Source organism: Nuphar pumila, chromosome 9, assembly GCF_984573655.1.
Source record: "Nuphar pumila chromosome 9, dmNupPumi1.hap1.1, whole genome shotgun sequence".
Lineage (NCBI taxonomy): Eukaryota > Viridiplantae > Streptophyta > Magnoliopsida > Nymphaeales > Nymphaeaceae > Nuphar > Nuphar pumila.
Window position 1 is genome coordinate 31,543,352 of NC_143257.1, and position 72,089 is coordinate 31,615,440.

The window sequence follows — 72,089 nt, forward strand, 5'->3', positions numbered from 1 at the left end:
AGAATTCATCTTTTGTGTTGTCAAAAGAATCACCTTGTCATCTTTCGCGTTGTTGAAAGAATCACCTTATTCCTTTGGACCGCCTTTGTCATCTTTCGCATTGTCGAAAGAATTCATCTTTTGCGTTGTCAAAAGAATCGCCTTGCCATCTTTCGCGTTGTCGAAAGAATCGCCTAGTTCCTTTGGATCGCCTTGTCATCTTTCATGTTATTGAAAGAATCACCTTGTTCCTTTGGATTGCCTTGTCATCTTTCGCGTTGTCGAAAGAATCGCCTTGTTCCTTTGGATCGCCTTTGTCATCTTTCGTGTTGTCGAAAGAATTCATCTTTCGCATTGTCAAAAGAATCGCCCTGTTTCTTTGGGTCACCTTTGTCATCTTTCGTGTTGTCGAAAGAATTGCCTTGCTCCATTGGATCGTCTTGTTTGTCTTTCGCGTTGTCGAAAGAGTTGCCTTATTCTTCTTCAAAAAAAAGTTGTCTTATTCACCATCCAACTTACCATTTTCTATTTTCCCAGTCAGGTTAAGGGTTAAACCTGAGCGTCATTTTGATGAGGTATTTCATTAACCCGGTCAGGTTAAGGGTCAAACCTGAGCCTCGTTTTTACACGAGGTATTTCTCGTCCCATCTAGGTTAAGGGCAAAACCTGAATCTCACTTATTTGAAGTAAATCTCTCTTCTTTATTCTCCATTTCATACCTACCATTTTCATCAGGGCAAATCTTCATATCCAGTCAGATCCTTCTAACTGAGGCATTTTTATAGCCCAAATTTGGTGTGTTTTTCATTGCCACTAAGCTCGGCCCTAAATCGGCTTAGTAGCAAAGAGGGGCATCTATAAACACTCCAAATTTTCCTCATCCATTCTCAGACACACACCCTGTGTGTAGTGTCAACCCTGTTAGGTCAGTGTAGGAGTCAAACCCCGAGTTTGTGACAGAAAATAACCATTTTACCCATTTTTATTAGAAAAATTACCATTTTGCCCCTAGGTCATCCCAGACCCCAGTTAGTCGGAGTCAACCAAGTTCATTTGTAAACTCAGAACAGTTAGGATGTCAGTCATTTCTAGCTCACCTGAGCTCACAGTGAGAAGGCCATTTTCATTTCTGACCATTCCTGCCAAAATGGAATTATTTTTTCAGAAATGAGCTCATTTCTCACTTAAATCCAAGCCAATTGTCTTCGAGTCAGTTATTTCCAGCCAGTCCTATTCTCCAGAGTCTAGCTTGAGCTCACGAGGAGTTCAAGTGCTCCAGCTTCAGTTCAAAACCATTTGTAAGTGTCCAGGAGCCCATTTTAGCCCGTTTCAGCTCTTTCAGCTAAAATTGAGCTGAGTCCAGCCAGTTGGGCTAGTGTTCGAGCTTTGATTTTAGTTCATCTCAGTATTACTGACCTTTGTTCTAGCTCAAACCCAGCTTAGATTCGTAATTCATTTCACTCCAGTTACCATTCCGTACCATTTCTCTAAAAATGACAGCTTTTCTTGAAAATTTAGCCAGAAAGGTTAGTTGAGTCAGTGTCTTGTAAGTCCAGTTGAGTTCTGAAACTCTAAAATCCAACTCAATCTAGTTCATTTCAGTTCAATCCAGCTCAAACCCCAATTTTTAGTGTCACTGTTCTGGTAGAGCCCGAAAACCATTTTTTGAATCATTTTACAAATTTTATCAATTTGAACACTTTTTGAACTAGTACAAGTGTCAATCGGGGTTTAATATCCAAATTTCTTCATTCAGGGTCTATATTTTGCATAGCATTTCATGTCATTTCTCATCATTTCATTTCATGTCATTTCATAACATTTCATCACATTTTATTTTCGAGATCCAGATTTCCAGTTTTGAAAATTCCAATCTAGATTGAGTTTTAAAAGTTTTCAAAAATCAATTTCAAACTTTGGGTTTCCAAAATTAATATTTTTACCCCCAGGATTCTAAATTTGGAAATATTTTCTTGAGAAAAACAATCCAGATTTCTTTCAAACTCAAAATTTTAAATTCTACACTGGATTTGCTTCGCAACGAGGTATGAAATTTCAAATTCTGAGCTTGTTTCAAAAACTACCAAAAATAGCTCATTTCGTTCAAAAATTTCTAAAAAGACTATTCTACCCCTATGATTTTCAAAATGAATTTCAAATTTGGAAAGTGAGCCCACTCTAAGTTGGCTTATCTACTTGTATTTCCTTTTAATAAAAAAAAGGAAAACCTTCTTATTTTTTTTTTGTGAAGTGTGGGACCCACAAGAGAGGTCGACCCCCCTCTCCCCCTTTACCTCTTTATTTTTATTTTTATTTTATTTTCTTTTCTTTTTCCTTTTTTCCTTCTTTTCTTTCTTCTTTTCTTCTTCCTTTTTCTTTCTTTCTTCTTCTTCTTTCTTCCTTTTCTTTCCCTCTTTGTCATTCACATATCTTATTTTTCTTCTTTCCTTCTTGTTATCATTGCAAATTTTTTTCCTTCCCTATGGGAGAGAGGGGAAATGATCTTGCGAGTCAAACTTGACCAGAGTTTGAATTTTTTTTTTGAAATACTCACCTCCATTTTGAAAATAGCAGAAAATATTCTGTGGAATGGGACTCAACCAGTCAGTACGAGGTTCAACCGTTCCTAGCGCCTTTACCAGGGGTAATTGAACCAAGGACCAAATATGTGCTTGACTTAGCCAAATTAACAAAATCGTGTTCTATCCTAAATGCACAGAGAATTCAGGCATGTGCTATGAAATTTTGTAAAATACAGGTTGGAAAACATGATGTATGCCTGGAAAATGCTTTGGAGTTGGAAAATGTTTCTAAGGCAAAAGATGAGAATCGATTTCTCAAAGAAACCATGATAAAAGGATTTGAAATCTTTAGAAAGTTTTTGGAGATTTTGAGAAAATCATGAATGGATGGAAATCCTCAGAAAATAGAAACAATTCTTGGGAAAAGATAAGCATTTGAATGGAAAATATTCCAACTTTGAAAATCATTGTTGGAAAATGGTTGAAGATTTGTAGGAAACCGATTTTGAGAAAGAAAATCAAATCCTAGGAAATTGAAATTCTGGGAATCTGTGAACACCCCAAAATTTTCAAAGTTTTGTAAAAATGACCCTTTTGCCATTGACTCTATTTTCTGAGAAGATCAAAGTAATTTCAAAGCTAAATTTTAGTCTTTCTTCAGATTTCTGGATTAAATTCCACATTGATATATTCAAATTTAACTCTGGGTCTGAACTCAGTGTTTTAAATCCAAATCTGAGCCCCGTTGTCTGATTTCCAAAATAAAATCACCAAAGGAATGATTTTGAAAAGCTCGGGCGGCTCATCTGACACTTTGTTGGATCCTTGGCCCTATGTTTCTCAGTTCGAGGTTGTAAACCTCGAATATTTCCTAAAAATCCAGATATAAATCCATTTTCTGAAGAAATCTTCTCAAAATTCGCCTTGAGTTCTCAGAAAAACTCCTTTTGTAAATATTTTACAAAAACATAAAAAATTTAGTTTTAAATCTTTAACTTCTCGTAAAGCTTTAGGATTTTATTCTAAAAATACAAAAAAAATGAAAAAATAACATAAAAACCAAGAAAATTAAGAAAAGCTACAAGGAAAACCAATGATTTTCCAAACTTTTGAAGCCATTTTACCAAAAACCTCATTTTAAACCACTTTTCAAAAATCTTTCTAAAAGAGGCCCCCCTTTTTTTGAAATAGGGAAAAATGCTAACAAACCCTCTCCCGCATCCCTCTTCTCCTCTCTCCATCGTCCGATCTGCAACAGCCATCTCGTTCTCCTCCATTCATCTTCAACAAGATTTTTCATTCTCGAACCTTTGTTCTCCTCTTTTTAGAGAAGCACGCAGGAAACCCAGGGGGAGGAAGAATTCGACAACCATACCCCTTGTGCATTACCCTCGAGCCTCTCTCTCTCCTGAAGAAGAGAAACCCATCTTCCTCACATTATCCATTTTTCCTCCGAAGTTCATCATCTGCAAACATTCATGAAGTTTTCTCTACTCTAAGCAATCCGAAGGAGTAGACAGGATACCGGCGCTCTTTCCTTCCGAAATCCAGTAATCCGGAAACCCCTGTAGCAGAGCTAAGCGAAAGAAAACTCCCTCATCCGATCGCCCGGAGGAGCCTGATCTACGATTCATCCCTTCTTCTTTCTGTCAAAACCTCTGCAAGCAAGGGAACATATGGAAAAGGCTATTAGTTCTTGTAAATCTCATTCTTATGTATAATGTAATAATTAGATCTTAATGAGAAATTTACATTTCCTGCTTTAGGTAGAATGAATGAGCACTGTAAATATCATGAATTACTTGTTTTTCATGCATTTTTGCCTTTATTTCTCAAATTCTCACAATGGTGAAACACGAATGGCACGTGCACCTTTTCATAAGAGGTAAGTTAATTCTAAGTTGATGATTTACACCAACGGCCATAGTCGGGGTGTAAACAAAACTTAGTATTTTTATCTTTTATGAAATAACACTGGATCCACACTGGATTCATTTTCAAAATTCATCATATTTTCTTAAATATTTTCTTCTTTTATCAGAATTTAACTTAAAATTAACTCAAATATATACCAATGGCCATAGTCAGGGTATATTGAGGGTTAATTTCATTTTAAATTCTATAAAAGCACCAAAAGGGTATTTTATCCTTCACTTGAATTTAGATATGACTATTATATAATACATTCAATGATCATAGTCAAGAAGATATTATATCATTAGTCTTATTTAAATTCATTTGAAGAATGAAATATGATTTTTAAATCCAATTTCAAACTTATTCAAATTCATTCATCATATAGGGTAGAATTGCATCATATTTTCAAAACTTACTTTTCAAAAATCCAAGTGATTCTTCTTCTTCATTTCTCAGATCAGATCTTATTCAAATCCAATTCTATCTCATTTCAAAGATTCAAAATCCAATTTCAAAGTCCAATTTAACTTTGAAATTTCAAAATCATTTTATATTCAAACTTCAAATTTCCACCTCAAATCAAAATTCAAAACTCAAAAGTTCAAATTAACTTTGAAGTTATCTTCTGATTTCAAAATCAAGTTCATCCCCTTATCTTCAATCAAGGTTTGGATTTGAATCTCAAGTTTAAATTTGGGTTTTTAAAACCCAGATCCGTCTTTAAAGGTCCTATTTGGACTTCTCAAAACCCAAATCCAAAGACAAATCCTAGTCTCAATTTGGATCCAGATTTCCAAGTATAAACTCCACTCCACTTTGGATCTCCCATCATAGATCCAAATTCCATTTAGGATCAAAATCCTTATCCCACTTTGGATATCCCATCACAGATCCAAAATTCCATTTAGGATCCAAATCCTTATTCCACTTTGGATCTCCCATCACAGATCCAAAATTCCATTTAGGATCCAAATCCTTTAGATCTCCCATCACGGATCCAAATTCCATTTAGGATCCAAATCCTTATTCCACTTTGGATCTCCAATCATAGATCCAAATTTCTCTTAGGATCCAGATCTTCATTCTACCATTGGATCTCAGATTCGGATCCAAATTCCAATTCTTAGGATCCAGAATCCAACCCTACTTTGGGTCTCAGATTCAGATCCAAATTCCAATTCTTAGGATCCAGAACCCAATTCTACATTGGATCTTAGACTTCATATCCAAATCCATTCTAGGATCCAGAATCCAATTCTACTTTGGACCTCAGATCCAATTCCATCTTAAGATCCAGAGTTCAGCTCTATCTTGGATATCAGATTTCAGATCCAAATACCATCTTGGATTCCAAGTCTTGAATCCAATTCCCCTCAAAATTCCAAATCCAAATCCCACCTTAAATTCCAAAACCAATTCCATTTCATTCCAGATTTCAAATCAAGTTCTCATCTTAAATTCAAAACTCAACTTTGAACTCTGTTCAGAATCCAGAACTTGGATTCGGTTTTCATCTTGAAATTTCAAATCAATTCCATCCATGTTCCAATTATATTCAGATTTCCCAATACTATCTTTTCTTCTGATTCAATTCTATTTTCATTTCTATTTTGATTCAAAGTCCATTTATGACTTTGAAAATTCCTTTTATCTCAAAACTTCAAAAACATTTTTCAAAAATCCAGATTTATTTTCCCAAGCTCATGATTATTCTAAAGACTTAGAACTTTAATCTTAAGTTCTAAGTTAGAAATCATTTCTTCACTTTATCAGATTCACTTGGGAATTTTTCAAAACATTTTCAAAAAGAGCATACATTTGCACAAGCATGATTCTTTGTGCATTTAGACTTAGAATAATTTCTTAGATAATTTCTTAGCAAAGCAAAAGGCATTAATTTGACCCTTGGTTCGATTACCCCTGGTAAAGGCGCCAGGAACGGTCGAACCTCGTACCGACGAGCGGATCCCGTCTCCCAGTTTTCCTGCAAATATTTCAAAACGGAGGCGAGTTATTTCAAAATATTTTCAAAATTAAGGTCAAGTGAGACCCGCAAAAGAGTTCCTCTCCTTCTTTTCTCTTCTTTTTCTCTTCTTTTTCTCTTCTCTCTTTTCTTTCTGTCTTTTATCTTTCTCCCTTCAAAAAGGAGGAAAATAAGAGATTGGAAAGGAAAAGAGAAGGAAGAGAGAGAATATTACGAGAGGAAAAATTTTGCGATGATCACAGAATCCGGGCCTTGAGGAATTGGAAATCGATTTTAACTCTGGAAAATGATGGAAAGTTTTCATTTGAAAAATTGGAAATGAATTCTAAGACAAGAAATATTTTTTGGGAAAATCAGGGAAAACTTAGCTCGAGAAAATCAATCTTTGAAAATATTTTCAAAGCATCTTGAGAAATCGATTGCCTTGAAATGAAGTTTTTACATAAATGCACATGATTTCATGATGTGAACTATCCTGAATGAATGAATGTCTTCTTATGAAAACATCTTTTCAGGAAAATATGCAATTTTAAAATTAAACTAAGGTAAGATTACCACATATTCCAACTATGGTCGTAAATATGCTTGTAATTTACTGTGATCATCGCAAAAATTTTCCTCTCGTAATATTCTCTCTCTTCCTCTCGTAAAATTTCCAACCTCTTATTTTCCTCCTTTTTGAAGGGAGAAAGATAAAAGACAGAAAGAAAAGAGAGAAGAGAAAAAGAAGAGAAAAGAAGGAGAGGAACTCTTTTGCGGGTCTCACTTGACCTTAATTTTGAAAATATTTTGAAATAACTCGCCTCCGTTTTGAAATATTTTTGGAAAAACTGGGAGACGGGATCCGCTCGTCGGTACGAGGTTCGACTGTTCCTGGCGCCTTTACCAGGGGTAATCGAACCAAGGGTCGAATTAATGCCTTTTGCTTTGCTAAGAAATTATCTAAGAAATTATTCTAAGTCTAAATGCACAAAGAATCTTGCTTGTGCAAATGTATGCTCTTTTTGAAAATATTTTGAAAAATTCCCAAGTGAATCTGATAAAGTGAAGAAATGATTTCTAACTTAGAACTTAAGATTAAAGTTCTAAGTCTTTAGAATAATCATGAGCTTGAGAAAATAAATCTGGATTTTTGAAAAATGTTTTTGAAGTTTTGAGATAAAAGGAATTTTCAAAGTCATAAATGGACTTTGAATCAAAATAGAAATGAAAATAGAATTGAATCAGAAGAAAAGATAGTATTGGGAAATCTGAATATAATTGGAACATGGATGGAATTGATTTGAAATTTCAAAATGAAATCCGAATCCAAGATCTGGATTCTGAACAGAGTTCAAAGTTGAGTTTTGAATTTAAGATGAGAACTTGATTTGAAATCTGGAATGAAATGGAATTGGTTTTGGAATTTAAGGTGGGATTTGGATTTGGAATTTTGAGGGGAATTGGATTCAAGACTTGGAATCCAAGATGGTATTTGGATCTGAAATCTGAGATCCAAGATAGAGCTGAACTCTGGATCTTAAGATGGAATTGGATCTGAGGTCCAAAGTAGAATTGGATTCTGGATCCTAGAATGGATTTGGATTTGAAGTCTGAGATCCAATGTAGAATTGGGTTCTGGATCCTAAGAATTGGAATTTGGATCCGAATCTGAGATCCAATGGTAGAATGAGGATCTGGATCCTAAGAGAAATTTGGATCTATGATTGGAGATCCAAAGTGGAATAAGGATTTGGATCCTAAATGGAATTTGGATCCGTGATGGGAGATCTAAAGGATTTGGATCCTAAATGGAATTTTGGATCTGTGATGGGAGATCCAAATTGGAATAAGGATTTGGATCCTAAATGGAATTTTGGATCTGTGATGAGAGATCCAAAGTGGGATAAGGATTTTGATCCTAAATGGAATTTGGATCTGTGATGGGAGATCCAAAGTGGAGTGGAGTTTATACTTGGAAATCTGGATCCAAATTGAGACTAGGATTTGTCTTTGGATTTGGGTTTTGAGAAGTCCAAATAGGACCTTTAAAGACGGATCTGGGTTTTAAAAACCCAAATATGATGCAATTCTACCCTATATGATGAATGAATTTGAATAAGTTTGAAATTGGATTTAAAAATCATATTTCATTCTGCAAATGAATTTAAACAAGACTAATGATATAATACCTTCCTGACTATGGTCATTGAATGTATTATATAATAGTCATATCTAAATTCAAGTGAAGGATAAAATACCCTTTTGGTGCTTTTATAGAATTTAAAATGAAATTAACCCTCAATATACCCTGACTATGGCCATTGGTATATATTTTGAGTTAATTTTAAGTTAAATTCTGATAAAAGAAGAAAATATTTAAGAAAATATGATGAATTTTGAAAATGGATCCAGTGCGGATCCAGTGTTATTTCATAAAAGATAAAAATACTAAGTTTTGTTTACACCCCGACTATGGCCATTGGTGTAAATCATCAACTTAGAATTAACTTACCTCTTATGAAAAGGTGCACGTGCCATTTGTGTTTCACCATTGTGAGAATTTGAGAAATAAAGGCAAAAATGCATGAAAAACAAGTAATTCATGATATTTACAGTGCTCATTCATTCTACCTAAAGCAGGAAATGTAAATTTCTCATTAAGATCTAATTATTACATTATACATAAGAATGAGATTTACAAGAAGTAATAGCCTTTTCCATATGTTCCCTTGCTTGCAGAGGTTTTGACAGAAAGAAGAAGGGATGAATCGTAGATCAGGCTCCTCCGAGAGATCGGATGAGGGAGTTTGCTTTCGCTTAGCTCTGCTACAGGGCTTTCCGGATTACTGGATTTCGGAAGGAAAGAGCGCCGGTATCCTGTCTACTCCTTCGGATTGCTTAGAGCAGAGAAAACTTTATGAATGTTTGCAGATGATGAACTTCGGAGGAAAAATGGATAATGTGAGGAAGATGGGTTTCTCTTCTTCAGGAGAGAGAGAGGCTCGAGGGTAATGCACAAGGGGTATGGATGTCGAATTCTTCCTCCCCCTGGGTTTCCTGCATGCTTCTCTAAAAAGAGGAGAACGAAGGTTCGAGAATGAAAAATCTTGTTGAAGATGAATGGAGGAGAACGAGATGGCTGTTGCAGATCGGACGATGGAGAGAGGAGAAGAGGGATGCGGGAGAGGGTTTGTTAGCATTTTTCCCTATTTCAAAAAAAGGGGGGCCTCTTTTAGAAAGATTTTTGAAAAGTGGTTTAAAATGAGGTTTTTGGTAAAATGGCTTCAAAAGTTTGAAAAATCATTGGTTTTCCTTGTAGATTTTCTCAATTTTCTTTGTTTTTATGTTATTTTTCCATTTTTTTTGTATTTTTAGAATAAAATCCTAAAGCTTTACGAGAAGTTAAAGATTTAAAACTAATTTTTTTATGTTTTTGTAAAATATTTACAAAAGGAGTTTTTCTGAGAACTCAAGGCGAATTTTAAGAAGATTTCTTCAGAAAATGGATTTATATTTGGATTTTTAGGAAATATTCAAGGTTTACAACCTCGAACTGAGAAACATAGGGCCGAGGATCCAACAAAGTGTCAGATGAGCCGCCCGAGCTTTTCAAAATCATTCATTTGGTGATTTTATTTTGGAAATCAGACAACGGGGCTCAGATTTGGATTTAAAACACTGAGTTTAGACCCGGAGTTAAATTTGAATATATCAATGTGGAATTTAATCCAGAAATCTGAAGAAAGACTGAAATTTAGCTTTGCAATTACTTTGATCTTCTCAGAAAATAGAGTCAGGGGCAAAAGGGTCATTTTTACAAAACTTTGAAAAATTTGGGGTGTTCACAGATACCCCTCTTTACTACTAAGCCGGTTGAAAGCCGAGCTTAGTGGCAAAGATAACACTCCAAATTTTGAAAATGCCCCAGTCAGCAGATCTGAGCTGGGTGTGGAAGAATTATTTTGAAAATATGGCTTCTGAGGCTTTGAAACCTTATCCTGAATGGTTTTGGGGAGATGAAATCCTCGAAGATGATATGATTGAGTAGAAAATAAGGAAATCGTGATGGGACTTTAGATGGAAATTCTGAAATGATGGGAAATGAGAATTTTGATCAGGTCTCGTGGGTGAGACAAGATGCTCTTATCAGAACGATTCAGGTTTTTAGCCCTTAACCTGGATGGGACGAAAAATATATCAAGATGAATTTGAAATGAGGAAAGGAATACACGGGGACCTTGATGGGACATTTTGGAAAATGCTTTGTGAAATGAAGCCCGAGTATGATCCTTTCTTGGATGAATGTATGAAGTCTGGGTTCCTTGATGGGAGGAGCCATGATGGGACTGGAAGAAAACATCTCGTCAAAAACGAGGAATCTCATTGGAATGTGACTCAGGTTTAACCCAAACCTGCAAGAAAGATACCTCGCGAAGCGAGGTTCCGGGTTAACTCTTAATCTGGATAGAAAATCTACCATATGAGTTTCTCAGAAATGGAAAAAGCACGATGGGACCTTCGGAATTTGGACGAACAAATCCGAGAGGGGTTTTTGCGAAAGGAGGAAATGTAGGGCTCCCTAAAGCTTGGAAAAAGGAATGATTTTGGGCGTCTCATTTGCTTTGACTGAAATAGCTTTTTGAAATCAGTGACCTCTCGCAGAAAATTCAGGTTTTGACCCTTAACCTGAGTGGGAACACCATACGGAATCCTTGACTGAAGAAACCACGATAGGACAGGAAGAGATACTTCAAATGAGGCAACTCTTCTGGAAGATATAAACAACGCTAGGTTGCATCAGAATGAATATTGAATGTTTATTTCATTCTTGGAATAGCTGGAAAATTTTGCCAATAAGATAAAATTATAGTTGATTCAAATGTTTGAAAATGTGCACGTATGTGCAAAGAGATTCCCTCTTTTACCTAGAGTATTTCCTCCAATGAGGTTAACTCTTCAGTTCTAAGAGTCAAATTCAAAATTTTAGCACTGATGATTTTCTTCAAGGAAGATATCCATTTCCCTGATATGAGAAGTAGAAGAAATATTCTTGATTTCATAAAAGCAGGAAATGAAGAGATATTGATAAAAGAATTTTGCATGAGAAAAGATGACTTCTGGCAACTTCGGCAGTTTGATATCTGGGTGTTTTTCCACGATGATCTTTTTGCACTATTTTGAGTCATTGGGCTTTCTCGGTTTTTCTCATCATCTTTCATTTGGATGGGTCCTGACTTTTCTCTCTTTTTCAGGGAAGGGTACGTCACAAACTCCTTCATCTCGGAGATGTTTCGATCCTTCTTTTATCTCAGGGATTATATATAGGATATTGGCTCAAAAGGTCTTTAGATGTAGCTGAAATCAAATATCTTTTAGGGTTTGTCGGTAGGTTCATCGCACTCGCCTTTATCTCGACGGTGATCTGAACTTTCCCTGGAAGGATCCTTCACAAACTCCTTCATCTCGGAGATGATCCAAATCTTCTTTGGACCTGGGGGTCTGCTCGCATATTCGTCTTCATCTTGACGACAATTGAGAGATCCCTTTTGCGGATATTTGATTGCAACTCTTAAACGAATGAGAAGATATGGGTCGAGTGGATTCTTTCTATAGCTCGAGATATTTCCACTGCCTGATTGTCAGAAAGTCATTTTAAAACATGCGCCTTAGCCAAGATCAATATCAATTTGCTTCTGGCTTTTCAACATCATTGAAGATTTCTTTCATTGATCATATCGAGGACATTTCTTACATACTTTTGATTGATCAACAGGAAAAGATTTGAATTTTACCTCTTTCTCGCAAAAAGTTTCACCCTTTTGGAAAGGAATACTAGAGGTAATCTGAGAAAATTCTCTTTGTACCGTAAGAATATTTAGAATCAACAAATACTTTTAGCAAATTGGCAAAGTTTTCACGATTTCTTTGTGAAATAATCACTCAATATAGATTTTGATGAGAACTTGAGTTATATCTTCGATTTTGGAAATACATGACCAGCAAAAGCTGGGACTTTTGAAATACATGACCAGTGAAAGCTGGAACCTTTGAAATACGTGACCAGCGGAAGCTGGAACCTTTTTGAGATACATGACCAGCGAGAGCTGGAACCTTTTGGAATACATGACAAATAGATGTTGAAATTTTTTGAAATACTTGTCCAGCGAAAGCTGGAACCTTTGAAATACGTGACCAGCGAGGAGCTGGAACCTTTTGAAGTACTTGACAAGTAAAACTGGAACGTTTAAAATACATGACCAATAATGATGCTGGAACATTTTGGAAATACATGACCAACGAGTGTTGGGTCTTTTGGGAAATATGCGAATGGTTATGAAAAAAATTGGGTTTTAATAAAAGGATTGAGAATGATCGAAATTGGGAGATTATAACCCGAGGGTTGAGAAAATGGTGAATTTTTGAAAATATTGTACCCAGAGGTTGGAGAATTGATAATCTTGAGAGACTTGAAGATTAGGAAATGACATATTTGAGAGATTGAAACCCGAAGGTTTGGAAATGAGAGAATGGAGGAATCGCACCCTGAAGTTTTAATTTATGGAAAATAGGTTGATTTGGGAGCTCGAAAATTGTGAGCTGGGACTTTTTGAAATATATGACCAGCGAGAGCTGGGTCTTTTGAAAATACACGACCAAAAGCTGAGTTCTTTTTTTGGGAATACATGACCAGCAAAGCTGGAACGTTTGAAATGCGTGACCAGCGAAAAGCTGGAACATTTGAAATACCTGACCAGCGTAAAACTGGAACGTTTGAAATACATGACCAACGAGTGTTGGATCTTTTTTGGAAATACTTGACCAGCAGAAGCTGGAACGTTTGAAATACATGACCAGCAAAATGCTGTAACTTTTGAAATACATGCCCAACGAGTGTTGGATCTTTTGAAATACCTGACCAGCAGAAGCTGAGACGTTTAAAATACCTGACCAGCGAGAAGCTGGAACGTTTGAAATACATAACCAACGAGTGTTGGATCTGACCAGCAAAAAGATGGAATGTTTGAAATACCTGACCAGCAAGAAGCTGGAACATTTGAAATACATGCCCAACGAGTGTTGGATCTTTTGAAATACCTGTCCGGCAGAAGCTGGGACGTTTGAAATACCTGACCAGCGAGAAGCTGGAACGTTTGAAATGAAAGTGCACTAGGATCGAGGCAACAAGCACTAGAGGGGGGTGAATAGTGCTTTTAAAACTTTCTGCGGAATATTGAAGGATTTTGCAAATCTCAAAGCAAACACACAAAGAACACAAGATTTTATCCTGGTTCGGTCAAACCCGACCTACATCCAGTCCCCAAGCAAAACCCGCTTGAGATTTTCCACTATCAACCTTGTAAACTACAAGATCACACAGACCATAACCGGTCCCACTTTCAGTAACAATCCCACTGAAAGCAAACAACTCCTTTACACCAAGGAGTCCTTTTTACAGAAAATAAATAACAACTTACAATACAACCTATGAGCCTTCCTTTTGAATGCAAATGAGATGCAATTGGCTTTTGAGGTTGTTGAAACACTCTACTCACGAATTCACTATCTCTCAAAGTGATTTGAGTGAAAAACTGAAGTGAAAATATCACATGAGTGAGAAAACAAATACTTGAATGAATAGGAGTGAAAAGCAAGAAGTAATTCAATATAATTCTATTGAATTTTTATGTTTTTGAGTGTATAATGCACTCATATTTATAGTTAAAATATTCCATACGTTGAGAGTATGAAAGAGTGTCAAAACTGTCCATTTTGAACGATCAAAACGTTTGAAAAATGAAAAGACACGCCTTTTTTGAAGTTTCAGGAAAACGGCAAAATTAGTCGACTGAAACATCAATTAGTCGACTAATAGTTAGTTATTAGTAGACTGACAGTTATCGTCGGTCGACTGATCTGTTAATCGAGCCGTTTGAAAATCTGAACTTTTGAAACTTAGTCGACTTGAGAAAAGTTAGTCGACTGATAATATCATCAGTAGACTGAAAAACATTTTAGTCGACTGCTGCTAAAAACTTCTGAAAAACAAACATTCTGTTCGGTCGACTGATAAAAAGCATTAGTCGACTGCTGTTAAATTTTTCAGAAAAACATGTTCTGTTCAGTCGACTGATAAAACCATTAGTCGACTGCTGCTAATTTTCCAGAAAACAGACATTCTGTCCAGTCGACTGATAAAACTTTCGGTCGACTAATTTGACAAAAATGACTTTTTAGAAAATATGGCGCGAAAGGATTAGTCGACTGATAAGTCTATTGGTCGACTAATAAACATGAAAGTTTAAGAAAAGAGTTTTCTAAAAAGATTTTCAAAAGAGTTTCTTTTAGAAAAGTTTTTCTAAAGACTTTTAAGGTGAAATGCAACCTAAATATGCACTCTAAGTAAGGCTCTTACAAGAATCTAAGGCTTTTAATGAATTAAACACATGCACACTAGTCTTCAAAGATTCTTCACTGAATTCTTCAATTTCTTCATAGCCTTAGCTGAAATGCAGTTGATTTCACTTGCTCATCATCAAAACCTTGTACTTGAAGTATCATGTATGGCTTCATTGTCGTAACAATCTCCCTCTTTTTGATGATGACAAACTTAATCAAAGATGAAGCATTTAGATGCATAGATGGAGATTTTACTCCTCTTATCAATATGCTGCAAAACATTAAAAGTTAGCACATTTAAAGCACATATATCACATATTGATTGGTTTGCATTTCCATTCATCATTTCTTCATGCATTTAGAAATACATTCATTCAAAGCTTTCTTTTTCTCTTAATTTTGCATTTCTCATGCAAGATCTCCTGTAATGTAATTGCTATCATCGTTTTCTCAAGATCTCCTGCAATTTCAATGTAATGCTATCTTTATCTTTTTCTCCCCCTTTGTCAGAATAAAAAAGAGTAAGGGCAAAAATAGCATAAGCAAAATAGACTTTTAACTCATATCTCTATTTTAAAACACGGCAAGAGAGTTCCGACGTGTTTTGAAGATGCGCCAGTCACTGCAAGAGGATTCTGGCGTTTCAAGATCACGGCCCGAAGATTCCGGCGTCTCCTGTTACAGTAAGAAAATCTCGGCGAAGATGGAGTCGAACGGCACTCCGAGGGTTTTTCGGAAGAGAGAGAGAGAGGCAAAAGAGAAAGAGGGGTTTTCGGTTTAAGGGTTTCGTTTAAAAAAAAAATGAAAAGGTACGAAGTGAAACGATGCCTCTTTTTAAAAAAAAAAATGGGTTTTAAAACAAATCCAAGGGGTGTCGGGTCCCTTCACTTTTTTTTAAAAAAATTTAGTCGACTAAAACTTTATCGGTCGACTAAAAAAGTGCAACTTATTCTAAAAATATCATCAGTCGACTAGAACTATATCGGTCGACTAATATGATGCGATACATTCCAAAATATAAAACACCAGTCGACTAAAATTTTATCGGTCGACTAATATAGTGCGATTTTGAGATTTTGTTCAAAAATCAACATTTTTATAAATCCAAAAATGAGCAAATACCTAGTTCTCTCCTAATTCTCATAAAATCTTCATTTTTAAGAGGTTTAGTGAAGATATCGGCATGTTGTTCTTTAGTGGAAATAAAATTTAACGAAATATCTCCTTTTAACACATGATCTCTTAAAAAATGATGTCTAACTTCAATATGCTTAGATCTTGAGTGCTGAATAGGATTTTTCGAAAGATTTATAGCACTAGTGTTATCACAATAAATAGTTGTTGTGGAGCAATTCAAACCAAAATCTTTTAAGGTTTGTTTCATCCAAAGTACTTGTGAACATGCTAAACTAGCCGCTATATATTCAGCTTCAGTTGTTGAGAGTGATACTGAATTTTGCTTTTTACTAAACCAAGAGACTAAGGAATTTCCCAAGAAATGACAAGTTCCACTAGTACTCTTGCGATCAGATTTACTTCTTGCAAAATCTGCATCACTATATGAAACTAAATCAAAGGAAGATGATTTTGGGTAAAACAAACCGAAATCTGAAGTATCTTTCAAATAACGAAGAATTTGTTTTACTGCAGTTAAATGAGATTCCTTTGGATTAGCTTGAAATCTTGCACACGTACAAACACTAAACATAATATCAGGTCGACTAGCAGTTAAGTATAATAGAGATCCGATCATACCTCTGTAGAGCTTAGTATCTACACTTTTACCATTTTCATCTTTATCAAGAGAAGTAGTTGTACTCATAGGATTCTTTCTTGATTTCGATGAGTCCATCCCAAATCTCTTGAGAAGTTCTTTTGTATACTTACCCTGATTGATGAAGATTCCTTCTTCAGTTTGCTTTATTTGAAGTCCAAGGAAGTAGTTTAATTCGCCCATCAAGCTCATTTCAAACTCTTCCTGCATAGCCTTAGCAAATTCTTTACAAAGAGAATCATTAGTAGAACCAAATATTATGTCATCAACATAAATTTGCACAATAAGAATATCTGAATTAAAATGTTTAATAAATAAAGTGGAGTCTACCCGACCAATGGGAAAACCAGATTGTTCTAGAAAATTTCGTAGTCTTTCATACCACGCTCTTGGTGCTTGTTTGAGTCCATACAGAGCTCTTTTCAATTTGTAGACCTTTTCTGGATATTTCTCATTTTCAAAGCCTGAGGGTTGCTCTACATAAACTTCTTCATTGATGTGTCCATTTAAAAATGCACTCTTAACATCAATTTGATATAACTTGAAGTTCATGTAACTAGCAAAAGCAAGCATCATACGAATTGACTCTAATCGAGCCACTGGTGCATAGGTTTCATCAAAATCTATGCCTTCTTCTTGATTATAGCCTTGTGCCACTAGCCTTGCTTTGTTACGAATGACTTCACCATTTTCATCTAGCTTATTTCGGAAGACCCATCTTGTTCCAATTACTGGATGATCCTTTGGTCTATCAACTAGATCCCAAACATCATTCCTAGTAAATTGGTTAAGTTCTTCAGACATGGCTAAAAGCCAAAATTCATCATCACATGCCTCATTGATATTCTTTGGTTCTAATTTAGATATGAAAGCAACATTTGCAATATATTTTTCTAACTGCCTTCTAGTTTGGACACCACTCTTTATTTCACCAATAACTTGTTCATGTGGATGATTAGGAACTTCTTTCCAAACCGGTTGAAGAGGAATATTTTCTTGAGAAGTACTCTCTATCAAGGGTTCTTCTTGAAGTGTTGCTTCTTCTTCTTCGCTTAGAGGAATAACCTGCTCACAATTCTCATCAAATGCAACATGTAGAGATTCTTCAATACAAGATGTTCTTTTATTGAAAATACGATATGCGTATACGATCATAATACAATTCAAAACATGTTTTATGTAAAATTGGTCGAATAAGAACACGATTTAAGACATAACATGCTGTATTAATTGCTTCAGCCCAAAAATATTTTGGTAAATTTTTATCTTGAAGCATGGTTCTAGCACATTCTTGCAAAGTTTTATTCTTTCTTTCAACAACTCCATTTTGTGGAGCCGCTCTAGGAAAAGCAAAGTTGTGAGATATACCATGTAAATCACAAAACTTTAGAAAAGATTCATTTTCAAATTCACCACCATGATCACTACGAATTTTAATAATAGATGTAGATTTTTCATTTGTAATTCTTCTACAAAGTTTAGAAAATTCTGAAAAAGCATCATTTTTGCTTTTTAGAAAAATCACCCATGTAAACCGAGAATAATCATCTACTATAACAAAAGCATACTTGTTACCATTCAAACTTTGAATTCTAGATGGTCCAAATAGATCTAAATGTAAAAGTTCAAGAGGACGTTTTGTTGAAACTATATCTTTAGCTTTAAAAGAACTCTTAATTTGTTTACCCTTTTGACAAGCATCACATAAGTGATCCTTTTTATATGGTATTCTAGGTAGGCCTCTTACAAGATCATTCTTGGATAATTTTGAAATAATTTTAAAATTAACATGTCCAAGTCTCTTGTGCCATAACCATTGAATTTCATTTGAAACAATAAGACATTTTTCATTAAAAGAGGGTAATTCATCTAGATATAGTTCATACACATTGTTTCTTCTTTTACCTTTAAAAATGATCTTTTTAGATTGAAAATCAGAAATTAAGCATAAATCATTTTCAAAAGAAACATGAAAACCTTTATCACATAATTGACTAATAGATATTAAATTATGCATTAAACCACCCACTAAAAGAACATTTTCTATCAAGGGAAATTTTGGATTACCAATATTACCAATACCTATCACTTTTCCCTTGTTATTGTCACCAAAGGTGACGCTTCCTCCATCCTTATTTTGGAGGGTGGAAAATAACTCCGGCCTTCCAGTCATATGTTTGGAACAACCGCTGTCCAATATCCATTTGCTCCTTATGTTGTGTACATACAACAAAATCAGAAAACAGAGCATTTGACCCCTTTCTATTTTCGGGTCCATGAGAGTTAGTCTTAGGAACCCATATCCATTTGGATTTTGGTTTCCTTTGATAATAAATATTTTTTCTATAAAAGAATTTAGAATAAACATTTCTAGAATAATCATTTCTAGATGCATTTCTATTAGAACTAGAAAGTTTAGTTTTATGAACAAAAGGTTGAGAATAATGTCTTTGATTTTTCACCACATAGTTTGGTCTATTTTGAGTATCAAAGAAGCTATATCCCAATCCGGTTTTATTAACCGAGCATCTTTGAGAACCAAGAAGTTTTTCTAGATTCTCTTGACCATTTGTGAATTTGGTCACTATAGAAAGAAGATCATTTGACTTTTCTTTAAGACTAAATATTTCATATTGTAAGAGATTGGTTCTAACTCCAATTTCTTTTATCTCAAGTGCTTGGCAAGAATTTTTCTTCTTGAGATCTTCTATTTCTTGAAGTAACACTTTATTTTGAGAGTCAAGAGTTAAATTTTCAGTTTTTAACTCTTTATTTTTAGAACTAAGACTCTTAAATTTAGCATATAAATCATTAAATGCTTCAAATAACTCATCATAGTCAAATTGACTTACCGAATCTTCTTGTGCTACAAAACACATGTTGGCGACTTCTTCATTTGATTCTTCATCGGAAGAGGAGTCACTATCATCCCAACAGGCTTGAAATGCCTTTTTCTTCTTGAATTGGTCCTTGGGCTTGAATTTGAGAAGAGGACAGTCTTTCTTGATATGTCCTGCCTTTTTGCAGTTAAAGCACTTTACTTCATTGGAAATGGAAGAATCTGCTTTCTTTGCCTTTCTTTGAAATCTTCCCTTTTTGATGAATCTTCTGAATTGTCTTGTGATGAGGGCAATATCTTCATCTACATTTTCTTCAGAATTTTCTGAGTCAGAAGTAGCCTTAAAAGCAAGAGATTTCTTTTTAGACTCTTCTTCTTGTCTGTCTTGAAGTTGGACCTCATATGTCATTAGGTTACCAACTAAGTCTTCAAGAGTGAGAGTATTGAGATCATTTGCTTCTTCAATAGCAGTGGTTTTTCTCTCCCATTCAGGAGTTAAACACCTTAGAATCTTTCTGACTAAATCCACTTGTGAATATTCTTTTCCAAGGGATTTCAAAGTGTTAGTTATATCGGTCATTCTAGTTACCATGTCCGATATAGATTCATTTTGCTTCATTTTGAACAATTCAAATTTATGAACTAAAGAAGCAATTTTAGATTCCTTTACCTTTGACGTACCTTCGTGTGTTACGAGAAGAGTATGCTAGATTTCATTAGCTATAGAACATTGAGAGATGCGATTGAACTCTACCTTGTCAATGCCACAATATAAGGCATTCATTGCCATGGCATTAAGTGAAGCAGTCTTCTTTTCATCATCGGTCCATCGGCTGAAATCAGTTGATGGAGTTTGGTACTTTTCTGAAACAACTCTCCAGATATCGAGATCCATGGATTGCAATAATATTGTCATTCTTACTTTCCAGTATCCATAGTTTGTTCCGTCGAAGAGAGGAGGACGAACAAAGGAACTTCCTTCTTTGTGCTGAGATGTTGTAGTTGCCATGCTAGATGATGGTCAAATCAAAGTAATAGCAAACCTGTGCTCTGATACCAAATGAAAGTGCACTAGGATCGAGGCAACGAGCACTAGAGGGGGGTGAATAGTGCTTTTAAAACTTTCTGCGGAATATTGAAGGATTTTGCAAATCTCAAAGCAAACACACAAAGAACACAAGATTTTATCCTGGTTCGGTCAAACCCGACCTACATCCAGTCCCCAAGCAAAACCCGCTTGAGATTTTCCACTATCAACCTTGTAAACTACAAGATCACACAGACCATAACCGGTCCCACTTTCAGTAACAATCCCACTGAAAGCAAACAACTCCTTTACACTAAGGAGTCCTTTTTACAGAAAATAAATAACAACTTACAATACAACCTATGAGCCTTCCTTTTGAATGCAAATGAGATGCAATTGGCTTTTGAGGTTGTTGAAACACTCTACTCATGAATTCACTATCTCTCAAAGTGATTTGAGTGAAAAACTGAAGTGAAAATATCACGTGAGTGAGAAAACAAATACTTGAATGAATAGGAGTGAAAAGCAAGAAGTAATTCAATATAATTCTATTGAATTTTTATGTTTTTGAGTGTATAATGCACTCATATTTATAGTTAAAATATTCCATACGTTGAGAGTATGAAAAAGTGTCAAAACTGTCCATTTTGAACGATCAAAACGTTTGAAAAATGAAAAGACACGCCTTTTTTGAAGTTTCAGAAAAACGGCAAAATTAGTCGACTGAAACATCAATTAGTCGACTAATAGTTAGTTATTAGTAGACTGACAGTTATCGTCGGTCGACTGATCTGTTAATCGAGCCGTTTGAAAATCTGAACTTTTGAAACTTAGTCGACTTGAGAAAAGTTAGTCGACTGATAATATCATTAGTAGATTGAAAAACCTTTTAGTCGACTGCTGCTAAAAACTTCTGAAAAACAAACATTCTGTTCGGTCGACTGATAAAAAGCATTAGTCGACTGCTGCTAAATTTTTCAGAAAACACATGTTCTGTTCAGTCGACTGATAAAACTATTAGTCGACTGCTGCTAATTTTCCAGAAAACAGACATTCTGTCCAGTCGACTGATAAAACTTTCGGTCGACTAATTTGACAAAAATGACTTTTTAAAAAATATGGCGTGAAAGGATTAGTCGACTGATAAGTCTATTGGTCGACTAATAAACATGAAAATTTAAGAAAAGAGTTTTCTAAAAAGATTTTCAAAAGAGTTTCTTTTTGAAAAGTTTTTCTAAAGACTTTTAAGGTGAAATGCAACCTAAATATGCACTCTAAGTAAGGCTCTTACAAGAATCTAAGACTTTTAATGAATTAAACATATGCACACTAGTCTTCAAAGATTCTTCACTGAATTCTTCAATTTCTTCATAGCCTTAGCTGAAATGCAGTTGATTCCACTTGCTCATCATCAAAACCTTGTACTTGAAGTATCATGTATGGCTTCATTGTCGTAACATGAAATACATGACCAACGAGTGTTGGATCCTTTGGAAATACCTGACCAGCAAAAGCTGGAACGTTTGAAATACCTGACCAGCGAAAGGCTGGAACGTTTGGAATACATGCCCAACGAGTGTTGGATCTTTTGAAATACCTGACCAGCAAAAGCTGGGACGTTTGAAATACCTAACCAGCGAGAAGCTGGAACGTTTGAAATATATGACCAACGAGTGTTGGATCCTTTGGAAATACCTGACCAGCAAAAGCTGGAACGTTTGAAATACCTGACCAGCGAGAGGCTGGAACGTTTGAAATAACTGACCAGAAAAAACTGGAACGTTTGAAATACATCAGCTTTTTGAGAGATTTTAAATCAGAACTTGAATTTTGGTAGAAGAAAGGATTTTAATCAAAATATTGAATGTAGAAAGTTATTGGTGCGAGGGTCAGATCCTCCGAATGAGCTCAATGGATGATTGGAGATTTTTGGGAAATACCCTAGTGCGAGGACTGTGTTGTAAAAGATGAGCTAAACAAAGTGAAATTTTCAGAGAATAAAGATTCTTTGGTAAAATTTAATGAACCATCATAGTTTATTTGCATGTAGTCGACTTTCAGGATTTTGTCCCCTTATCCTGAACGGGGGGAAATAAAAAGAGAATACCTAATTGACGGGAGGCATCAGGCTTATCCCTTAACCTGAAAGGGTACATTTTAAATATAAAGGTAGATGAAAATTTTAATACGATTGACGAAAATTTGTTTAAAACTTGACATAAATGAGCAATAGCTTGAAGAACATTTGCTCAAACCAAAAAAGTAAATCAAAATGAAATGAAAATAAAGATCAAAATAAGAATTAACAAAATTCGAGAAAAAAGAGTTTTTGTCTAATCCTGCCGGCATATGATGAAAGAAGATGATTATAGATCAAAATAAAATGCCCCAGTATCATGGAGAAGAATGTAAGAATTGATAGAAGATCATTATTTTATTGAAATGGCTCTTTTGAAGAGTACAAAGGCTTTAGAATGAACATTTCAGGTGTAAAACTTCTTCAAATGCAGAGCATTGATGGGATCTAGCATTTTCACTCCATCTGCGTTGATTAGACGATACGAATTGTGAGAAAGTGCTTCCTTAACCACATAAGGGCCTTCCCAGTTGGGTGACCACTTGCCCTGTGGTCGATGCTTGAGATGAGCTGTCGATCTGAGTACCAAATCGTTAATTCGAAATTTTCGCTCAATGACAGACTTGGCATAGTGTCGAGCTATCCTCTGTCGATAAGCTTGAGCATACTCTGCTACCTTGAGCCTTTTTTCATCTAGCAGATCCAGCTGCACCAATCTCTGCTGCTGATACTGATCAAGTGGCAATTCTATAAGAGAAGCAAATTTGAGAGCGGGCTTCTGGACATGGAGAGGCAATACCACTTCAGTTCCATAAACAAGTTCTGAAGGGGTGGCATTAGTCGGAGTTCGAATGGTGGTCCGATATGCCCAAAGTGCGTCATGAATTTTCTCATGCCAATCTCGACCTGTCTTCACAGTCCTTTCCAAAATACGAATCAGAATCTTATTGGTAGCTGAGAAGTGATGGGAAATTCTAAATTTAGAACAAAATGTTTTCATCCTCTTATTTTTAAAATGAGTTCCATTATCTGAGACAATATCATGTGGAATGCCGAAGCGGCAAAGAATGTTCTTGTGAATAAAAGAAACCACATGGCGCCCTTCTACTGTGCGTAGAGTAACAACTTCAACCCATTTCGTGAAATACTCTGTTGCAGCCAGGAAATACTTGTGGCCGTTAGAAGCAGAAGGGGTAATCGGGCCGACGACGTCGAATGCCCACATAGAAAACGGCCAAGGAGAAACAACTGATTGTAGATATGCGGTCGGAGCATGAATATAAGGCGCGTGCATTTGGCACTTGATGCATTTCTTCACAAATCGATGACAGTCCTGCTGCATGGTATTCCAATAGTACCCTGCTCGAACGATCTATTTGACGAGAGTTTGATAGCCGACATGGCCACCACAAATCCCTTCATGTGCCTCTTGGATGATTTCCATAGCTTCTTCTTTGTCTAAGCACCTTGAATACTCAGAACTGAACCCACGGCGGTAGAGGATATTAGCAAGAATGAAATAACGGGTAGACATATGTTGGATCACACGTTGCTGCCTTTTTGACATCTCTGGTGGAAATTCACCAGTTTCAATGAAATTTTTGATATTTTGATACCAAGGCTTCTCCTTCTGATTGACTTGGTTTACTTGCATAATTGAATCGAAAGCAGGTTGCTCGAGTCTGCCAACTTCGAAAGAACGACATGACTCACCACCTTTGAAGGATAGAATGGAGCCCAGACTGGCTAAACCATCGGCTATTTGATTATGCTCTCTTCTGATATGACTGAGCTGAAATTCTTCAAAGCTGTCCACAAGAGCTAAGACGATCTTTTGATACGGAATCAATTTGGAATCTTTCACTTGCCATTCAATGTTAACTTGACTGACAACAAGTAGAGAGTCGCCAAAAGCATGTACTCTCTTGACATTGAAACTTTGCAGAATTTTGAGACCTTGTATTAGAGCGTCATACTCGGCCATATTATGAGTGCATTGGAAGCTAAGTTTGAGGGAATAAGGGATCATTTCTTTTTCTGGAGTGATTAGCAAGACTCCAATTTCGATGCCAGACATATTTTTAGAACCATCGAAAAACATATTCCAAACTAGGGGTTGTTGGATATTACAGATGTGCTTATCAGGAAAGTCATCTTCTGCTTTAATTTCTTCCGTCAAAGGGAAATCTGCCAACTGATCTGCGATCTCTTGGCCTTTAATTGACTTTTGAGAAACATACTCTAGGTCATATTGCATTAGAAGGAATTGCCACTTCGCAATCCGTCCAGTGAGAAATGGTTGTTCCAAGATATATCTGAGAGGATTAAGCTTTGATAGAAACTTGATTTCAGAAGCCAATAGGTAATGTCTCAATTTCTGGCACATCCAAACTAGAGCCAGGCAAGTTTTCTCCATCTGAGAATACTTCTTTTCATAATCAATGAAAGTTTTGCTAACATAGTAGATGGCGTGCTCTATCAGGCTGCCCTCTTCATACTGAGCGAGGAATCCACCACAGGCATTCTGATTGACAGAAATGTATAGCAAGAGAGGCTTTCCCAGCTTAGGCGGCTTTAAAACTGGTGGATTAAGGAGTTACTGCTTGATGCGCTCAAACGAGAGTTGGCATTCTGATCCCCATTCGAATTTAACTCCTTTTCTTAGCAAATGGTTAAAAGGCTCACATCTTATAGCCAAATTGGAGATGAATCTGCGAATAGACTGAATACGCCCTTGAAGGCTTCGCAGTTCCCTGAGATTAGTTGGAGGCGGCATATCAATAATGGCTTTTGCCTTAGCCGGATCCACCTCGATCCCTTTCTTGCTGATAATGAAGTCGAGCAGTTTGCCAGACTCTACTCCAAAAACACATTTCTGAGGGTTAAGTCTCAATTTGTAAAGAATAAGTCTTTCAAAAACTTGAATAAGAGCATCGAGGTGATCCTCTTCTTCTTTAGACTTAACCAAAATGTCATCCACATATGCATCCATATTCTTGTGCATTTGATCATGGAAAATAACGGCCATCGCCCTTTGATAGGTTGCCCCGGCATTTTTTAGTCCGAATGGCATGACTGTATAGCAAAAGGTTCCCCATGGTGTAGTAAATGAAGTCTTGGACTGATCACGAACGGCCAGCTTGATCTGATTATAACCTGAATATCCGTCCATGAAAGAAAACATGGCATGACCTGCTGTGCTATCGATCAAGAGGTCAATATTAGGAAGTGGATAATCATCTTTCGGGGTGGCCTTATTGAGATCCCTGAAATCAATGCAAATCCAAACTTTTCCGTTCTTTTTAGGGACTGCCACGATATTTGCCAACCAATATGGATAATCAATGGCCCGGATGAAGCCTGCTTTTAGCAAATCTTCAAGTCCTTCCTTGACTTGCTGCTCAATTCGAGGGTCTAATTTCCTCAATTTCTGCTTGATTGGTCTGGCTTCTGGTTTCAACTTGAGTCGATGCTCAACCAGCTTGATGTCCAATCCTGACATATCTTCATAAGTCTAGGCGAATACTTCCTGATGCTTTTTGAGGAACTGGATGAGTCTAGCTTTTTCAATTTCGCTTAGACTTGACCCAATTTTGAGAATTTTCGGATCATCTTCTGACCCAATGTTGATATCCTCAGTTGGATCTTGAACCAAAGATGATGGTTCATCATGCTTCTGAATGTGAGCAAATTCTGGCAATTCTTGAATAGTGGAATCAAATTCAGCTGGCTCTTCGGTCTGCTCTGCTGCCTGACTGACCTCCGCTCTGTCTTTCATCTCAGGAAACCTTGCCAATTTTAGATACTTGGGATTGATAATAAATCTTGTCATTGATTCAGGAGTTAAAGGTCCTGAAAATGCCAAAAAGAGGTTGTTTTTTAGAGAAAGTACGAGCCAAATCAAATTTTTGTATAAAGCAAAGAATCAATGACATAGACAAAGTATAAGAAGGAAATGATGGATACTCGAAGAGAAAATTTTGATCTTTCATTGATTGAAGTAAAGTATTTACAAGACTTTAACAAAAGACGGGACTGTATTGTCCCTACAAGATAAAAAGAGAAGAAAAGAAAGCAGGAAAACTAAGGCATCATCTCTTCATTGGCTTCCTCTGACAAAAACTGTCCTTTTGCTGGAATCCTGGCCGGTGAACCCCAACCCTGAACTGTCCTTATGCCGAACTGGAATGATGGGCTCTATCATGCCGTCTTCATCTTTTCCCATGCCTCGGAATGGCTGATATCCATGTTTTATCAGCAGATCGAATCCCTTTCTTGCTTTAGAAAACTGAGGGAATAAAGGATGATCTTTGAAGGAGGTATAATTAATACGTCCTCCTAGCTTGAAGAAACAAGGTCCCTGCCATTGGACTGTGGCTGCAACGTTCTCTTCATCCATGACATCTTTCAGTTTTAGCATCTCTAAACTGTTACTGAGATTGATCTCATCCGCTTCTCGGATGCTTGGAATATCAGTTGTGAATGTTGGACGAGGAATCATAGGCTGTGGCAGCCTTTCTTCAGGATCTTCGCCCAAAATGGTAGTGATCATTCCACCCTTGGACCACTTGATGCACTGGTGGAGAGTTGATGGAACGACATTGGCATTATGGATCCATGTTCGTCCCAACAACAGATTGTAAGTTGGCGGTACGTTAACGACATGGAATAGCACCGTGTGTACTGAGTAGTTGATAAAGATTTCCAGGAAGATCTTGCCCTTGGCAGTCTGCCCGTGATTGTCGAAGCCGTAAATGGTGATGGGATCAGGCACATATTCCTCCTCTTTCAATCTCAATGCTTTCGCTGTCATTTCTGGGCAAATATTCAAACTGCTGCCCCCATCAACAAGTACATGTGGGACAGTCATGCCCCTGGTCCTGACTACGATGTACAGCGCGTTGTTGTGAAATGAATGAGGCTTCGGCAGGTCCTCATCAGAGAAAGTAATAGGCGCATTTGTCATCGCCTGGTTTACAATCTGTGCCATGTCTTCGGGCGTGGTGCCCAGCTTCACCTTGATCTTTCTTAATAGATCATCCAACTTTTCCTGATGCTTGGGAGAATCATGAGTTAATTCGATGATGGAAATGTTGGAGAGTGCCGTAATTGGCTTCTGCAAATCATCAGCCTGTTCCTCTGCTGCTTTAGAGGTTTCTGCCTTCTCTGTGCAGGCTTCTTTCTTAAGAAAGCTCTTTGGGAAGATTGGAATTCTTTCATCCTTGACTGGTACACTAGCTTGGTCAAGAAGCGAGAGGATATCCATTTTCTGATACACAGGCTGATCCTGATGCAGAACCATTACCTGATGCTGAAGTTTTAGCTCTTTACTAGAGCATGGGTGGATATGACTCTGTGGAAGGAAAGAGTGTTCGGAAATGGTTGATGCTGAATGCTTTGGAAATGGAGCAGATAAAATTTCCATTTTGCCCTCCTCTTCATCTTCTACGAGGATGCTTTTATCGATACAGTCTTGGACCAAATGCTTCAAGACGAAGCAGTGTTCTGTATCATGCCCCATGGCTCTATGAAATTTGCAATACTGCTCTCTGTACTTCCCCATGAAGACTGGAGGATCTGCAATTTTGGGTAACTTCACCATCCCATGGGATAGCAGGTATTCCAGCACTTTCTCCAGAGGCTGGTCCAAAGGAGTGAATTTCCTATCTTTGCTCCAATTGATGTGTTTTGGTTTTTCTTGAAAGTCCCCTTTTTGTTGAGGACCAGTTGGGAGAGATTTGTCATTGCTCTTGAAGAATTTGCCCTTTCTTCACCTGTTCTATTCAGGCCTCATGCTACTGCCGCTGTCATTCTTACTGCTACTGCCCTGATTGTCTTCGGGGATATCAGCTGAGTAGGTAAAATGGGCCTTTTTCTTTGGGTCCAGGATGTTCTTGGCCGAAGAAACGCCCTCATACATCCCATTTTCTACCCCCATTTCGAGCCATTCTGCTCGCTCGGTTAATTTGATGAAGGATTTGGAGGGATATGGGAAGAGGAGGCTTTTCAGAGGCTGACAGAAATTGTTAAGGATGACCTGGAGGGCATGTTCCTCAGAAATGGGATTCCTCATCTTATTGAAAATACTTCTCCACTTATGGATAAAATCCCTGGCCTTTTCATTGGGCTCTTGCTTCAAGTTGCATAGGTGGTTCAGGGTAGGCAGAGCCTCTGTGTTGAATAGGAAGCGTTCAACAAACATATTAACAACTTTGTCGAAATCCCTCAGTTCGATGGGATTGACATGCTCAGCGTACCACTTGGCCGCTATTCCGTCCAGGCTGCGGGGAAAACAGAGAAAAAGGGCGCGGTTAGCTTCACTGAACCGGGCACATTCTGCGAAGAACATTGCTAAATGGGCTTTCGGGTCGCCGGTTCCATCAAACTTGATGAACTTCCAGGGGAGGTTCTCCAGATACTTGTCCCCTTCTAAACCGAGATAGAAGTCTTGCCTGGTGTACGACCTCTTTCCTTTGTCACGGATTTGCAGGTCCTTTACTATCTTGGTCAAAGCTTGAATCGAATCTTCTGCGGGGGCCCCATACTTGGGCTTGTTTACTGATACTGGCTCTTCCACTGGCCTCTTGGACTGCCGCAGGTGCTTCGGAATGTAGATCAACTGCTCTTCTTCTTCAGAGACTTCTCCTGCTGACCCGGAATCCTCAGAAGTACTGTCACGCTGCTTCTTCTGTTTGCTGATCTTGACTAGCTTCTTCATGGGCTTTTTCTTAGCTTTGCTTTTAGAAGCTGCCTTCTTGGGAGCAGCTTTGGCCTGTTCAGCTATCATCTTGGTCATCATTTTTTGAAAGATCCGATACATGGCCGGATCAACGTCGCTTTCATCCCCGGAGTTATTCTTCTTGGACAATCTAGGAGAATTCATCTCCTCTGATTCGCTGTCACTGTGCTGTTGAGCAGCCCTCTTATCAGCCCTTGTCTGAACCATTTTTCAGATGCCTAAGCTTTCCTGCAGAATATGGGAATGGTTAGAGTATGGAGAAGCTTTTTTTTTTTCAATCACAATTTCTTTGAGAAAAAGCAAGAAATGAAGGGATTTGGTAGACAATTTCAAGAGATTATCCCATTACCCGGGATTGGGTCATCACACGATTTGTGATAATTGTGTTATCATTTGATGATAACAGAGAAATGTGCCTTGTTACCTAGGCGAGGTTGTCAACCATGAGAAAAATATATTTGGAGAAATGTGGAAAGAATGTCCCATTTACCCGGGATGAGGTCGTCACCCAAAATTTGTGACTGTTTGTGCCATAAACAAAATACAAGAAATAAAATTTTGGCCAAAAAAGTATTTTTTATTGATATTAACATTCAAGGACAAAGAGAGGGTGGGCAGACAGTTTGCCACCACTCTCGATATTCAGATGATACATTTGGTCCCGGAAATATAGACAGAGAAATAAAAGAATCCTAGGTATATTTAGCTACATGATATGCCCCAGACCACTGATCCGACTGCAGGTTGAATTCTGGCACGTTGCCTGTCGGGAAGCGGGTGTTAGCATGAACCTGCCGCTGCGAAAACTGCCTCATACATCGTTCTGGCTGATAATCAACACAAAAGAAAGGGCCCATCAACTTGTAGCGCTTGTCTCGAGCATAGGTGTATCGAGAAACAGTCTCTCTTCTGTCAAAGAAGTCCCAGGTAATCTCCTCCTGATGCAACTTCTCGATCAGAGCTCGGCATTGGATGACTGTCTTTGGCTGTTTACTGTTGAATCTGAAAGAACTGGCCTTCGAGGGAACGTGTCGCAGGAACCACGACTGCAGGGCGTAGGTGCACCCTTCTACCAGAATGGTCTCCCCAAGAGCAAATCGAGCAAAGCCTCTGTAAAGAAAGGCTAATGCGGCCATGGAGACTGAAAGTTGACGGGTTTGCTTGCTTCCCCATCTTCGAAAGAGATGGGCAACTCTGATATCTATGAAATTCTGACCATCTTGGAAGAAGGCTAACCCCACCATGCACAAAATCATGGCATGCTGAATTCTGTCTTTCGCTGCTCGAGACAGAGTGTCAACCTCTTTGTAGGCTCCATACTTTTGATATAGTTCGAATAGATCGATGAACTGATTTCCACCAATCTCAGTGAGAGGCCAGGATCTGCTCCCTGTTGCTCTGGCTAAGGCTTCTCGAACATCCACCCCTTTGATGTTGATCAAAAACTGCTGCTCGACAGGATCATCTGGCTAACCAGCTGGTTCGGGCAATCCCATAATATCATTGAACTCATCCATCAGTAGAGTCATTTCCCCCCAAGGAAACCAGAATGTGCAGGTACGTGGATTCCATCGTTCTGCCATAGCCTGAATCAGGGCTCCATTGATGGTTCGCTTGCTTGCCGCTGATGCCATCTCCAACCCACAGTCATCCAAGTGGTCTGGGAACATACGTGAGAAGGTGGCGAACCAAGAATAATACCACCGAGGGAAGAAAGGACGAGACTGGATGACCCACAGATCCGGAGGTCCATCCTGAATCTGATAGAAGACATGATCTCGGGGAAAGACAACATCGAGGGAATTTGACGCCATTGAGAGGATACTGGGGCAAAGAAAATAAGGGGAATTAGATAGAATGCATGACTTATGGATAGACTCTTTAAAGAATCAACCTAGAAATTTTGAAAAGGTTGATAAAAAAAAAATTTAAAAGAATTTTCCAGGGTTTTGAAGAGAATTTGATCTAAGAGAGAAAAAGAAATGTAGGTAGATAGAAATATACACCTTGGGTTTTTGAAAATAAGGGTAAGTTTTGAATAATACACCCAGAGTTTTTGAAAAGGGTCTGATACATATATATAAGAGAAATATCATACAACCAAAGCTGCACAAACAAGGATGCGCATACAACACTCCCTAAAGGCTGACTCGAAATGCAATAGTTGAAATGGCTTGTAAGACCTTAATCCTAACTCTAGGGTTCAAATCATCTGATTTCAATCAAGGTATGTTGATATACTCAAGCCGAAGCTCGAAGTACGTGGCATAAAAATATTTCTCCGGTTCTAAGGTAATGGCTTCCCAACATCCTTAAGCACCTACCGATATACCTCGGACTATGGCCCTTAGGTACGTGGTAGGGGGGCGCGAACCCAAATAAGTGGTCCAGTTGTGAGGCTCTCTCCCAAACTATGGTTTAGTGAGACAGCCCAACAACGTGAAGACCGAGACAATATAGGTAAGGAGGTTTTCAAAATATGCTCAACATGCAAGAAATCAAATGGCTCAAATGCAAGTCCTAAAGAGATAGATTAAAATGAAGAGAAGCATACACTTGCATACATTGTTTTGCATTCAATCCCTAGAATTGAGGAGAGTTGTATTTAAGACCTAAGTCTAATGTGAGCATGGAATAATCTCCTCAGTATGGTCCTACCAAACCATACTTAAATCCTAAAAGCAATGATGTCAGCTTAGGACAAAATCTAGGCCCCTAAGGTTTGCATGGAAATGAAGCTGACATTTGAAGAATAAAGACTTAGATAATATCAAAGCAAAGAAGAAAAGGCATTAAATTCGATCGGATGAAGACGAGTCCCATCACGGTCGCCAAACCTGTGATCATCGCAAAATTTTTCCTCTCGTAATATTCTCTCTCTTCCTTCTCTTTTCCTTTCCAACCTCTTTTTTTCCTCCTTTTTGAAGGGAGAAAGATAAAAGACAGAAAGAAAAAAGAGAAGAGAAAAAGAAGAGAAAAGAAGGAGATGAACTCTTTTGCGGGTCTCACTTGACCTTAATTTTGAAAATATTTTGAAATAACTCGCCTCTATTTTGAAATATTTGCGGGAAAACTGGGAGACGGGATTCGCTCGTCGGTACGAGGTTCGACCGTTCCTGGCGCCTTTACCAGGGGTAATCGAACCAAGGGTCGAATTAATGCCTTTTGCTTTGCTAAGAAATTATCTAAGAAATTATTCTAAGTCTAAATGCACAAAGAATCATGCTTGTGCAAATGTATGCTCTTTTTGAAAATGTTTTGAAAAATTCCCAAGTGAATCTGATAAAGTGAAGAAATGATTTCTAACTTAGAACTTAAGATTAAAGTTCTAAGTCTTTAGAATAATCATGAGCTTGGGAAAATAAATTAGGATTTTTGAAAAATGTTTTTGAAGTTTTGAGATAAAAGGAATTTTCAAAGTCATAAATGGACTTTGAATCAAAATAGAAATGAAAATAGAATTGAATCAGAAGAAAAGATAGTATTGGGAAATCTGAAAATAATTGGAACATGGATAGAATTGATTTGAAATTTCAAGATGAAATCCGAATCCAAGATCTGGATTCTGAACAGAGTTCAAAGTTGAGTTTTGAATTTAAGATGAGAACTTGATTTGAAATCTGGAATGAAATGGAATTGGTTTTGGAATTTAAGGTGGGATTTGGATTTGGAATTTTGAGGGGAATTGGATTCAAGACTTGGAATCCAAGATGGTATTTGGATCTGAAATCTGAGATCCAAGATAGAGCTGAACTCTGGATCTTAAGATGGAATTGGATCTGAGGTCCAAAGTAGAATTGGATTCTGGATCCTAGAATGGATTTGGATCTAAAGTCTGAGATCCAATGTAGAATTGGGTTCTGGATCCTAAGAATTGGAATTTGGATCTGCATCTGAGACCCAAAGTAGGGTTGGATTCTGGATCCTAAGAATTGGAATTTGGATCCGAATCTGAGATCCAATGGTAGAATGAGGATCTGGATCCTAAGAGAAATTTGGATCTATGATTGGAGATCCAAAGTGGAATAAGGATTTGGATCCTAAATGGAATTTGGATCCGTGATGGGAGATCTAAAGGATTTGGATCCTAAATGGAATTTTGGATCTGTGATGGGAGATCCAAAGTGGAATAAGGATTTGGATCCTAAATGGAATTTTGGATCTGTGATGGGAGATCCAAAGTGGGATAAGGATTTTGATCCTAAATGGAATTTGGATCTGTGATGGGAGATCCAAAGTGGAGTGGAGTTTATACTTGGAAATCTGGATCCAAATTGAGACTAGGATTTGTCTTTGGATTTGGGTTTTGAGAAGTCCAAATAGGACCTTTAAAGACGGATCTGGGTTTTAAAAACCCAAATTTAAACTTGAGATTCAAATCCAAACCTTGATTGAAGATAAGGGGATGAACTTGATTTTGAAATCAGAAGATAACTTCAAAGTTAATTTGAACTTTTGAGTTTTGAATTTTGATTTGAGGTGGAAATTTGAAGTTTGAATATAAAGTGATTTTGAAATTTCAAAGTTAAATTGGATTTTGAATCTTTGAAATGAGACAGAATTGGATTTGAATAAGATCTGATCTGAGAAATAAAGAAGAAGAATCACTTGGATTTTTGAAAAGTAAGTTTTGAAAATATGATGCAATTCTACCCTATATGATGAATGAATTTGAATAAGTTTGAAATTGGATTTAAAAATCATATTTCATTCTTCAAATGAATTTAAACAAGACTAATGATATAATACCTTCCTGACCATGGTCATTGAATGTATTATATAATAGTCATATCTAAATTCAAGTGAAGGATAAAATACCCTTTTTGGTGCTTTTATAGAATTTAAAATGAAATTAACCCTCAATATACCCTAACTATGGCCATTGGTATATATTTTGAGTTAATTTTAAGTTAAATTCTGATAAAAGAAGAAAATATTTAAGAAAATATGATGAATTTTGAAAATGGATTCAGTGCGGATCCAGTGTTATTTCATAAAAGATAAAAATACTAAGTTTTGTTTACACCCCGACTATAGCCGTTGGTGTAAATCATCAACTTAGAATTAACTTACCTCTTATGAAAAGGTGCACGTGCCATTCGTGTTTCACCATTGTGAGAATTTGAGAAATAAAGGCAAAAATGCATGGAAAACAAGTAATTCATGATATTTACAGTGCTCATTCATTCTACCTAAAGCAGGAAATTTAAATTTCTCATTAAGATCTAATTATTACATTATACATAAGAATGAGATTTACAAGAAGTAATAGCCTTTTCCATATGTTCCCTTGCTTGCAGAGGTTTTGACAGAAAGAAGAAGGGATGAATCGTAGATCAGTCTCCTCCGGGCGATCGGATGAGGGAGTTTGCTTTCGCTTAGCTCTGCTACAGGGCTTTCCGGATTACTGGATTTCGGAAGGAAAGAGCGTCGGTATCCTGTCTACTCCTTCGGATTGCTTAGAGCAGAGAAAACTTCATGAATGTTTGCAGATGATGAACTTCGGAGGAAAAATGGATAATGTGAGGAAGATGGGTTTCTCTTCTTCAGGAGAGAGAGAGGCTCGAGGGTAATGCACAAGGGGTATGGATGTCGAATTCTTCCTCCCCCTGGGTTTCCTGCGTGCTTCTCTAAAAAGAGTAGAACGAAGGTTCGAGAATGAAAAATCTTGTTGAAGATGAATGGAGGAGAACGAGATGGCTGTTGCAGATCGGACGATGGAGAGAGGAGAAGAGGGATGCGGGAGAGGGTTTGTTAGCATTTTTTCCTATTTCAAAAAAAGGGGGGCCTCTTTTAGAAAGATTTTTGAAAAGTGGTTTAAAATGAGGTTTTTGGTAAAATGGCTTCAAAAGTTTGAAAAATCATTGGTTTTCCTTGTAGCTTTTCTCAATTTTCTTGGTTTTTATGTTATTTTTCCATTTTTTTGTATTTTTAGAATAAAATCCTAAAGCTTTACGAGAAGTTAAAGATTTAAAACTATTTTTTTTATGTTTTTGTAAAATATTTACAAAAGGAGTTTTTCTGAGAACTCAAGGCGAATTTTGAGAAAATTTCTTCAGAAAATGGATTTATATCTGGATTTTTAGGAAATATTCGAGGTTTACAACCTCGAACTGAGAAACATAGGGCCGAGGATCCAACAAAGTGTCGGATGAGCTGCCCGAGCTTTTCAAAATCATTCATTTGGTGATTTTATTTTGGAAATCAGACAACGAGGCTCAGATTTGGATTTAAAACACTGAGTTCAGACCCGGAGTTAAATTTGAATATATCAATGTGGAATTTAATCCAGAAATCTGAAGAAAGACTGAAATTTAGCTTTGAAATTACTTTGATCTTCTCAGAAAATAGAGTCAGGGGCAAAAGGGTCATTTTTACAAAACTTTGAAAATTTTGGGGTGTTCACATTTACTTAGTTAATTATAAAATATTTTGTAAAAATTAAAGATATCAAGTGAATTTTGAAAGATAGCCTAAGAGTGTAGGCTCGGTGTGACAAGTAGAAAGATGGTGAATCTGGGTCTCATCCATATTCCGACTAGGGCTGTAAATATGGACTCCACCAAGTTCATCAACTCCCTAAGAGTTGGTGCGCATGCCATTCGTGTTCATCCACAGAGATTTTTTAAATAAAATGCATGAATCACATAATCAGGATATTGCATAAATTCAAACTATATAATATGCATCCTAATCTAAGCAGAAAAGTAAATCTCTTATTCCAAAATTTACATTATTACATCACTAAATAAAATGAAAGAAAGAAAATTGAAGATTCCGTCTCCTTCCTTTGAATGTCCCTGCCAAACTTGAAATGGGGTTAGCTCGAATATGTGGGTTTTTCCAAGATTTTCCAATAATATCCTGAGATTATTGGATTGAGTTGGATATAAACCTGATTTTCATACTTCCTTGATATTTGAATGATGCATATGCATGAAAATCAGGTAATAAATAGTTTGAAATTTGGAATTGTGGTCAAAATGATCAAAATACCCCTAATATTGAGATTATACCTTTAAATTCAAGGTTTTTGAAGGAGTTTTGACAAAATTTGGAGATTTTAAAATGCAAATGGAATCGAAGGATAATGAAATGCATGATGGCATGCTACTAAATATGATGGGACTGTAAAAATCAGAATTGACATTTGAAATTTGGCCAAAATAATGAATTTCGCTTGTTTTTCGCTCGGATCAGGGTCACGCGGGAACCTTGATTTGATGATATGGCTAAACTGATCATCAAACGATTCTCAAATCATGCCAAATTTGGTAGAGAGCATCCCTCTGTCTTTATAAACAACATAGAATGATAAAATGCATGGAATGACATGGTCTAAATGCAAAATTTCAAAGAAAACTCTAAAATAAGCAATTTTCGCCTACGAGTACGAACCAAACATAGCATTTAACTCAATAATATAGAAATCCACCATAAAAATGTGTGATATTTTGCAGGATGCTAAAGGACATAGAAATAAACATATTTGGCTTTTACAGCCATGAGATTTGACCTACGGTGAGTTCGGTGGCAGAGATTTAATTCTGACAGAACTGAAATCAATAGGATCTGCTGTGAAAATAGACAAAAAATTATAATTGACCACCAAAATTTCCAAAAATTAAAAGAGGGACTACTGACATGCATATGAACAACTTTCATTTGTATGTATTTGGCAATTGGCTAACTGACAGAGAAATAAAAATATGATATTATATGCATAAATCCGAAGAGCAGGTATAAACACCAAAACAGGAGACCAAAATAAAAAATACGAAAAGGGCATGCAGACTGTCCTAAAAATTACAAAATTTTGGAATCAAATAGAGGAAATTTAGCACACAGTTTTATGTTTACAGATCTAGATTTGGAGCTATATTCAGAGAGAACCAGTTGACTCAAATCGATCCTGAGTCTCAGAGGCTCAAATTGGGCTCTGACACGTGTCCCAAGCTCTCGGATTTGTTTTAGGTAGCAAAAGACTTCAGAAAAATCTTATAAAATCATATTAAATACTAAATTAAATTTCGAGTTCAGGGCATTTTTAGGATCAGGAATCGAATCTTCCATGAGAGAGATATCGATTTTACAAGTTGAGACCCAATGCTTTGAATGTTTCCCAGGTTTTAAAACCCGACTTGGTATTTTGAATTTTTAACAAAGCAAATGAACTCAAACGATTCCAATTTTTTTGCAGATTATCAGGGACAGCTATACGCCCATAATGTGATTTTTTTGGCATTTTGAAGAAAAATAAAAACATAAAATAACATGTGGACTGACTTGTAAAAATAGAGAATTACAGAAACTAGACAAAATTGAAATAAACACTAAATATAACCTAATTAACTTCTAAAATATGCTAAATTAATGAAATAAAATATGAATTAAATCTAATTAATGCATGAATGCTGAAAAATCATCAAGGAAGCATGATCATACTTAATATATGTCATTTTATGGGAATGGTTTGATCCATTATTCGGACGAACCCTTTCTTTAAAATGAAAGATCCATGGGATTCAGTATGTAAATTGAAACAAGAACCTTATTTCAATAGAATCAACTCGAATGGGAGCTTACCTTGTGTTCTTTTTCTGTTTTGCAACTTCAGAAATGGGCGGCTATGGATGGTTTCTCTTACTTTTCGAACCAAGCTTTGGAATGTACGTGGAAATCGACCTCTGCTCCTAGGTCGAGCTCTGAATGGCGTGAGCCAGGTAGGCACTTCGAGATACTGTCCCAGATGGGCCCAGAGGAGGGCGTGAACTCAGAGGAGGAAAGAAAAAAAATGGGAAATTCGAGTTGAGATTCAGATCCCTAAGAGAGCTCCCCCCTAGCTGGGCGTGGGCTAGGGTATTTATAAACTTTTTGGAAAGTTTTAAAATTCAAACAGAATGAATCTGGACCCTCCATGTAGCGCCATCTCAGAGGATGCTACTTTGGATTTTTTGAAATAAATAAAATACAAATTTTATAAATAAGACACCTCAGCGGAATTTGAAAATTTTTGAAATGAGGTTGGCTTGATTTTCTCTGCAGGAGCTTCCCATGTGGCGCCACCTATGTGTGGGCCCACTTTGGGATTTTGTAAAATAAACAAAATAAAAAATCAATTTGTAAATTCTAGATTTGTGCCACCTCAGTAGGGTGCCTGTAAACACCCCAAATTTTCACTCATCTCCCTGACATTTTCACCAAACATCACAACTCTTCCCCGGAGATCACCGGAGGTCAAAATGGTCATTTTCTGAGCTCGGAACTTGCAAAAGTCCATATTTCATCTGAAACTCTCAAAAGTTTTCTATTTTAGCTCAGATTTTCAAAATTTTTATTCTTGACAGTAGACGGGAATCTCCAAATCCTGGTTCAAGATTACATTTCATAAGACATGTCATTGCATATCATTGCATGAGCATTTCATATCACTGCACTGCACAACATGTCATTTCGAGGTCCAGAACTCGTAATTTCAAAATTTTCAATCCAGATTCGAATTTCAACTCTTTTCAAAATTGATTTCAAAACCCTGGGTCTTCAAAATTGTCAATTATTCCAATTTTTATCCCCAGGACTCTGAATGTCAAAATATTTTCTCAGGAAAATGATCTGGATAGTTTTTCAATATTTATTTTTTTTAGTTTTGAATTTTGCCATTTTATCTCAGTTTTTGCCCCTTTTGTCAGCAATTTCAAATATCATTTTTTTACAAAATCGTGCTTGGGTGCGATCATACCAACACTAAAGCATTGGATCCCATCAGAACTCTGAAGTTAAGCGTGCTTGGGCGAGAGTAGTACTGGGATGGGTGACCTCCTGGGAAGTCCTCATGTTGCACTCTCTTAAACTCCGCCTGTGTATAACTGTTTAGTTATCCACTGCCGGTCCCAAGCCCGGATAAAGAAGGAGGGTTGCGGTAGGCCTGTGACAGCCAGCATAAAAACTTAGTCATACCCTATGAATATGAACCAATATGAGAATTTCGTTGAGGCGTTCCCTACTGAGCGACGCGCTGTACTCTATAGGCCCGGAGGCAGTGATAAATGGGCAACGGTTGCTAGGTCGTCGCCCGGAAGCGACGCGTCACACCGGCGCCCGGGTGTGGTGTCAAATAGGCAAGGGTTCCCTCACTTTGTTGGACGGGTGGGGGTAAAGAAGTTAGTCCAAGACCATAAAATTAGGTTAGCCACTTGGAACATAGGATCTTTAACTGGTAAGTTGGTAGAGTTAGTAGATGTTATGTGTAGGAGAAAGATTGATATTTTATGTTTACAAGATACCAAATGGGTAGGTGAGAAAGCAAAAGTGATAGAACCTTGGGGATATAAGATTTGGTATACAGGAATAAATAGGAATAGGAATGGAGTAGGGATTGTTATGAGTCGTGAGTTTATAGATAATGTAGTTGAGGTCCGTAGGAAGGGTGATAGGATTTTACTTATTAAATTAGTATTAGGTTCAGAGGTTATTAATATTATTAGTGTTTATGCACCTCAAGTAGGTTTAGATGATTCCATTAAGCATCAATTTTGGGAAGATTTAGATGGAGTAGTACAAGGGATATCTTATGGAGAAAGGCTTTTCATCGGCGGTGACCTTAATGGGCATGTAGGCATTAGTAGGGATGGATTTGAGAGTATCCATGGAGGCTATGGTATAGGAGAAAGAAACAAAAGTGGAGAAAGGATTTTAGATTTTGGTGTGTCCTATGATATGATCTTAGCAAACACTTGGTTTAGGAAGAGAGAGTTTCACCTAGTAACATTTAAAAGTGAGGTTAATACAAGTCAGATAGATTTTTTCCTACTTAGAAAGAGAGATAGGGGTTGTTGCATTGATTGTAAGGTTATACCGGGAGAAAGTGTAGCTACACAACATAAAGTCTTAATTTTAGATCTTAGAATTAGAAAATGCCACAAAAGGGATAGACATAGGATAGATCCTAGAATTAAGTGGTGGGCACTGAAAGGAGCTAAATAAGGAATGTTTGTAGAGAAGGTAGTTAAGGAAGATGATTGGTGTCTTGAGGAGGATTCAGAATCAATGTGGAATAAGATAGCGGGTGGCATGAGAAAGGTGGCTAAGGAGGTGTCTAAAGGCGGTGCACCGCTAGGTAAGAATACATTGTGGTGGAATGAGGATGTCAAATTAGCTATTAAGGTTAAAAGCGAGTGTTATAGAAATCTAAGTAAAAGTCGTGATAATGAGAATTTGAAGAAGTATATGATAGCAAAGAAGGAAGCTAAAAAAGTAGTTCGGAACGCGATGGATAAGGTATATAAGGAGGTTTATGACAAGTTGGATACCAAAGAGGGCGAGAATGATATTTATAGGCTTGCAAAGATGAGAGATAGGAAATCGACGGATTTGGGTATGGTTAGATGTATCAAAGATGAAACGCAAAGGGTTTTAGTCAAAGATGAGGAGATTAAGGAGAGATGGAAAGATTATTTTGATAAGCTATTTAATGAAAGTCATGCTCAAGATCTTGGAGACTTGTCCATTCCTTTTCATGAGATGAATTGTGACTTCATGCGCAAGATTCAAAAGAAAGAAATTGCAGAGGCTTTGAAGAAAATGAAATCAAGAAGGGCAGTTGGCCCAGATGATATACCTATCGAGGCTTGGAAATGCTTGGGAGAGAAAGGTTTAGAATGGTTGACAAATCTTTTTCACAAGATTTGGCAGACAAATAAGATGCCTAATGATTGGAGGCAGAGTACTTTAGTGCCTCTATATAAGAATAAGGGTGATATACAAGATTGCACAAACTATCGTGGTATAAAACTCATGAGTCATACTATGAAACTTTGGGAGAGGGTGATTGAGTCTAGGTTGAGGAAGGTTGTCATGATATCGGAAAATCAATTTGGTTTTATGCCTGGAAGATCAACTATGGAAGCTATACATCTTCTTAGACAACTTATTGAGAGAAATAGAGAGAGGAACAAAGATTTGCATATGGTTTTTATTGATTTGGAGAAGGCATACGATAGAGTACCTAGGGACGTTCTCTGATAGACAATGATGAAGAAAGGTGTTTCTCTCAAGTACATTAGTATAATTAAGGATATGTATGAAGGAGTAGTAACCAATGTCCGCACTTGTGGAGGGATGACAACCAATTTTCCTATAACGGTTGGGTTACATCAAGGATCTACTTTAAGCCCTTTCTTATTTGCTATAGTTATGGATGAGCTTACGAGATCAATTCAAGAAAATGTGCCGTGGTGTATGTTGTTTGCTGATGATATTGTTTTGATTGACGAGTCTAGAGCTGGGGTTAATGCTAAGTTAGAATTATGGAGACAAACATTGGAAGCAAGAGGTTTTAAGTTGAGTAAGAGTAAGACAAAATACATGGAATGTCGGTTTAGTAAGCAATGAAGTAGTGATGGGAGTGTAGTGAAGCTTGGTGAGCAAGAAATACCGGTGGATGATTGTTTCAAATATTTGGGATCTATCATTCAAAAGTATGGAGAAATTGATGGAGATGTAAATCATAGGATAAAGGTTGGGTGGATGAAATGGAAAAGTGCAACTGGAGTATTGTGCGATTGTAGAATGTCATTAGGGTTGAAGGGAAAGTTTTATAGGACGACTATTAGGCCTGCTTTACTATATGGTACGGAATGTTGGGCTGCCAAGAGACATCATATTCAAAAAATGAGTGTAGCTAAGATGCGTATGCTGAGATGGATGTGTGAAAATAAAATAAAAGATAAGATTTGGAACGAGGAGATACGTAAGAAGGTAGGCATTGCACCCATTGAAAATAAGATGATAGAGAATCGTTTACGGTGGTTTGGACATATTCGACGAAGGCCTAATGATGCTCCAGTTAGAAGGATGGAGAAATGGGAAAATATATTAGTTAAAAGAGGTCGGGGTAGGCCTAGGAAGACATGGATGGAGGTGATAGGAAAGGATATGAATGCTTTGAACCTCACCGAGGACATGGCATTGGATAGAAATGATTGAAGGAGAAGGATTCATGTGGAAGACCCAGAATGATTTTCTTTTTTGGTTCATATCGCCGACCCCAATTGTTTTGGGATGAAGGCATAGTTGTTGTTGTTGTTGTTATTCTTTTACAAAATCACCCTATAGGGGCCACCTCTTTTCAAAATTTCTGTAATTAGGCTAAGTATTTCTGATTTGCCAATTAATCTAGGTTTTTATGAAAATTCCAAAAAGAGGTTTTACTGTCTTGCCTTTATTTCAATAAAGAAGCAATATAGGGTCCACCCCGAGGTGGTGCCACATAGGTTTTCCTTGTGAAAAACTTGAATTTTGAAAAACCCAAAAATATAGGAGCCTTGTCTCTGGAATGGCGCCACTAGACCACTTTCTCTCTACTCCCATTTTCCTGCCATGTGTCAGCGTGGGGTTCACCTAGGGGCGGTGCCACGTGTCACCTTCTCTCTCCTTCCATCCTCTGACACGTGTTAGTGTGGGGCCGCTTTAAGATGGCACCACATGTCATTAACTACCTCTTTATTCTATGTCACGTGTCAATGTCCACCACCTTCACCCCTTGCCATGTGTCATTCTGATGTCGCTCTGAAAACTCCATGTGTCATGTGCTGCCCTGTCCAAAAAAAGTAGAGTTTGTCTCCCCTGAGGTGGCGCCACTTGAGGTATTCCTCCTGCAAGTGACACATGTCACTCTCTCCTTTCCTCAGAAAAAGCAGACTGACACATGTCTCTCCCTACTTCTCTCAGAAAAGTAAGTGGTTGAGTTTTTGTAAATGCTCTTTTTAAAATATAATTTTTCAATAAATCTTTGGAAAATCGTCAACCAAAAGTAAATAACCGACTTTCCACAAAGTGGTAAGTACGGGTCGAATCCATAGGGAACGAGAATTACTCGACTATTTCTAAAGAATTCAATCTATTAATCACAAATACCAGTCTACAAATACAAGGCTAATAACAATTACACATTAACACTAAAATAAAATGGAAAAGCACTTCAGTCTTTTGTTGCACACCAAGGGTATTTTTGTCTTTTCGCCACTTCTCAAGTTTTCGCACTTGGACAATAATCCCTGGAAAATTTTATGCTTTTCAACCTAATAACACAGGAAAATACAAAGTTAGTAAATAACTCAAATAAAGCAAAATAAAAATGAAACTAAACCTAATTTTTCAAGAAATTAACAACACAAATCCTAATTACAATAAAATAATCAACTAAAACATTAAACTAATTCTAAAATTACCTAATCTAAGTCTATCAATGCTGGATGATGCAGATGCAACAATTAAAATGCAGAAAATAATGAAATAGACCAAAAATGACTAAAAGAATGAAATTACAAATCTACCCCTAAATAGTGCAAAATAGACTTCTGACAGCTCTTCATAAACTGGCTGTTTGACAGAGCAAACGAGGTCTGAATTTCCCGAAATTTATTCTATTCTGTAACTAACAAATTCAAAAATCTGACAGTATTTATAGAATTAAAAAATAATATCTGGAACTCCATATATAAGCATTTCAAAAATGGGAAAAATCTGGATATCGCAGGTCCCGAAATTTTAAAATCCGAAAAAGTTGTTTTCACAAAACGCTTAAAAATCAGACCAAATCAACTCGGATTGAGCTGAAATTGGTCTGCAGACAGTTAACATGCCAATAAAGTGAACAAAAAAGGAATTTTTGGAAAACTCGAAAATTTTGCACATGAAATAACGATTGTGCGATAGGGCAAAAATCGGGTTTTGAGTTCAATGTACTATTTACTTTAGAAATCTATTTTTCACACTAAGAATGCAATCTAACACTAATGCAGACCTAAATGATACTGAATGACAGTTTATATGCAAACACTGAATGCAATTATACTAAATGTAATGAAAATCGAATACACTATGCAAATTGCAACTAGAGCTATGGTAACTAACACATCAAATATGACTAATGTAGTTAAAAATGTAATGCTAACTATATTAACTAAAGAATGAAGTTATTTAATGATAAACACAACTAACTAAATGAGAAACAAATATCAACTTTGCAATAACCAATTATGAGTACAATAAATACCTATTGCTAAAATATAATTAAGTTGGACAAATGACTACTAGATTAACTTCTACTATACCTAAAATAAATTAAACTATGGTCAACTAAACAACTAAGACTAAGGAAGGATGGTTTAAGGTTTGACTGGGACTAGGTTCACGCCACTGAGATGGGTCACCTAAGTTGACTATATTAGACACCAACTAAATTAGGAAATGACCAATGTAAATCTAAATAATCAAAATCTAAAATCAAAATGACTACTCTATGTAACCCTAAAGAAAATGTGCATTATTACTAAAATCGATATCTAAGGGATTGAGACCTAATTAATGCACCTAATCTAAATTACTAAAGAAGAAGGTAATAACTAGGAGAGAATAAATTTTGGAAACACATTGATTTGCCAAAAATGTCCAGCCCAGAGGAATAAAACTTGCCTTAATTGCTTACTAAATCAAATGGGGAATAAATGCTTGAAATCGTCCAACTCACAGGAGGCCCACACGTTTTCAACTTGTCATAGAAAACTCTAAGTAATTTTTGAAAACCTTTCCAAAAACCTTAAACACGTTTTTGGTTGTCTTTAGAAAGAAATGATAACCTTGAAAATCAATCCCAAAAATCGTGTATAGCTCTTTTGAAAAATATTTGAAATCCAAATTTTGTTTCTAAAATTGTTAAAAGAGAGAAGCTTGCTCTCTTGGCTGGATACCAAAAGTCAAAACTTACCTTCTATGGATTTGAATTAATCAATCCTTCCCAAAATTCGTTTTCTACCACAATTACTTACTTCTCCTCTTTCTAAAAAATTCGACTTACTCTAGATAATATATTAACCTCTATCTAAACTAATTGAGTCACAAGTTAACTAATTTCAATAAAGGTTAGAATTAGAAACTATAAATTTCTACAATTAAGGAAATCACATCTAATGCATAAATTACCAATTACAAAAAACGTCTAAAACTAACTAACCCCTAATACAATGAATCTAGACACACTAATGCACCTTCCTATTCAATTGAACCCTACCAAAAACAACCTAGAGCTCTAATGGAGCTCTAATGGCTGACGCCCCTCCTTGGGGAAGATGACTACCTAAGACACCCAAAATCAAAATATAGCAATTAGGCTAAAACGACCATGAAAATGATAGAACTAACTTAACACACAACTATAATTAACTAATTACACTAATGAAAACCACATTAACTAGGTAATATGCTGGAAATGAACATTACATAAAACATGAACAACAACCTAACTACACACATAACCTAAAACACTAAGAATTTAGAATGAACACTAATAACACTATTGCACAATTAACGTCTAACTTAACTAAACATGAAGCAACAAATTATACTATTGTAAAAACTAAACTATATAGAAAACCTACAGCCGGCTGGACAACACTCAAAACAAAGAAGTAAAACTCGACATATATTTTCTTTTCTCACTAAAAACTAAAACACCAAAAGAAAACAAAATGATATTTAGAAAGATCTTAACATGATGAACTCGACCAACACACACTCTATGAAACTGGGAAACTAACAAACACTACACAGAAATTAACTAAAACTGTAAATCACACACTCTTACCTAACTTCAAACTTTTATTCAACGAATTTTTCAAAACCATTCACACGACACACCTAGACTCAAACCAACCTAGATCTTCAACGAAATCAAATTGAACCCAACATGAACGAGGTCTGCTAACCACGTTCTACTGCAAAAACAACCAAAGGCTACACATAAAAAATGGACCAAGATCGGCTAGAATGGATCTAGCCAATTTTTTTGGTTTTCAAATGAAAACGCCCTTTGATTTAAACCCAACGACCAAAATAAATCAAAATGAAATTTTTAAACTGATTTTTCTATTAGAACAATACAGAAAACAGGTAGAATAAAAGGTTAAAATTGGCAAGAACAATATCTAGCCGATTTCCATGTTTTGGGGATAAAATGGATCAAACTCAACAATCGAACATAGGAAAACAAAGAACAACCTAGATCTACCATGCTGGTCTATGCACGAAAGCTATACTAAGGTTGGAACGATAAAAACACAGCACACAAACAGAAAATAACACAAGAAGAACGAACACACACGATTTGGGTTTTAACTGGAAGAAAAGGAAGAAGAAGACCTACCTCCAGGGCAATCCGACGATTGTGGAGAAGAACAGAGCGGACAATGGCTCTAGATTGACGTCTCAAATTGTTCGAGGATGCTGGAATATCACCATGAGCAGGGTTTTTACAGCTGCAACACATTGGAGATCCACCGAAGATGGAAAAGGTGCCGATTCGCGATCGAAGGGCTTAGAAAACCAGATGGAGGTAGGGTCGGCTCATCTTATTGGAGTGTTTCACACTTCCACACAAGATAAATGGTCTCCACCTCTACTACACCTGCAAAAACACAACAACAAATGGTTAATCACAGCAAGGGAGATAAAGAAACGAAAAGAGTTAAAAAGGGAGATAAGGCTATGCTCGGTTTTCCAAGCATAGGCTCGATCTTCAATGAAAATGGTGTGAGATGAGAGATTGGAAGGGGGATGGAGCTAGAATCACAATAGGGGGCATCAATTCAAATTCCAAAGACTCCTAGGGTTTGCTGAAAAATCTAATTTATACTTTTGGTAATTTTCAGAAAGAGGTTTAAGAAAAAATATTTTACCCTGCGCCACTTTCTGAGGGGTTTTCTGCAAATGTTTTCTAAATGGGTATGGATATGTGTGTGGGTTGAATTTTGGATTTATAAAGGTTGATCCAAGGTCCAAAACAACCTAATTGGGTCGGATATGAATCCGATCCACCTCAAAATCCATGCCCGAACACTAAAATCGCCATAACTCTCTCATTTTAACTCTGATTTCTCTGAAATTCGAACCACAACCCTTTACTATCAAAATGCATCTAAACATGGGTTTTAAACCTTAATCTCACCATAAAATGCATGAATAACTAACTAACATGATGTGCATTTCATGCATCATCAGTAAGTGACACATGTCATTCTTAGCTTTTCTCAGAAAAAGTAAAGGACACGTGTCACTCTTTGCCTCCTTAAGAAAAAGCAACAATTCAAAAGTTCAAACCCAGACTTAGGTGGCGCAAATTCTGATTTTTCCTCCATAAATTCATTTTTTATTTAAATTGAGATGGCGCCACATGGCTCTTCTCCTCCTTCTCTTCCCTCCTGCCACGTGTCACTGCAGGATCTCCCAGAGGTGACGCCACATGGCCATCCTCCATTCTTCCAGGGCCAACCTCATTTGAATTTCAAATTCTTCCCTGAGGTGGCGCCATTTGAAGAGACTCCTCCAGCTAGATGACACTTGTCAGAGGCAGAACCATCCTGAACTGCCACATGCCCAAATCTCCTTTCATTAGAAAGAGTGGAAACAACTCTCCTCTAAGGTGGCGCCTTCTGCTTCCTCTGCTCATGCCCTCTTGCCACATGGCAGTGTGGAGCCACCCTGACGTGGCGCCACATGTCAGCCCCTGTTTCCTCCAGAAAAAACAGAAATTTAAATATTCAAACTCCTCTGAGGTGGCGCCACCTGAGCCCACTGCTCTGTCCTTCTAACACGTGTTAGTGTGGAGCCACTCTGAGGTGGCGCCACATGGCATTCTCCCATTTCTTCTAGCTTTGAATTTCAAACCTCTGTTGAGGTGACACCATTCCAGAGCTCCCATTTGTCTTTATTTTTTACTTTATTTTATTCAAAATAAAGGTGGCTCACCATGAGGTGGCGCCATATGAGGACCCTCTGCTAAAAGCAAAGTTTGAATTTGAAACTCCCAGGTAGCACCCTCTAAGGTGGCTCCATAGGGGAAATTCCTGCAGAGAAAATCAAGCAAAGTTTTAAAAATTTTCAAACTCCCCTGCTGAGGTGTCTCACCTACAAAATTCACATTTTATTTATTCCAAAAATCCAAATGGCATGCTCTGAGATGGCGCCACATGGAAGGCTCAGATTAACTCTGTTCGAATTTCAAAAATCTCCAGAACCTCTACAAATGCCATAGCCCACGCCCAACTTAGGAGAGGCTTCTTTGGATTTTGAACTTCAATCAAGATTTTTTATAGAACTCGATTTTGGCTATTTTGAATTCACATTCCCCCTGGGCTCATCTGAGATAGTGCAGAGAATTGCCTAGCTTGCTGACATCACTCCAAGCTCGACCTAGGAGCATAGGTCGACTTTCGTGAATCTTCAAAAACCCAGGTCGAAGGACGAGAGAAGCCGTTCGTAGCCGCTCATTTTGGGAGTTCCAAAACTGCAGGAGAACACAAGGTGAACTCCTATTCCAAATGATTTTATCATAACAATACCTTTGGCTTGATTTGTATTGTCGTTTTGAAGAAAGAGCTCATCCGATGGATGGATCGAGCTATTCTCATAAAATGACGTATATCAAAAGAATTTTTTATGCTTTCTTGACTCAAATTTTTGCATTTCATCATGTTCATGCATTAAAATAGGGTAGATTTATGTTTTGTTTCATTAAAATAGCATGTTTTATGAATTTATTTGATGTTTCATGCATTCTGCTTCATTTCTGTAATTCTCTGTTTTTATCAGTCAGTCCACTCAATATTTCATGCATTTATTTTTCTTAAAAATGCTAAAAAAATCACAGTATACGCCCTTAGGTGTCTACGACAATCTGTAGAAAAATCGGAGTAGGTTGAATTCTTTTACTATGTTCAAAGTTCAAAATGCTTAGTCGGGTTTTGTTACCCAGGAAACATTCTAAAGATTTATTTCTGACTTATAAAATCGGGATCTCCATCATATGAGATCTGATTTTCGATCCAAAAACTTTTCTGAGCTCAGGATGATGTCTAGTATTTAACATGATGTTCTCAGATTTTTCTGAATTTTTATGACGTCTGACAAAAATCCGAGAGTTTGGGACACATGTCAGAGCTTGATTTGAGTCTCTGAGACTTTAGATTGACTTAGGTCGATTGGTTCTCTTTGGATATTACTCTAAATCCAAATCTGTAAAAGGTGAAATTTATGTTTGAAATGTCTTATGTTTGATTCTGAAATTTTGTGATTTTTAAGACTGCCTTTATACCAGTTTCGTATTTTTCATCTCAGGCTCCAGTTTTTTGCATTTTCATCTATCTTCTGATTTAGGCATGTAATGTCGCATTTTTATCCCTGTTTCTGTTGACCAAATGCCAAAGACCTATAAATGAAAGTTGTTTCTGCATATGTCATTAGTTCCCCATTAACATTTCAGGAGTTTTAATGGTCGGCTGCTATTTTTCATTCAATTTTACATCAGAATAGGTTGATTTTATCTTCATCAGAACTAAATTCCCGTTACCGAACTCACCGTAGTTCAAATCCTGGGACTGTAAAATCCAAAATTGTTCATTTTCATGTCATTTAGCAGTCTGAAAAATATCAGACATTTCTATGGTGGAATCTTTATATTACCGCATTAAATGCTATATTTGGATCGGGCCCGTATGCGAAATTCGCCCATTTTAGGATTTTCTTTAAATTTTTGCATCTAAACCATGTCATTTAGTGAATGTTAGCATTCTAGGCTATTTATAAAGGTATAGGGATGTTTCATACCGAATTTGACATTATTTGAAGATCGTTTGATGCTCAGTTTAACCGTATCATCAAAACAGGGCCCCGTGGGACCCTGATCGAAGCGAAAAACAAGCGAAATTCGTTATTTTGAATGAGTTGTAAAATGTCAAATTCTGATTTTACAGTCCTAAGGTGTTTAGCAGCATGTCATCATGTCTTATCTTGCATTTCATCATCATTTGGTCTAATTCAAATTTCAAAATCTCGAATATTACCAAAATTTCCTTCAAAAACCCTGATTTTAAAGGTGTAACTTCAAAATTAAGGGTATTTCGGTCATTTTGACAACAATTTTGAATTTCAAAATTATTTCTCTTTGGATTTTCTTGCATTTACATCATTTCAAACATCAAGAAAGTGTAAAAATAAGGTTTATATCCAACTAAGTCCAATAATCTCAGGATATTATTGGAAAATCTTGGAAAAACCCACATATTTGAGCTAACCCCCATTTTCAGTTTGGCATGGACATTAAAAAGAAGGAGATGGAGTCTGAAATTTTCTTTTATTTTATTTAATTAGTGATGTAATAATGTAAATTTTGGAATAAGAGATTTAATTTTTTGCTTAAACTAGGATGCATATCATATAGTTTAAATTTCTGCAATATCATGATTATGTGATTCATGCATTATATTTCAAAATCACTATGGATGTACACGAATGGCACGTGCACCAACTCTTAGGGAGTTGATGAACTCGGTGGAGTCCATATTTACGTCCCTAGTCAGAATATGGACGAGACCCAGATTCAACATCTTTCTACTAGCCACACTGAGCCTACACTCTTAGGCTATCTTCTAAAATTTCACTGCATGCCTTCAATTTTACAAAATATTTTAGAATTAACTAAGTAAATTATAAACATATTTATGGCCATAGTCGGAATATGTGATGATTCTGCTTGGTTTAATCCTAAAATTGCATATTTTCCTAAAAATAAAAAGGGTTTTCATAAAAAGGCATTCATCCACTCATGTCATCTGCATCATGGTATCACTTGCATTTCTCATGATTTTCTCAAGAAAATTCTATTACAAGGAAATCGATTTCTCTAGAAACTCTGAAAATTTTCAAAGCTGGATTTCCCAAGTCAAGTTTTCCTGTGATTTTCCCTGAAAAATATTCTTTTCTTAAGATTCATTTTCAAAAGGAGCTTCTCATCTTTCTCCAGAATCAAAATCGATTTTCAGATATTTCAAGGACAATATTCTCAGCATTTCAATTTCCTAAGTTTTGATTTTCCTTCTCCAAAGAGCTTTCCAATGAATTTCAATCATTTTCCAAAGAAATATTTTAAAGTTAGATTTTTTCTGACAAATGTTTTTCTTTTCAAATGTTCATCTTTTCTCAAGAATTCGTTCCATTTTCTCAGGATTTTCATCCATTCATGATTTTTCTCAAACCTTTATAAATTTTCTCGAGATTTCGAATCCTTTTCATCAGAGTTTCCTGAGAGACTGATTCCCATCTTTTTCCTGAGAAATATTTTCCAGCTCCAAAATGTTGTCCAAGCATGAATCATATTTTTTTTAATTTGCAAAATTACATAACACATGCCTGAATTCTCTGTGCATTTAGGATAGAACACGATTTTGATGATTTAACTAAGTCAATCACATTTTTGGTCCTTGGTTCAATTACCCCTGTTAAAGGCGGCAGGAATGGTCGAACCTCGTACCGACAGGTCGAGCCCCATCCCATGGATTTTTTCGCTATTTTAAAAAATGGAGGCGAGTATTTCAAAACAAATTTTCAAAACTCAGGTCAAGTTTGACTCGCGAAAGCATTTCCTCTCACTCCTGCATGGAAGGGAAGACAAAAATTTTGCGATGATAACAGGTTTGGTGACCGAGATGGGACCTGTCCTTGTCTGATCAAAAGTGTGTTTGATTTGGTTCAATCATCAAAACTGTGTTCACAAAATGTCAGCTCTTTACTTTCTGATATCATGCAAACCTAGGAGCCTAGATTCTGACCTAGCTGGCATTGACTGCATATAGACTAGGCATGGTTTGGTAGGACCAGATTGAGGAGATATTTTCATGCTCACATAGACTTAGGTCTAAATACAACTCTCCTCAATTTAGGATCTGAATGCAAACAATGTATGCTTCTTCAAAATTTTAAAAAGTTATCTCTCTAGGATTTAGAGCCCTCTATTTCTTGCATGTGATCATTTTTTTCAAACCCCAATTACCTATCATTACCCGGTCTTCACGTTGTTGGGCTCTCTTCCAGAACCCTAGTTCAGGACAAAGCCTCACAACTGGGTTACTTATTTGGGTTAACGCCCCCCTACCACGTACCGCGGGCCACAGTCCGAAGTATATCGGTAGGCGCTCAAGGATGTTGGAAAACCTTACCTTAGAACCGGAGTTGAAATTCTATGCCACGTACATCGGATTTTGGTTCAGGTATATCGGCATAACTGGATTGGACAAAGATAATCTGAACCTAGAGTTAGGATTAAGGCCCTACAGTTGTTTCCAAAATGATGCATCTAGAGTCAGCCTTTTAGGGAGTGTTGTATGTGCATAAATGTTTATGCAGGATGTGATTTTATGTATCTTATTTCCTCAGTTCTTCATATTTCCCAATTTTTTCCAAATTATTAGGCCTTTTTCAAAATATCCTTAATTTCCACGAAATATTTTCTCAACCCCTGGATGATTTTCCCAAATATCCAATTTCTTTCAAAAACTCCAGGTGATTTTCCATTCTCTCGTTCTACTGGATCTCGAATTTCCAGCTGCATTTTGTATCCTGCCTACAATTTTCAAAATTTTCATATTTTTCCTAAGTCTGATTCCAAGTCTTTCTATGTTTTCAGTCTGATGGCATCCAGTCAAATCAATACTATTTTTCCAGAAGGTCACATCTTCTACGAGGTGCGACAAGGTCGTCCTGAACATCGAGCCCTTAGCACCAGAACTTTCATTCTCCGATGGTATTATTCATGGCTCAAAAGCTTTTCTCGCATGTTCCCGGACCATTTGAGTGAGTGCGGATTAGAATTGGCGTCAGCAGTCAGAAAGCAGACAGTAAATGGCAACCTGATCCATGCAATGGCAGAGCGATGGAATCCACGGACGTATACCTTCTGGTTCCCATGGGGAGAGATGACCATTTTAATGGATGAATTTTTAGAGATTATGGGATTACCAGAACTAGCCGGTCAACCAGGAGATCCGTTAGAGCATCAATTCCTGATCAATGTCAAGGGTTTGGACCCCAAGACTCTTTAGCTCGTATGACAGGCCGCCGATCTTGGCCCCTGATCCAGTTGGATGGAAATGAATATGTCAATCTTCTTGAGTTATACCATCAATATGGAACCTTCGTCGAAGTCAGCTCACTATCCAGGACAGCTAGAGAAAAGATCCAAAATGCAATGGTCCTATGCATTGTAGGATTAGCCCTCTTCCCAGACGGACAAAACTACATGGATATCAGAATAATCCAGCTCATGAGAAGATGGAGAAGTCGATAGACCAACTGTCTTTCCATAGCTATGGCAACGCTCGCTTTCCTGTATCGGGGTTTGACCCGCTTATCACTTGGAGAATCCATCTTAGTTGAAGGATGCATTTACGCGCTTCATTCATGGTTCTTCTGACATATTCCAGCCCAAGCAAGCTCTTTCAGATACAATGGCCAAGAACTTCTTCCAGTGGCGCAGTACCGATCCATGATCGACAACATTCAGGAAGATGACATAGTCTGGGACTACTTTGATCGACAATTGTCTCTTCCTAGATATACATATGCTTATGGCAAGCAATTCAAGTTGTTGGGACCATTCTTCTGCACTTACTACCAACCGGAGCGATGTGTTAGGCAGTTCTCTCAGAGGCAGCAGTACGTCGAAGCCCGATTATTATCAGGAGCCATGGCAGAATTCGATCTCACTTCCGCACAATGGTCCGGGGCATATCATTCTGCCCGCTATGACTGGAATTCCTTTGTTTCTCTTAAATTCTTTCCTGGTCCTAAAGTGTCTGCCGACTATCATGAATGGTGGCAAATTGTTTGTCCTCCACCTCTTTGTCAAGATCAATAAAATCATATTTTTCTCATTTCAATAAGATTTTCTCTCTATCTATTGTGGTTTGACGACCTCGCCTAGGTAACAAGGCACATTTTCGTTGTTCATTTCTCTTTTAAAGAATGACAACACAATTGTTGTGATTCCTGCGATAACTCAATCCCTAGTAATGGGATACTTTTTCAAATTGTCTACCATATTTCCAACAAATATTTCTTCCAAAAGTCAATTCCTTCAGAATCTAATTAGGTCTTTGCCCTGCAGAGAGCATCCACAATATTTGATGGTTCGGACAAGATCAGGCAAAAGAATAACATCTCGGTACTCATCAGCATCAGAAGCAGAAATGGATTCCCCCAGATCCATCAAGAGTCAAGAACAACAGCAAGAGGACGATGGCATAGATCCACAGATGTATGCCATGTTCCGGAAGATGATGAACAAGATGATGAGTGAACAACCCGGGACCAGTTCAGAAAAGAATTTGTTTAGGCAGCAGTTCCATGGTCGCAAGGATAATAAATCAATCAAGACTTCCAAGAAGCAAGTTCAGCCGGAAGAGATCTCAGACGAGACAGAATCAGCGGAAGACACCAATGAAGAGTATGAGGTGCCTCCGACATTCCAGAAATATGGCAGGAGGAACCGCAAACCAAAGAGCCAGGTCACAAAAGACCCCCTGCAAGCACAGTTCAGGGAAATGACCAAAGTGGTTAAAGATTTGCAAGCCCGCGACAAGGGCAAGAAAGTCTTCACTAGCGAGGACTTTTATGATGGCTTAGAAGGTGATGAAGACCTCGAAAATCTTCCCCGAAAGTTCATCAAGTTCGACGGTTCTGGCGACCCAAAAGCTCATCTCGCCACATTCTTTGTTGAGTGTTCAAGGTTCAAGAGGGACAACAGAGCACTGTTTCTATGTTTCCCCCACAGCTTGGAAGGAGTTGCAGCTAAATGGTATGTTGAGCATATCAATCCTATTGAGCTCAAGGAGTTCGATAAAGTTGTGAATTTGTTTATTGAACGCTTTCTGTTCAACACCGAGGCGCTCTCGACACTAAGTCATCTCTGCAATCTAAGGCAGAACGAAAATGAAAAAGCACGTGACTTTATTCATAGATGGAGATCAACCTGCAATAAAATGAGGGATCCAATATCAGAAAGGCATGCTCTATCACTGATCCTCAACAACTTTTCGTAACCTCTGAGTGGATTGATCTCCACCGCACCATCCCGTACTTTTATTGAGCTAACTGAACCAGCTGAATGGCTCGAGCTGAGTGTGGAGAATGGAGTCTATGAAGGCTTCACATTTCCTAAAAATAATCCTTAAGGTGAACCAAAGAAGAAAACTCACTTCACCTATTCTGCCAACAACAACAATAGCTGAAACCATTACAAAGGGCAGAAGAAAGATTACTGCTACGGCGCGGGCAATTCTAACAACAAAGGGGATCAGAAAATAAAGCATGCTCCTCAATATAACAAGCCTCCTCAGCAAGATCAAGGGTCGAAGCTGCGTGAGAAGACCAAACATGAAGGATGGAGTTACGACAGGAAATTCACTCCTCTCGACCAATCGCTTGAAGATGTGCTCGCGTACATGCTGTCGAAGGAAATGGTCAAGTTGCCAAGACTGACTGATCCCCCTGTGCCTATGGGGAAATAGAAAGACCAATTTTGCAAGTTCCACAGGACAGTGGGACATAACACTAAGAACTGCCTCGTTCTTAAGAACATTGTGCAAGATCTTATTGACAAGAATCTTTTGGTGGAAGGAGATGAAGAAGAAAAAATGGATATTCTCAATCAGCCATTTCCTCCGCATACCACGACAGTGATATCTGAACAGCCCTTCCTACCTCATGAGCACATCAAACCATGTTTCGTTCAAGATCTCCAAGTTCAGCATCAGGTGTCAATGCTACGACAAGCAACACCAACCTCTAAGAAGATGGACATAATTGCAGCATTTGATAAGCTGAAAGTGTCTAAAGAACCCACAAAATTGTCTCCCAAATTAAAAGGGATCCCGAAATTCCTTAATCAGTTCATCAAGCTCAGGCCAAAAAAGGAAACTCAAAAGCCTCTGACCGCTTTGTCCAATATTTCAATTTTGGAATTAGTCAAGAGTTCCTGCAAGCATCAGAAAGTACTGGATGATTTGCTCAGAAAAATTAAAGTCAAACTCAATACCATTCCTGAAGACATGGCACAAATTGTGAATGCAGCCATGACAAATGCACCGATCACTTTCTCAGATGAGGACCTTCCAAAACCTCATTCCTTTCATAATAATGCCTTGTATATTGTCGTTCGAGTAAGAGGAATGACAGTACCCCATATGCTGGTTGATGGAGGCAGCAACCTCAATATATGTCTTGAAATGACAGCAAAGGCGCTAGGCATCAAGAAAGAAGAGTACATTCCAGATCCTATCACTATATACGAATTTGACAATCATGGTCAAACGGCTAAAGGCAAGATATTTCTAGAGGTGTTCATCAACTATTCGGTACATTCAGTATTTTTTCATGTGGTCAATGTGCCACCCACCTACAATCTACTGCTCGGAAGAACGTGGATTCACAATGCAAACGCGGTACCTTCCACCCTTCATCAATGCGTAAAATGGTCTAAAGGTGGAATGATTACAACAATACTAAGAGAAGACCCAGAAGAAAGGCTCCCGCAGCCCATGATCCCTCGACCGTCATTTACAGCAGATATCCCTAGCATCAGGGAAAGTGAAGAAATCAGTCTCGGAGAAAGTCGGGAAATACTCCAGACAACATCAGAATTATCCCTGCACACTATAGCCATGACCCGATGGAGAGGTCCTGAATTCTTTAAGATTGGAGGCTGGATCAACTACAACACTATCAAAGATCATCCATTGTTCCCACAATTTATAAAAGCAAGAAAGAGATTTGATTTACTTCTGAAGCATGGTTATCAACCCTTCAAAGGACTGGGTAAAAACAAAGATGGCCGCATCGAGCCAGTAATTTAAAAGCATTGTCCCCACAGAGCAGGATTAGGATTTTTCGGCGAAGGCTCACAAAAGAAAACAATTTTTGTTAAAGGAGCACATTGAGAACCATTTGTTATTTCATTTTTATTTTTTCCAAATAAATGTCTCATTCTATCAATGTCTTTAATCAATTCAAAATCAATAAAATTTCAAGTTTCTTTGTCTATCTGGATGCTATCTATTTTCCTTCCTCTATCTCCTAATTTTATAATTCCAATGTCATTTATGCATGGTTCTTTTCAAATGATTGTTTGTCTTATGATGGGCAATTTTACCTGAACCAAATTTCTTATCCAAAATTTCAGAATGACTTCCCGAACAATCAAGAAGCTCATTCTCAACCCAAAGGCTTTCCAGAAATCAATAATAATTCATCGAGTCAAAGCAAGCACATAGGATGGCAAGGTTGCAAAGCAGTCAAATGACTATGCAGAATTTGATCAGTCTCTTCAAGAATTTCCAGAGTTCGCCTCAGCTCAGAAGCAAGACGAACCATCTGCTCTAGTACAAGATCCAACTGAAGATGTCAATATTGGTTCAGAGGACAATCCCAAAATTCTCAAGATTGGAACGAGTCTGAGCCCAGAAGAAAAAGAAAGGCTCACTAACTTTCTCAAGCAACATGAAGAAGTGTTCACATGGACATATAAAGATATGCCGAGCTTAGACCCCAAATTGGTCGAACATCGCCTCGTTTTAAAGCCAGATGCTAAGCCACTTAAGCAGAAGCTGAGAAAAATGGATCCCAGAATAGAGCAACAAGTCAAAGAAGGACTCAAAGATCTGCTCAAAGTAGGATTCATTCAAACTATTGACTACCCAGATTGGCTAGCCAATATTGTCATTGTTCCAAAGAAAAGTGGCAAAGTGAGGATTTGCATAGACTTCAGAGACCTCAATAAAGCGACTCTGAAAGATGATTATCCACTTCCAAGCATTGATCTATTAATCGATAGCACGGTAGGACACGCCATGTTCTCGTTTATGGATGGATATTCCGGCTATAATCAGATTAAGTTGGCCACCCGCGACCAATCAAAAACTTCCTTCACTACGCCTTGAGGCACTTTCTGCTATACAGTTATGCCTTTTGGGCTCAAGAATGCAGGAGCAACATATCAACGTGCGATGACCGTTATCTTTCACGATCAGATACGCAAAATCATGGATGCGTATGTTGATGATATTCTCGTGAAATCCAAAGAGGAAGAAGATCACCTCGAAGCCCTTGATCAAGTTTTTAAGCGACTCATTCTTTATAAGTTAAGGCCTTAACCCTCAAAAATGTGTTTTTGGAGTCAAATCAGGCAAACTGTTGGGTTTTCTGGTCAGCAAAAAGGGAATTGAAGTTGACCCAGCCAAAGCAAAGGCTATCATTGATATGCCACCCCCGACAAATCTCAAAGAATTGCGTAGCCTTCAGGGACACATGCAATCAATTCGGTGATTTATTTCCAACTTGGCAATGAGATGCGAACCTTTCAACCACTTACTCAGATAAGGAGTGAAGTTCGAATGGGGACCAAAATGTCAGCAATCATTTGATCGTATCAAGAAATATCTTCTCAATCCTCCTATTCTGAAGCCGCCAGAATTGGGAAAACCTCTTTTGTTATATATCTCAGTCAATCAAGCCGCATGCGGCAGATTCTTGGCGCAATACAAAGAAGGCAAGTTGATAGAGTACGCCATTTATTATGTGAGTAAGACTTTCATAGACTATGAAAAGAAATACTCCCAAATAGAGAAGACCTGCCTAGCTCTAGTATGGATGTGTCAGAAGCTAAGACACTACCTGCTAGCATCTGAAGTCAAAATCCTGTCTAAACTCAATCCTCTCAAGTATATTTTGGAGCAACCTTTTCTCAGTAGACAAGTCGCCAAATGGAAAGTCTTACTGATGCAGTATGACTTAGAATATGTCTCACAACAATCAATTAAAGGTCAAACAATTGCAGATCAATTGGCAGATTTTCCTCTAGCAGAAGAGGTGAAAGCCGAAGATGATTTCCCAGATGAGCAAATATGCAATATCCAACAATATCCTATCTGGAATTTATTTTTCAATGGTTCCAAGAATATGGTTGGAATAGGCATTGGGATCTTATTAATCACTCCGGAGAAGGAGATGATTCCCTTTTCCCTTAAGCTTGATTTTTCATGCACCCACAATATGGCTGAGTATGAAGCCTTGATTCAAGGACTAAAGATTTTACTAGACTTCAATGTCAAGAGAGTGCATGCCTATGATGACTCATTACTCGTTGTCAATCAAGTTCGAGCCGAATGGCAATCCAAGGATCAAAAGCTATTTCCTTATCAGAAAATCGTTTCAGCTCTTATCAGCAAATTCGAAGAATTTCAGCTCTTCCATATCAAGAGAGAATTCAATCAAGTGGCTGATAGCCTAGCCAGCTTAGGCTCCATTATGGCATTCAAGAATAGAGAATCTTGTCGCTCCTTTGAAATTGGCAGACTTGACCAACCTGCCTTCCTTCCAACAGAGCAAGTAAACCAAGCTGAGCAAAATAAGAAGCCTTGGTATTACAATATCAAAACTTTCATAGAAACCAGTGAATTTCCTCTAGAATTCTCAAAGAAAGAGCAGTGAGCAATCCAGCATATGTCTACCCGATATTTCATTTTGGCCAATGTCCTTTATCGTCGTGGATTCAGTTCAGAGTATTCCAGATGCTTAGAAGAAGATAAAGCCAAAGAAGTCGTGGAAGCACACGAAGGCATCTGTGGTGGCCACGTCGGCTACCAAACCCTTGTCAAGCAGATCATCAGAGCAGGTTACTATTGGAAGACTATACAGCAAGACTGTTATCATTTTGTGAAGAAGTGTATTCAATTTCAGATACATTCACCTTCTATTCATGCTCCCGCAACATATCTGCAATCTGTTGTCTCTCCATGGTCGTTCTCTATGTGGGCCTTCGATGTCGTAGGTCCCATCACTCCTGCTTCAAATGGCCACAAATACTTCCTCGCCGCAACAGAATATTTCACCAAGTGGGTAGAAGCTATCACTCTTCGCACAGTAGAAGGCCGACACATGGTCTCTTTTATTCACAAGAGCATCCTTTGCCATTTCGGCATCCCACATGATATCGTGTCAGATAATGGCAGTCGTTTCAAGAATGAAAGAATGAAAACATTATGCTCAAAGTTCAAAATCTATCATCATTTTTCCGCTCCCTACTATCCTTAAGGAAATGGTTAGGCAGAAGCCACCAACAAAATTTTAATTCGTATCTTGGAGCGAACCGTAGAAACAGGCTGTGACTGGCATGAGAAGATCCACAATGCACTATGGGCCTATCGGACCACCATTCGCACTTCAACAAATGCTACTCCATCAGAATTGGTCTACGAAACAGAAGTAGTATTGCCGCTACATGTTCAGAAGCCCGCTTTGAAATTTGCATCACTGCTAGAATTACCTCTCGATCAATACCATCAACAACAAATGGTACAGCTAGACTTGCTCGACGAGAAAAGACTAAAAGCAGCAGAGCATGCTCAATCTTACCGCCAGAGAATAGCCAGGCAGTACACGAAGTCTGTAATCGAAAGGAGATTCAAAGTCAATGATCTAGTACTTCGATCCACAGCTTATCTCAAACATCATCTCGGTGGCAAATGGTCACCAAATTGGGAAGGTCCCTATGTAGTCAAAGAAGCATTACCCCGCAACTCATATCGGCTCATCAATGTCGATGGGGTAGAATTACCATATCCCATTAATGCTCGACACTTGAAAAAGTTCTATACTTGAAGCATCTATTCTTCCCGTGTAATCTTCCTATTTTTAAGAATCAAACTTTCTTTTCCCAGTTACACTAGGGCATTTTTAAAATTTTGTTTTGTATGCAGGCAGGATAAACAAATCTCTCATTTGACACACTTGTGCATTCACGTGCATCAATTTGCATTCATTTGCATCCATTTGCATTAACATCAATTTGGTCAGCATTGGGATTTCAACAAACAGTCCCACCACAATTCCTAATTGTTATTCAAAATTGAAAAACAAACATTAGTATTGAACCAAAATTCAGTGCTTGAACTGATATTATTTCAAAAACTAGTGCTCAAACTAGTATATTTTCAAAAATCCAGTGCTCGAACTGGTACATTTTCCAGTGCTCGAACTGGAACATTTTCAAAATCCAACTTTCAAGTTGGTCTATATTTTCCTTTGAAAAACCGAGTTCCGATTAGGGTTTTCCTTTAAATTATTTTTTCTTTGAAGATCTGAGTTCCGACTCAGGTTTTCCTTTAAATCATTTTTTCTTTGAAGATCCGGGTTTCGACTCGGGTTTTCCTTTGAATCATTTTCCTTTGAATCAGATTTTTCGTTAAAATTATTTTTCCTTTGAAGATCTGAGTTCCGACTTGGGTTTTTCTACAAAACATTTTCCTTTGTTGATCCGAGTTCCGACTCGTGATCTCTTTACCTTATTTGAGCTCTGATTTGAGCTCTTCATTTTTCTTTGTTGATCCGAGTTCCGACTCGTGATCTCACTACCTTATTCGAGCTCTGATTCGAGCTCTTCATTTTTCTTTGTTGATCCGAGTTTTGACTCATGATTCCATTATCTTATTCAAGCTCTTATTCGAGCTCTTCATTTTTCTTTGTTGATTCGAGTTTCGACTCGTGATCTCTTTACCTTATTCAAGCTCTGATCCGAGCTCTTCATTTTCCTTTGTTGATCCGGGTTCCGACTCGTGATCTCTTTACCTTGTTCAAGCTCTGACTTGAACTCATTATTCTCCTTTGTTGATCCAAGTCACTTTGATCTTCAGGGTCAGTCCATTTCTCAAAGTTGACATTTTGCCCACCAATTTCCAATTTAAATCTTTGGATCAGTCAATTCCTAATTTTGACCTCCGGGTCACCCAATTTCCAATTCTCAGTTCCAATTACCAAATTCTCAATTTTGACCGTCAGGTCACTCAATTTCCAATTTCGATCCTCGGGTCATTCAATTCACACTATTTTGACCTTTTGGTCAACCAATTCTCAATTTCGACCATTAGGTCATCCAATGTCGACCCTCGAGTCATTCAATTCTCTAATTTTGACCTTTTGGTCAACCAATTCTCAATTTCGACCGTCAGGTCATCCAATTTCGACCTCCGGGTCACCCAATTTCCAACAATCAATTTCCCAATTTCCAATTTCGACCTTTGGGTCAATCAATCCCAATATCCAATTTTAATCATTTTCTCTTGCAAGCGACCCTTTTTATAGGGAGAGTTCGAGGGAGCTCGTTCTTTTCGCATGCTATCCAATTCGTTCACTTAGCTCTTTTTTAGGGAGAGTTTGAAGGGACTCGCGTCTTCGTGAACCGTTTGCAAAACAATCTCCCATTTCACACAAGGAACCCTTTTATAGGGAGAGGCTCGACGGAGACTCACTTTTCTTGTGGCCCCCCCAATTTCATACTAGGCCATTTTCGTCATGAAGGACCATCTTTCCAGGGAGAGTGTGATGGACTCGTCCCTTCATGACCCCACTTTTTGACCTCACTATTATCGCCCCTCTTTCCATAAGAGAAGCCTAATATTAGGGAGCTTTGACGAAAGCTCAATTTCTCTTCGAAAGATCGTTTTGCAAACACCTCCTCTTTAGGGAAGAGAGGAGTATTTTTCATTTCCCATTCAGGTAAGGGCTAAGCCTGAGTCTCTCTTTTTGGGGAAAAAGAGAGGAGAATTTTCGTCACGGATGTGTTAAGTCGGACTTCAAATGCTCTCTTTCACCAAGGATTTCAAGAACATATCAATTTGTCAAATCAATTACCTGTTGATCTCAGAATTTTATTGCATAAATCTTTACCTCAGTTTACCTTCATCATTACTTCCAAAAGAGTAAAGCTTTTGCTAAAAGAGATTCAAAATTCAAATTCTTCCTATTGGCCAACCAAAAGAACGAAGGATAAGTCCTCGATATGGCCATCAAAGAAGATTCAATGTTACTGCAAAGCCAGAAATAATTGATATTGATCGCAGTCAATGGCACATCTTTAAAGACCATTCTTGTAAAGACGAGGCAGTAGAAATATCCTGAGCACTAGAAAAAGAGAGCATTCACCCAAGCCCTGTCTCCTCAAAATCACCCAAGCTGTAATTAAATATCCGTAAAAGGAATCTCTCAATTGTCGTTAAGATGAAGGCGAATTAAGCGAGTAGATGTTATCGTCGTGAAATTTTTCCCGTCGTCCCTTCCCTTGCGGGAAAGAAAGAGGAAAATGATTTCCGCGAGTCAAACTTGACCAGGGTTTTGGAAAATTTGTTTTGAAATACTCGCCTCAATTTTGAAAATAGTAGAAAAATCCATGGGATGGGGCTCGACCTGTCGGTACGAGGTTCGACCGTTCCTGCAGCCTTTAATAGGGGTAATCGAACCAAGGACCAAAATTGTGCTTGACTTAGTTAAATCATCAAAATCGTGTTCTATCCTAAATGCACAGAGAATACAGGCATGCTCTATGAAATTTTGTAAAATGTAGGTTGGAAAAACATGATGTATGCTTAGAAAATGCTTTGGAGTTGGAAAAGCATTTCTCAAGAAAAGGATGAAAATCAATCTCTCAGGAAACTCAGATGAAAGGGTTTTGAATTCACGAGAAAGTTCATAAAGGTGTGGAAAAATCGTGAATGGATGAAAATCCTGAGAAAGAATTCTTGAGAAAAGGGTAAACATTTGAAGGGAAAATGCTTATCAGAAAAAACTTCAAGTTTTGAAAGATTTCTTTTGAAAATGGTTGGAATTCATTGGAAAGTTCTATGGAGAGGGAAAATCAAAACTCGAGAAACTGAAATCTTGAGAATCTTATCATTGAAACACTTGAAAATCAATTTTTTTTTATTCTTGAGAAAGATGAGAAATTCCTTTGAAAACGAATTTTAATAAAGGAATATTTTCCAGGGAAAACCATGGGAAACTTGATTTGGAAAATCCAAATTTGAAAATTTTCAGAGTTTCTTGAGAAATCAATTTTCTTGGAATGAAATTTTCTTGAGAAAATCATGAGAAAAACCAGTGATTTCATGATGCAAATGATATGAATGAATGTCACTTTTGTAAACACCCCAAATTTTCACTCACTTCTTGACATTGCCCTTAATCGGCACATTTCAATTCTCCAGAAGCAATAAATGGCAAAATGGTCATTTTCCAAGATTGAACCTTGCAGAAAGTCCTAAATTTCACTCTTGAGCCTCAAAATTTCTATATTTAGGTTCAAAGACATCTTCAAATTGCAAAATTTCAAAATCCTCTTTCTGGACAAAAAGTTAGAATTTCCAAGTCTAAGCTCAGAGTGACATTTCACTGAAACATGTCTTTGCATCGCATTGCATGAACACTTTGCATCATTTCACTGCACAGCATGTCATTTCGAGATCCAGAACTCCTGATTTTCAAAATTGTCAATCCAGATTTGATTTTTAAACTTTTCAAAATTGATTTTTAAAACCCTGGGATTTCAAAATTGCCAATCTTTCCGATTTTACCCCAGGACTTTGAATTACAATTTTTTTTTTTAAGAAAAACAAATCTGGATATTTGATATTGATTTTAAAGATTTTATCTCAAAACTTTTTGCAAAAAGGATTTTAAATCTCTTTACAATTTTTTTTTTTTACTTTATCCATATTTTTGCCCTGAAAAACCAATTTTTTTTGAAATTCTTGAAAACAAATAATGTTTTATCTCGTATTTTCAAATAAATGGAGCGGGACCCGCCTTTGAACTAGCATCATATTCAGGCTCCCAGGTAAATTTCTTATTCTCAAGCGTGACCCACCCGGAGATCACTCCAATTTGCAAATTCTTCTTTTTAACTTCTTAAATGTATTTATTTATTTTTTTTAGTTAGTGGGCCCACACACATGTGGCACCCCACTTGAAAATAAAAGATTTGCAAAAACAAAATAAAACTTTTTTTTCAAAAGGATTTTAAAAGTAGGTTGAGGTGGCATTTCCATAAAAGCCTCTCATTGATTTCAATACTCATTTTTTTATTTTATTCATTTTTATTAATTTGTTTACATAATTTTATTTATTTATTTTTTTTTAAGAAGGAGGCAGCCTTAAATGGCACAACCGAACTTCCAATATATATATATATATATAAATTTCATTTTACCTAAAACTTAGGTAAATGAAATGAAAATTTTGAAAAAATCACAAGACTTGCCCCTTTTCAAAAACCATAACTGAAAACTAGAAGCTGCGTTTTTTTTTCTTTTGGAAAGAGGTTGGAGGTCTTTAAAAGACCCAGCCATTTGATCGAGAAAAAGGGGGAAAAAAAACTGGCCGATTAAGAGGGGATTCAAAGAGGGGAAACCATTTTTCCTACAACCAAAGGGGAGAGGCCGATTGAGGATTTTTCTTGGGTTTTGATTGCAGGGGATTCACAAAGGGGTGGAGCTTTTCCCTTCTGGACTGGCCATCTCCTCCATCTAACGTTTTTCAAAGATTGCCACACTTTCTTCAGCCCATCAGCCGGAAGAACCAGCTCCTTCCCATCTCCTTCAGCCCATTGAAGATCCAGCCACCAGCTCTTTCCCATCTCCTTCAGCCCATTGAAGATCCAGCCACCAACTCTTTCCCATCTTCTTCAACCCCAGCAGCAAAAGGTTCCAGCCAGCTGCCTCTTTCTTCAATCCTACCTGCAAAAGGAAACGCAAATCCAACAGGCTGTCCACCTCCAACGGCTGCTGTCCATCCTGCCATTCTTCTTCAACCCAGCCAGCGTTTTGGTTGCAGCAATCATATTCCAGGAGGCATCATCTCCTTTGATTTACGCTAATCAGAAATGGCAGGAGCTAGCTGAGCAGATCAAGGAAATTTCAAAGACATTTGAGGTACAAAATTTGTGGTTTCTTTTGTGTTCTTTTCTTACAATCTTACATATTTTAAAGTGGTGTCTTCATTTGTAGCTAGCACGATTTGTCTTTGGGCTTTGTTGCAGCCGTACAAGGGCCAATGGTTTAAAAAAAACTGATGAAGCAATATCAGGTTGCAGAAGCTTATTGATAGTTAGGGCCCTTATTAATTTCTTGTGAATAATTTAGTAACCCAAGTAAGATTGTTCCGTGCCTGTATAGAATAAGCTTGTCATTGTACAAATTTCCAAAGATCATGAAGGTGGCCCAAGGCAGACTTTTTTGGAAGTTGTTCATGTCATGTATGCATCTGCAAAATTGTCGTTCCCCCTCTGTAAGTATAAAGCTTGGACTCTTTGTTAATGGGTGAGAGTAGAGTTATTACATTCACTGCTTTTGGGGCTTTAGTTTACTCGTTTGATATCCTTAAGTCTTACAGCATGCACAGGCCTTGTGTCTCTTAGTGCTTTGTGTTGTGTGTGTATGTTGTGCAAGTCTTGGTTTCTCAGAAAGAAGAGAGGGATAGTTCCCTGAAAAGTGAGAAAGAGATAGAGAGCAGGTCTGGTGGCAGTAGTAATATGGATGGTGGTTCTAAAGAAGACCAAGAAGGGAATCAACTCAAAAAGAAGTGTTATCACAGGCATACAACTAAACACATTTAGGAAATGGGAGTGTATTTCTCTAAATTTACTCATTTCTGTGAAAGGACAAATGAAGTTTTTATTGTTCAATTGGATTCAACAGAAAGTAAAATTAGGTGGTCAGGCAGGGTGTTCTTCTTCATGATCTTAAGTCCCTAAAAAAAAAAAAAACTGGCTGTCATGACGGATTGTCTAAAAGCATGGTTAACTAGACACAAGCTTCCTTAGCTTCAACTAGGAGCATTTGCCTATTTCTTCCTTATCTTCTTGCAAGTGTTCAGCTTCAAGTTTAACCTGAAATAATCCTTGTGTTAACCACATTACCTGTATCCTATTGTGTACATCCTATATTTGCAGGTTATCATGTTAGTTCCTATACTTATTATGTTTCAGAATTTTTTTTTATCACTTACATCATGCGTTTGTGGTTTCATGCCTTCATTACAAGCACTTGTGTTGATTCCATTGCCTACCTAACATCTTGTATACATTATTTGAAAGATGCCCATTTTATTATCTCAGATTTTGTATTTAGTTATCCTAAGTCATCAATTTATATCAATCTAACTGAATGACTGTAATTCAGCTGGTTACAGGAAAATGAATAAATTCTTTATTTATGACTTTCAGCCACATACTTTCAGCCTAAAATTTCTGTAGATTAGCATATATTAGCTTTTGCATAGTCATCTACATCATGTATAGCTTATTCATGTAGATATTTTCTAGGTAGATATCCATCACATTCCAGTCATGTGTTGCCTTTTCCTCCATAATTAAATATATTCCCTATTATATGCATGTATTCCACAACATATTTGCATATTCCTAGCATATCATTTTAGATTACATTTATCCCTTACCTATAGAAATTCACTTGTTATGCAGATTTCCCCATTATAAGCATATGTATCTATATATACATATATATATATATATGTATTTATATACCTATATATGTATATACTAATCTCTTCATGTATATTTGTTTTCATATATGAGCATCCACGTATCTATTTTCTCATATAAATACACCTCCATTGTTACATGTCATTTAGCACCAATTTTAGCATTTTGATATATATATATATATATATATATATATATATATATATATATATATATATATATATATATATATATATATATATATATATATATATATATATATATATATCCATTTTCTTGGTTGTCTGGTACTAACTCTCATTTTGCAGGAAAATTTGGAGGATGCTGATTCTTTCTACACTATGTATTTCATTTATTTATATCAGAGATGTAATAATCAAATTTGGAATAATATTTACTTTTACTGCTTAGATTAGGCTGCATCTCATATAGTTTGATTTCAGTAATATCCTGATTCTATGATGCATATATCTCAAATTTTCAAAATTCACCATGGATGAACACAAATGGCACGTGCACCAACTCTTAGAGAGTTGATGAACTCGGTGGAATCCATATTCACGGCCCTAGTCGGAATATGGACGAGACCCAGATCCATCATCTTTCTACCAGTCACATTGAGCCTACACTCTTAGGCTATCCTGAAAATGCACCTCATATTTTCAATGTTTTCAAAATATTGTGAATTAACTCAGATAAACCCTGAATATATTCATGGCCACAGTCAGAATATGTGAAGGATTTACTTTGGCTTAATCCACATTTTTTCAACAAATTTTTCAGAAAGTTTTTCAAAGTGCATTCATTCATTCAAATCATCTGCATCATTCGTTTTCTCATGATTTTCTCAAAAGATTTTCATTTCATGGATTCGATTTCTCAAGAAACTATGATGATATTCGAAGTTGGATTTTCCAAATCATAGTTTTCCTGTGATTTTCCTTAAAAAGTTATCTTCTTAAGATTCTTTTCAAAAGGAATTTCTCATTGTTCTCAAGAATCAAAATTGATTTTCAGACATTTTCAAAGATAAAATTCTTAGGATTTCAATTTCCTAAGTTCTGAATTTCCTTCTCCATTGAGTTTTCCTACAAAATTTCCTATCATTTTCCTAAGAAAACTCTCAAAATCCAAGTTTTTCCTAACAAGTGCTTTCCTTTTCAAATATTCATCCTTTCTCAAGAATTCCTTTCATTTTTCCTGAGATTCTCATTTCTTCAGGGTTTTCTAAGTTTTTATAAATTTTCTTAAAGTTTTCCTGAGATTTATATTTCCTCATGATTTTCCAAGTCTTTCTAATCTTTCTCAAAATTGTCTTGAGATTCTCATTTTTCTAAGTCTTTATAAACTTTCTCAAGATTTTCCTGAGATTCTCATTTCCTCATGGTTTTCCAAGTCTTTCTAAGTTTTCTCAAAATTGTCCTGAGATTCTCATTTTTCTAAGTCTTTATAAACTTTCTCAAGATTTTCTCGAGATTCTCATCTCTTCAAGATTTTCCAACTCTTTATAAACTTTCTTGAGATTTCAAAACCTTCTTCGTCTGAGTTTTCCTGAGAGATTGATTTCCATCTTTTCCTGAGAAACGCTTTTCAACTCCAAATATTTTCTAAGCATACATCATATTTTCCAACTTGCATTTTACAAAATTACATAGCACATGCCTGAATTCTCTGTGCATTTAGGATAGAATACAATTTTGATAATTTCGCTAAGTCAAGCATAATTTTGGTCCTTGGTTCGATTACCCCTGTTAAAGGCGGCAGGAACGGTCGAACCTCGTACCGACAGGTCGAGCCCCATCCCATGGATTTTCCCGCAATTTTCAAAACGGAGGCGAGTATTTCAAAACAATTTCCAAAAATTCGATCAAGTTTGAATCGCGAAAGCGTTTCCATCTCTCTTCCGCAAGGAAGGGAAGATGGAAAAATTTTATGATGATAACAGGTTTGGCGACCGTGATGGGACCTGTCCTTGTCTGCCCTAAATTATGCTTGACTTAGTCCAATTATCGAAATTATGTTCACAACATGTCAGCTCTTTACTTTCAATATCATGTGAGCCTAGGAGCCTAGATTATGACCTAGCTGACATTTACTGTATATAGCTTAGGCATGGTTTGGTAGGACTATATTGAGGAGATATTTTCATGCTCACATAGACTTAGGTCTGAATACAACTCTCCTCAATTTAGGATCTGAATGCAAACAATGTATGCTTCTTCAAAGATTTTCAAAATCTATCTCTCTAGGATTTAGAGCCATCTATTTCTTGCATGTGATCATTTTTTCAAACCCCAATTACCTATCATTACCCGGTCTTCACGTTGCTGGGCTCTCTTCCAGAATCCTAGTTCGGGACAGAGCCTCACAACTGGGCCACCTATTTGGGTTAACACCCCCCTACCACGTACCGCGGGCCACAGTCCGAAGTATATCGGTAGGCGCTCAAGGATGTTGGAAAACCTTACCTTAGAACCGGAGTTGAAATTATATGCCACGTACCTCGAATTTCGGTTCGGGTATATCGGTATAACTGGATTGGACAAAGATGATCTGAGCCTAGAGTTAGGATTAAGGTCCTACAGCTGTTTTCAAATTGATGCATTTAGAGTCAGCCTTTTAGGGAGTGCTGCATGTGCATAAATGTTTGTGCAGGATGTGATTGTTCTTATATTACCTCTATTTCCCCATATTTTTCCTAAAATATTTTCAAATACCTATATTCTCATCTTTTCCTTTTATTTTCTCAAACCCTGGATAATTTTCCCAAATATCCGATTTCTTTCAAAACTCCAGGTGATTTTCCATTCTACCATTCTACTGGATCTCGAATTTCCAGTTGCATCTTCATCCTGTCTGCAATTTTTCAAAATCATATGTTTCTCTCCTTGAATTTGCAATTCTTTTATCTATTTGCAAAATTCTTCACCATATTTTTCTCGTGCATACCTTGATTATTGTGGTGGAAATTGTTTACCCATTTGCCTTCTCCTTATTCTAAATCCGTTCGCGGATTGTTTTTCCAAGAGATATCTCTTTCATTCAAAAATGGTATTTTTCTCGTGGTTGACGACCTCGCCTAGGTAACAAGGCACATTTTTCGTTGTTATTTCTCTTACAAAGAATGACAACACAATTGTCGTGATTTTAATGGGATATTCTTCCAATTGTCTACCACATCATCAATAATCATTTTTTCCCAATCCAAAATTTCCTGAGAGTCTAATCAAGACTTTATCCTGCAGACAGCATCCACAACATTTGATGGTTCGAACAAGATCAGGAAAAAGAACAACGGCATCTCAGTACTCCTCAGCCTCAGAAGAAGATATGGGCTCCCCGCGATCCGAGAGAAGTCAAGAGCAGCAGCAAGGGGAGGATGGCATAGACCCACAAATGTATGCCATGTTCCAGAAAATGATGACCAAAATGATGAGTGAACAGGCTGGAACCAGTGCAGAGAAGAACCCATTCAGAGAAAAGTTCCATGGGCACAAGGATAAAGAGACTTCCAAGAAGCAAGTTCAGCCAGAGGAAATTTCAGATGAATCAGAATCAGAGGAAGACACCGATGAAGAGTATGAGGTGCCTCCGGCATTTCAGAAACGTGGGCGAGAACAAAGGAAGAACCGCAAATCAAAGAATCAGGTCCCAGAAGAACCCCTATAGTCACAGTTCAAAGAAATGGCTAAAGTTGTTAAAGACCTGCAAGCTCGCGACAAGGGCAAGAAAGTCTTCACTAGCGAGGATTTTTATGATGGATTAGAAGGAGACGAAGATCTGGAAAATTTGCCTCGCAAGTTCATCAAGTTCGATGGTTCTGGTGATCCCAAAGCCCATTTCGCCATGTTCTTCGCCGAATGCTCCAAATTCAAGAGAAACAATAGGGCCCTATTTCTCTGTTTTCCTCGTAGCTTAGAAGGCATTGCCGTCAAGTGGTACTCCGAGCATATCAATCCAATCGAGCTGCGAGAATTCGATAAGGTGGTCAACCTATTCATTGAGCGATTTCTGTTCAATACTGAAGCGCTCCCAACATTGAGTCATCTCTGCAATCTAAGGCAGAATGAAAATGAAAAGGCAAGGGACTTCATTCGCAGATTGAGAGAGACCTGCAACAAAATGAGAGATCCTATATCAGAGAGGCATGCTTTATCGCTGATCCTGAACAACTTCTCACAACCTTTGAGAAGTCTTATCTCCACCTCGCCTTCCAAGTCTTTCATAGAGCTTACTAAACGAGCTGAGTGGCTCGAGATGGGGTTGGAGAATGGTGTCTATGATGGTATCACCCTCGTCAGGAACAATCTAGATCCAAAGAAAAAGGCAAATTTCACCTCCTCCGCCAACATCAGCCGCAATGATAACAAAAGTAGTAAGGGCAACTATGCGGATCGAGAGGAAAGACAGAATAGCAATCTATCTCAGCCCAACTTTTCACAAAAGGAAAAGATAAAGCGTGAAGGTTGGAGTAATGATCGTGTGTTCACTCCTCTTAAACAAACACTCGAAGAAGCCCTTGAATTCATGTTGGCTAAGAGATTAGTGAAACTTCCAAAGGCCACAACTCCTCCCACCATCATGGGAAGGTTCAGGAATCAGTTTTGCAAGTTCCATCGGGCAGTAGGGCATGACATTGATCA

General features: G+C 37.4%; 1 pseudogene; it reads left to right on the top strand.

The window, feature by feature from the left end:
- The first annotated feature begins 38,962 nt into the window (after positions 1–38,962).
- On the top strand, positions 38,963–39,081 carry LOC149828545 (5S ribosomal RNA; annotated as a pseudogene).
- Positions 39,082–72,089: the final 33,008 nt, after the last annotated feature.